This window comes from Cornus florida, unplaced genomic scaffold (genome assembly GCF_030987335.1).
Source record: "Cornus florida cultivar Cherokee Brave unplaced genomic scaffold, ASM3098733v1 CherokeeBrave_3.0.0_Hap2_Chr01, whole genome shotgun sequence".
Classification (NCBI taxonomy): domain Eukaryota; kingdom Viridiplantae; phylum Streptophyta; class Magnoliopsida; order Cornales; family Cornaceae; genus Cornus; species Cornus florida.
The window spans coordinates 87,122,330-87,189,618 of record NW_026775571.1 but is presented as its reverse complement, the minus strand read 5'-3'; the positions used below and the strand labels follow the sequence as shown (position 1 = coordinate 87,189,618).

Genomic DNA, 67,289 nt, shown 5'->3' with positions numbered 1-67,289 from the left:
AGATAACGACCACCATTGAAACCAAGATCATGCACTTTCACTTTCTCACAAGACATGTGTGATACCCCCAGATTTCCAAATACGGGTTGACCAAGCCCACGCCCGAATACTCGATGATATTAAAAACAAAATCGGCAATAAACGAACACAGAGTACAAAAGAATAAAAAAAATAAATAAAAAGTTGACAAGAAACTAAAATGATAATCTAATAATAAATCTCAGAATATATTTCCATTAATTAATAAACTCTTCCGATACAACTGATCCTCCAAAATATAACTCGGGAATCCATACTGTGTGGACCTCTAGAAAATCAAACTAAACAAATGTCAGCAATAACTGTCTAAATCAGGAAACTGAATCATAAAAGAACTCCTATGTAGCATCGGAAGAATGAAGTAGACTGATCCCCGCTCAGCACGAACAACCTCTACTCCTGACGAACACTTGAAAAATAATGGTGGGTCAGGCCCACAAACAAGGTCTACTCTACTACAGTCCAAGTAGAGATCCGATACACGTATACATCCTAGTCAATCCAACAGTAACTAGTAGTCCGTATATATATATATACACACACTAAAAAAACCTCACTAGACTATAGGATTGTCTTAACCTGAATATTAGGCAACATGCAAAACGCATATATAGTGGGCATGAATACCTAAACCTACCAGGGTACACAACTACACTATATCTAGCTACACATCCCTGGTGATATACGCGCCCTAACCACTGATCCTGAGACTCAAGCTCATATCATGGCACCATACTTATATATATATAATCTAGTAACCATTCTATCCAGTATAAATTAATCATCCATAAGTCATTCAACTTGTTTAGCTGACCTGACTTGAATATAAGTAGGACTTAACATTTTAGTTAATCCATTCCCTTATATAAAATAGGTAGGACTTAACTGATAAGTTAATCCGTCCCTAGAATGCCACCGTCCCATACCGGTGCATTAAACCACATAATCCAACAATTGATGTAACGATTAAAGAAATACATCAAACAATCCAGAAATAACTATAATAATATGATATTAAGTTATCATAAAATAGGAATGACTTATTATTTATTTAAGCTTCCTATATTATATGTCCTACACAAACTGAATCTTATACATGATGATATTTTATTATACCGTCAAATAAGCATTCTCCATATCCAATTCATCCTACACATTTAATCTTAATTGCTAAAACATTTTAAAAGATTAAATCCATTCGTTTGTGTAAAACATTCAAATAGCAAGCATCATTATGATTGAGTCTATTTAAATTTATTTAAACCCAAACCTAGTTCCTATTTAATGTTCAGGAATCCTAGGCATGTTTCTACGTTACATCATTCCACAGATATAAAAAATACATAATGTAAACATATAAAAATTCACACCGGAAATCAAATCAAAATCATGCATTCATCAATTCATAACACAAGAACAGATATGAACCAATTTCATAAAACCTATGTTCTAATCCAATTAAACATGCATAATTATTTAATTTTATGTGTTTAAGAAATCTTGGAATTTCCTAGGCATGTACAGAAACACGAATCAAAGGGAAAGAGATAGAAGAAGAACTTGCCTTAAACTTTCGAATCGAAAGTTAAACTTCTTATTCCTTGATCTTCTCTCTACAGGGTTTTTCTCCTCCTTCCTTCCTTTTCGTCCTTCATTCTCTAACTCTTTCTCTCTAGAATATATCACGTGAATATTTCTAACCCCCTTTTACAACCTATAGCTATATATTTATAGGCTAAATAAAATAACCCTAATCCTTTTCCCAATCTAAGTCAACTTAAAAAAAATTAAAATTAAAATATTAAAAAGGTAAGTAAAATATGTTACGTATATAATTTATGTATATGTTTATTAAATAAATAAATTATACACATTCCATTATTTATTAATGAATTATTCAATAATACTTAAGTTACCATAATATTATAAAGTAACTTAAAAGATAACACGTATCAAATCTATGTATATTTTTATTATTTAAATATAAAACATATACATAAGATTAAATATTACTACCCAAATTACCATAAAAGTAATTAATAAATTATTTTTCCTTTTATATATATTAAAAAGGTAAGTAAACATGTTACGTATATAATTTATGTATATGTTTATTAAATAAATAAATTATACACATTCCATTATTTATTAATGGATTATCCAATAGTACTTAAGTTACCATAATATTATAAAGTAACTTAAAACATAACACGTATCAAATCTATATATATTTTTATTATTTAAATATAAAATATATACATCAGATTAAATATTACTACTCAAGTTACCATAAAAGTAATTAATAAATTACTTTCCTTTTTATATATGTATATAATATATATCTATATATATACATACACAACTATCAATAGGTAATAATCTACACACATGCAACCTCCTATCCAAGTAGTCAATGGGACCCAATTGGTTGGCCCATGACTACTAACCATAACCATAAAAAAATAATAATAATAAAAGAGAAGAAATCATTTAATTTACAATTAATCAAAACACCATTTAAACACATAATCTAATTAAACAATTAACACATAGACAAATACAAATAATACATAGACACAAAATTAAATAATCAAGAAATACCTAATTCAATGAAACACATAAGTAATTAGTCAAATAATCAATTAAATAATTAACAATACAATTAAAACAAATAAATAAATACCGAGACTATCCTTTTAAAATTAAAGGTATTACATTCTTCCCCCCTAACAAAAGGAATTCCGTCCTCGGAATTCGCCCTTACTTTCTTCCATTATGCTTGGAAACTGTGAGCGAAATACATCCTCATATTCCCAAGTAGACGCAACCTCACTATAAGGGCTCCACTTAACTCCAATATACCAAGTGGTATACAGGGTTCCTATATTTTAAGAAACACAGTAATCATACGATGCGTAGGTTGTATCAACGTAATCCTCCCATGTCGACAAAGAAATGATCTCCATACCTCCAAGTGCCATAGTATATACTCACAAACTCCTATGCACCCAGCGCTAATAATTTGGTAACGCTAATTCAGAGGCGACTGCCTCAATTGCGAAACACAATCCTCTAAAAGTTAATGTAATAAGTAAAATTGACCTTTTTCCAAAAATCGCCGTTCTTCCTACATAAAAAACAGAACGAGCAAACTACTCCCTGATAGAAAAACTTTAGTATACGAGTTTAACTATTTACAACATCCCATTGTTGCCTCCCAACCGCACGTAGTTCAATACAAAGGGAAGTATCTCTTTCTGATATTTTTTAAATGAAGTCGAGGTCTGATTGTGCAACCCTTACTTCCATTTCCAACCAACAAATGAGAGGTATGCATTATGAAAGATACAAAACCTCCAAAGTTGTTACACTAACCTCCTTGTGCCAACAATATCACAGACAAAATTCCGACAAGTGAAGTAAACGCTTCCAACTGTCCATGAAAATCTATGATATACGCCTCAAACATATCCTTTATGGTCTAATTTAATCTCTCGATTAATTCCTCCGTCTATATATATGAAGTAGAGCTGCTGCTCCAAAATCTTCATAAAGCTCCTTCGAAATAGCACTTTGCATCCACTAATATGGACATCCACATGCTATAACACCACTATCACTGAACTATAGAACTACTATGAAGTTCTAAAATAAGCATCACTCAAATTTATGTCCTCAAGCGATCTTTCTCTATCCACCACTCAGATTCTATATGGAAAATTGAAATTCCAAATCAATGTCGATCCTTCCCACCAACTATCACTCCTGTTTAGTTCAACTTCCATATTTGTTATAAGAAATGGCTAAAGATTCCTACGATATCCGATGATCAACTTTCCACATTTGTAGCAGGTTTTACACTTAGGGCAATTATATATGCATCCTTATCCGTATCTGTTCACCAAAACCGACATTTGATGTTATGATGTACATTCTAACCGTCTGAGCACACCGAGAAAAATTATAAACTTTCCAACTCAGTCGCCCGATCGTCATATCATTATTTACAGAAACTACTAAATCCTCCTCGAGTACCTTAAACTCCATCTGAGTAAGGTAATACCGTCTCCAAGGTCAGCTCCAATATTCAAAGTTGACATTCTCAACTATTGTAGTAATAACAAGTGTTATTATTACACTTGCTATAAATGCATCTGATAACTCAACAACTAACCGAAAGATTTAAATATTCTGTCGCTTGTTGAAAGCATCCATTTACATCATTGCTTCCACCAGACGGAACTTGATATAAAATGTGAATCACCACTGTAATCTATCTAAATCGTCTCGTGATCCATTCTATTCGTATGAACTAAAGTCCTACCAGTTCGAAATAGACAATAATCAAGCTGACCTAATGTATCAGTCAACCAATATCCCATCCAGAATCCTGACCCTTGTGTAAAATCAGAAATCCCGCAACTAAATCCGTAAAATACTCTCTCATTTCCACTTTGGTATAGGAAATGGCTGCAAAGGATCTAGTGATCTTTGATAGTCCATCTCTACTATCTAATAAATATTAGGCTTGGAGATAAATCACTATGTCTCTTCTCCTATCTATCGTGAAGCATCATGTTTCCACCAGGATGAAAAACTAAAAGTTGTGAAACTCAGTCCGTGCATCCTCCATCCAATTTGTCTATAGAAAGTACTATTAGTCTGGTACCACCAGCTTTCGTCTGTACCCAACGTTTAAATTGGAGCATCTTCAAAAGCGAATTCTGTAACTAAATTTAAATGCCACTGATCCGTGATAAACTTGCTGATATTGAAAATCAATCGGTAATTCCATTTATCAATAGTCAATTATGACTTTAAGTCAACAAAAGTCAACAAATTACAACATTTCCATACATACCATACACCTCATCTTTATATGAGTGTTTGGTCTCACCATCTTGTCTTTGACACACCCTGCTTCTTTAAGACAAGTTAATGACAATCCAACTTCTTTGTCTAATTTCAAAAGAATATGAAATCTTTCCATCCTCTACATAAGTCATCAATTTCCTTGCAACAGCTAATTGTTGCAAATTGTGACTAAAAAAAATAATTCTATATTATTTATGGAAATGAAGAGACTTAGTTTCCTCCTCCATGTGTAACACCAGCAAATTCCTCCTAATAACACACCCTTTTGAATAAATTCTTGATTAAGAATTTACTGATGAATATTTATTCAGTCTCCTATTCTCACTCGGTGTTATTCCAATAAGTACTTAATCCAGTACTAAATCTTCCTTCTGACTTGGTAACAACTTCTGAAATTTTCAAGAATATGTTCAGCAAATCCAACATCTCTGATATATCATCATGGCGTTACAGTGATCTTTATTTACCACTACCTCACGCATACCGAAACATTAACAATCACCAATATCATGGCGTTGTAATATGATACGAATCCATACCTAACGTAAAGTATATCAAACTAATCGTTTTAGATTGTTTGACTCATAGTGATGGTTTAGCTATCCCATCCCAAAACACACCATAATGATACATGTCCAGATCCAATAGATTGGCTAGATTTATGTGTATCTACCAAATCCTACGACCGTATGCTCACAAATCTAGCGTAAATAGCGCTATTACACCATGTTATTAAAACAATAATTGGTTGATCCCACACTTATGTCCTCAACTAAACCACATACTAAATCCCGAGTAATTAAAAAAAAAAAAAAAAAAAAAAACACGTATGATAAACACAATAAAACAAAATACACTCATACTTAGGACATCGTTCTTTTTAGAAAAAAAAAGTCTCCTTTGAAATCCACTTTACCAGATTGTTTCAAAATTTCCTTTTATAGTTTCGTAAATAGTCATCCAACCTCGAAACATATCCTTTAAAACATAACTTAAAAACACAAATGTTTGCCTAAGCAAATACCGTCACAACATAATACCAATGCCCTCATCCTACTTATATGCGGAATGTAAACTGTCTAACTTGGCTTTTTAAGGCGAATTAGAATGTCACAACATAATACCAATGCCCTCTTGTATGTGATTTAAAAATTATGTATTTCATTATGATAAGAACACATCTGATCCCCAAACTCCTGAACAATACTTCTTATATACCTCTTTTAGAGATGATAAGAAAGCTTAATTATTTGTAGATTGATCAACCCCAATTCTACTAATAACATTCGTTATACTATTAGCAATTCAGATCACCTCGCGTGATCTTCCATCTTCAAGATTTAGTATCCTCTCTATTAGATGCACATAAATCTCTTCTATTAGGATCCTCTTCAGCTCCTACTCTTCGCTTGTCTCCTCTTTGAGATCAACTAAAGTCGTGTTAGCCCCGATATGCGGTGACCTATCACATACACCTAAATCCTTCCTTGGCTTATACTTTTAAAGTAACGCCAAATGAACCTAAACCATCGATCCCTAACTCTGCCTTCTGGCAATGAAATCGATAACGTACTTCTTTACTCCTTTGGGTCTTTATCGCTTTCGCCTTGAACCCATCCTTTTCTTAGTGCCAACCATTCTATGACTATAGAATATAATTGACATCAGCTCCTCCTAACAAACCGTAAATAGAGTACAACGAATCCTAATACGGGCTCTAAGTTTTAAGAGACGCAACGCGGAAGTCACATAACGAAAGACACTTCTAAGGACACTTGAACCTAGAGTGCTCTGATACCAACTGTGATACCCCCAGATTTCCGAATGCGGGTTGGCCAGGCCAACGCCCGAATACCCGAGGATATCAAAAATAAAATCGGCAATAATCGAACACAGAGTACAAAAGAATAAAGAAGAATAAATAAAATGCTGACAAGAAACTAAAATGATAATCTAATAATAAACCTCAGAATATATTTCCATTAATTAATAAACTCCAAAATACAACTCGGGAATCCATACTGTGTGGACCCCTAGAAAATCCAAACTAAACAAATGTCAGCAATAACTGTCTAAATCAGGAAACTGAATCATAAAGGAACTCCTATGTAGCATCGGAAGAATGAAGTAGACTGATCCCCGCTCAGCACGAACAACCTCTACTCCTGACGAACACTTGAAAAATAATGGTGGGTCAGGCCCACAAACAAGGTCTACTCTACTACAGTCCAAGTAGAGATCCGATACACGTATACATCCTAGTCAATCCAACAGTAACTAGTAGTCCATATATATATATATACACACTAAAGAAACCTTACTAGACTATAGGGTTGTCTCAACCTGAATAGTAGGCAACATAAAAAACGCATATATAGTGGGCATGAATACCTAAACCTACCAGGGTACACAATTACACTATATCTAGTTACACATCCCTGGCGATATACGCGCCTTAACCACTGATCCTGAGACTCAAGCTCATATCATGGCACCATACTTATATATATATAATCTAGTAACCATTCTATCCAGTATAAATTAATCATCCATAAGTCATTCAACTTGTTCAGCTAACCTGACTGGAATATAAGTAGGACTTAACATTTTAGTTAATCCATTCCCTTATATAATAAATTAATCCTCCATAAGTCATTCAACTTATCCAGCTAACCTGACTTGAATATAAGTAGGACTTAACATTTTAGTTAATCCATTCCCTTATATAAAATAGGTAGGACTTAACTGATAAGTTAATCCATCCCTAGAATGCCACCGTCCCATACCGGTGCATTAAACTACACAATCCAACAATTGATGTAACGATTAAGGAAATACATCAAACAATCCAGAAATAACTGTGATAATATGATATCAAGTTATCACAAAATAGGAATGACTTATTATTTATTTAAGCTTCCTATATCATATGTCCTACACAAACTGAATCTTATACATGATGATATTTTATTCTACCGTCAAATAAGCATTCTCCATATCCAATTCATCCTATACATTTAATCTTAATTGCTAAAACATTTTAAAAGATTAAATCCATTCGTTTGTGTAAAACATTCAAATAGCAAGCATCATTATGATTGAGTCTATTTAAATTTATTTAAACCCAAACCTAGTTCCTATTTAATGTTCAGGAATCCTATGCATGTTTCTACGTTACATCATTCCACAGATATAAAAAATACATAATGTAAACATATAAAAATTCACATCGGAAATCAAATCAAAATCATGCATTCATCAATTCATAACACAAGAACAGATATGAACCAATTTCATAAAACCTATGTTCTAATCCAATTAAACATGCATAATTATTTAATTTTATGTGTTTAATAAATCTTGGAATTTCCTAGGCATGTACAGAAACACGAATCAAAGGGAAAAAGATAGAAAAAGAACTTGCCTTAAACTTTCGAATCGAAAGTTAAACTTCTTATTCCTTGATCTTCTCTGTACAGGGTTTTTCTCCTCTTTCCTTCCTTCTCTAACTTTTTCTCTCTAGAATATATCACGTGAATATTTCTAACCCCCTTTTACAACCTATAGCTATATATTTATAGGCTAAATAAAATAACCCTAACCCTTTTCCCAATCCAAGTCAACTTAAAAAAAATAAATATTAAAATATTAAAAGGTAAGTAAAATATGTTACGTATATAATTTATGTATATGTTTATTAAATAAATAAATTATACATATTCCATTATTTATTAATGAATTGTCCAATAATACTTAAGTTACCATAATATTATAAAGTGACTTAAAAGATAACACGTATCAAATCTATGTATATTTTTATTATTTAAATATAAAACATATACATAAGATTAAATATTACTACCCAAGTTACCATAAAAGTAATTAATAAATTACTTTCCCTTTTATATATATTAAAAAGGTAAGTAAAATATGTTACGTATATAATTTATGTATATGTTTATTAAATAAATAAATTATGCACATTCCATTATTTATTAATGGATTATCCAATAATACTTAAGGTACCATAATATTATAAAGTAACTGAAAACATAACACGTATCAAATCTATGTATATTTTTATTATTTAAATATAAAATATATACATCAGATTAAATATTACTACTCAAGTTATCATAGAAGTAATTAATAAATTACTTTCCTTTTTCTATATATATACATACACAACTATCAATAGGTAATAATCCACACACATCCAACCTCCTATCCAAGTAGTCCATGAGACCCAATTGGTTGGCCCATGACTACTAACCATAACCATAAAAGAAAAATAAAATAAAATAATTAAAGAAAAGAAATCATTTAATTTACAATGAATCAAAACACCATTTAAACACATAATCTAATTAAACAATTAACACATAAACAAATACAAATAATACATAGACACAAAATCAAATAATCAAGAAATACCTAATTCAATGAAACACATAAGTAATTAGTCAAATAATCAATTAAATAATTAACAATACAATTAAAACAAATAAATAAATACCGAGACTATCCTTTTAAAATTTGGGGTATTACAACATGAAAGACGAAGCAATATCACGAGCTGCCTCTTTCATAGTGAGATTCGAAGGAACATTTGTGACCCGAACCTAGAAAGGCACAAGCTAAAACGATTTCTCGGCAAAATCAAACGCCGGAGACCACTTTTGGACTGAAAGCAGATCTCCATCAAAGTTCCATGGGCGATTTCGCAATATCCGCTCATTATCTTTGTCATTAGGGAGAATAAATTGAAACATTCGATCTTTAATTTGATACATTTGAAAGCGCTCGCAATCCCATGCTTCACTAAAAACTTTTGTAATGACCCGGTTATTTTCCTTCTTTTCTTTTTTCTCAAATTTTACGGATAAATTTTTTTCGTTGAATTTTCTTTTTTAAGTTCAATTACTCATCACTTAGTGTCATCTCAAATGCTCGAAAATGGTTTCCGAGACTCTTTCCTTTGGATTAATAACTTCCTTTAAGGATCAAGTCATTTCCACATTTTTATTTTTTTTTATACTATCTACTTTTCATCATTTTCCATCTGTCACTTTGTTGGCACAACCTCATTTTTCGTGTTTAGAGTTGAGTTTTGACTTCACGAGTTTTTATTCTAATTGATTTTCTCGAAATGCGTAGCTTTACTTTTGGAGAAAATCTCGCCGATTGTTTCTTTCTCCCGCAAGGCGCATGGATGAAATGATTCTTCAGAAACATTAATGTTTCTTGGGATATTTTTCGTAAATATCTTTTGAAGATATTTATTTCAGGGATTTTTAGAAAAAAATCTTTTGGAAGATATTTTCATTCTACGCAGTTTTGCAGTTTTTCTATCTTGGAGGGGCCATTGTGTAATTAACAAAAGTTATTGCAAAGTGCCTCATTTTGAGCCTGGATCCTCATATAGAATTTATTTTCACATTTCGTCTAGTCGGGAACTCTTAAAATTTTCTTCTGGTCGTTTTCCATAGTTTTAAGGTTTTTGACCTCGGTTGCCGCCGAACTTGTTCGGGTCATATCTTCCTGCACGGAACTCAATTTTTGACGTCGTTTCTTCTGTTGTTCATTTTTTTTTTCATTTTGATTCTTTTTTGTTTACGGTGTTTTACTGTTTGAGCGCGTTTGTGCAAATTCCACTTTTTCGGACCCGACGGGGCTTTTTCGGGGCACTTTTAGGGTTTTACTATAAATAGGGGGTTATAAAATGGGATTCTCCTTCTTCTCACACTGCTGCAGATCAGCCATGGCAGCCCAAGGGGGCTGCCACCCTTCTTCTCTCAAATTGACTTTCTTCCCTTTTGTAAAATGTTGTAGTGCCTTAGCATTTATCGTAGGCCTTGACAAGGCGGTCCTTTTCCCCCTTACTAGAAGCCGATTCCGACCATTTTTGAGTTTGGGTTTGGGTTTTCATGGTGTCTCAAGGGTTAAAGTTGCTTCCCTCGTAGTCCTCGACATAACCTAGAAGTATCGTCGGATTCGGAGCAATTTCCTTTCGGTGGGGATTTGAGATTTCATCTTAAAGTGAGGTAGGAGATGTCTTAGGCTTATATAATTGTTGTATAGATTGTTTTATAAACTTATACAACTTATATGCATGCCTATGTAACTTATCTAGAATTTAATTTAATTATTTTCTTTATATAAGATTTATTTCTCATTGTTGTATATAGTTTGGAATTAAATTGTGGCATACTATTAAATTAGGCCTTGATATGTTCATTAATATATATTAAATTGGGAGTATTTGATTAAGTATTGAAACTTTTATTTAATTATTTTCTTGAATGAAAATTTAATTCACATGTTTGTAACTTGTATGGAATCAACTTGTAATGTGATAATAAAATAGGACTTGGTATGTTCTTTAACCTATGTTAAATTGAGAGTATTTAGAGTTGTTTTAAAATCTAGAGATATTAATTAATTTTCCTTTAAGTGTTCTAATCACTTAATTGGATTTTTGACTTGATATTGTTGATGAGCTTGACATGTTCTATCATATATATATTAAATTAAAAATATTTAGATAAGTTTTGAGAACTTTATTTATTTATTTTCTTGGCATTGAGTTTAATTCACCTAGTGATGCCTGGTGTAGAATTAACTTGTATCATGAAATTAAAATAGGTATTGATATGACCTTTGACATATTTGGTCTATAGAATTTTTGGGGTTACTTTGTAATATTGAGAATGTAATTATTTAAGTTAATTAAATTCCCTTTTATGCTTCGATTGAGGTAATTAGACACTGATATTGTATTCTTGCTTAGTTTGTAGTTTGGAACTTGTTATATGATTACATGATAGTATTCTATAAGTTGAACTTATGATTTAACTTGTAAGTATTCACATTTTACTTATATGACATTTAATATGGCATTGTAGCTTGAATGTCTAAGGCATGGCTTGTGTGTATTCCATGATTTGGTTGTGCGTGGTAATTAATTTTAGTGCATTGTGTATATGTGATATACTTGTTGCACAACTTGATGATTTTTGAAAAACTTGTATGGACATTGGAAATTGTTATGGCTAGGGCATGGCTCTAGTATGGGGGATGAGAGTTCCCTCTATTTCATATAGTGCACACTAGGTGGTACCGCTAGTAACTCAAAAACACCAATATAATGGTTTTATTCTGGGTTTAGAGCGCACTAGGTAGTACCTTGCGGGTTAGTAACCCGGAACCACATGCTTGGTCATTGAGACCTTATGTCCTTTGTTTTTCCGCCATTAGTTTATTTCGCATTCAATTCTTAGTTGTAATCGTGGATTACTTTTAACTTATGCTTAGATGCATGATACTTCATTTCTTGCTTAGTATATTCGGATTTGTATACTTGTATGCCTTGTATATAAAAAATGCTTAGTATACTTGTGAGTGTATACTTGTATATATGTTGCATTTCCATTTCAATATTGCTTAGCGTACTTGGTGTGTACACTTGTATATTAATGATTTAGTAAGGTAGATAACCTAGTATACTTGTGACTTGTATACTTGTCTTACGTGCATTTCAATATTGATTGCATACTTGTGTACGTATACTTGTATATTGATTATTTTGTTGTGTTGTACCGCATACTTCTATGTTGCTTAAATTGTATGAATGATGTGATTTATGCTAGAAATATTTTAAGGTAGCTTAGGATACTCCTTGAGTCTCACATTGGACATAGATACTAGGTGGCATGGACCTTAATTATTGATTTATATCAATTTAATGAACAGTAAAATGTTAAGTCTATGCATGCTCATCTCCTACGAGTAGCTTTATGTTACTCACCCACGTAGTGGAGATATTTTTCAGGTACAAGGACCATGATTTGGGATGCACACTATGCCTTGGAAGTTTTGTAGACTTGAAGTTTTTACTTCATACAAATGTTAGTATGAAAGGCTATTTTTAGTTTATAATGTCAAAATTTGTATATTTGTTTCTAAGTATATAATGTGTACATAAGTACACCTTTTGAGTTGCATTTGATATGTATGATATAAGGCCGTGGACATTTGATTTGTATTCTAAACGCTTTTACTTTCAAGGCTATTTTGTTGAAAAATAGAAAAATGCAATGTTTTAACTCCATTACATTTGTATAGGTGGTGGGAAGTGGGTTTTAATACTTCCATAGGGTCTCTTTAATCATGCATGAAGTTTGGCAAAGGGTCAAACGGTCATTTGAAACATTTTTATAATTTTAAGTTTCAAATTTTCATTTTAAAGTTAATTTTAGGCATTTTTGAGCTTTGATAGGTCATATTTTGCATTGGCCATTTTTAGGAGCCGCGGACCATTCCCGCACGTTTCAAATTACTAAATACGTTTGCGTGCATAATTGTTTTAGCCTAGAAATGCATTTGGGGTCAAATGAGCACTTTGTGCAAAGTTGCATATTTCTCGTTTTTGGCCTAAACTGATCAGGGGCGTTCTTGGCATTTCACAGCGTATTTTAAATTTTTCTTTCGACATGGTCAAGTAGAAAACGTGATTTTAAGGAGGGGGTTTCTTTTTTGTGTTTTTTTTTAAAAAAATGTCGTCTCGGACTCGAAAACCTCGCGTCAAATCTGTTTTTCTGGTGCGCGCATTTTTTTCCAGAAAAAAAGTCTAGTTTAAGGGGCATTTTGGGTATTTCACTTGAAGAATAAAAACTTCTTTTGACATGGTCATGCAGAAAATATGATTTAGGGGAGTTACTTCACAACTTTTTTCCAAAAAATGCTATCTAGGCCTTCAAAATTGCATTTTAAACTCTAAAATTTGTGCAAGCCTATAGCATGTCAGGGTGCTTGTTAGGATGCTCATGGGGGTGCTCATTGGCGCGCGCGGCGTGCACTGTGGGCGCCCATGGTGCCCTCGTCTCAACGTCCTGACGTCGATTTTTGTTTTCACTTGTTCTCCTTCGTCCGGATTCCAAATGAGATGATTTGTTTTTTTTTTTTTTTTTTTTTTTTTTTAATTTTTCACTGTCTTTCCAACGGTGTGCTCGGTAGCACCCGGATCTTTCTAGAAAATTACCAGTTTGCCCTTTTATGCATTATTTGTTCGTTTTTCGTCGTTAGGCCATATCTTCTTCGTCCGAAATCCGAATCAAGCGATTTTTGAGTTTAACTTAATTAATTTTTCATTGTTAATCCATTGGTGTACTCGGTTACACTTGGATATTTATGAAAAATTATTAGTTTGCCCTTGGGGCTAAACTTGTCCGGTTTTCCCTTTTTATTGCTTCCGCTTGCTTTCTTTGGATTCCGCAACTTCTCGAAGTCACAGATATGTCTTGGGAATGATATACATTTCTTGAGATATTGCTTCCATGTAAAAAGGACCATTTTTCCCTCGGGGACTTCTTTTGGTCTTTTTCTGTTCTTTTATTCCGCGTTGGTTCTCGTAGAGTTCCGTGGCCTCATGGAAGGTCACTTTGGCGTCTTAGAAATGTTGTCTATCCCTAGATACCTTGTTTATGTTTTCGCTTCTGCATTTCGGATTCGTTATCGGGTCAAACTTTGGTTCATCACAGGATGCACTGACTTGAAAAATTAGGGCCATTACAGCTTTATGCATACCAAATAGTTTCAAAGGCTTGTCTGAAAAAAGCTTCCCGGCATGGCAAAATTGACAAAGCTTAGAGCCTTTTAGAATAACCTCATCATCTAAAATAAACTCCTTTTCTTCTTCTTCGAAAAACTTACAGAACTCCATATGGGAGGTAAGGGCATCCTCTATACTGAAGGGATAAAGGAAAAAAACTTGACAAATCAAGAAAATAACCAACTGCTACTGAGCAAGACAAAACAAACAACTGAAGAAAATATCCTCTCGTTCACCGATCGGAAAACAAAGGAGAGAAACCCTAACACAACAAGGAAAAAAGTTTAAACAAACGTATATGTCCAAGGTTGTATAGTGTAAAAGTGGACATCAAGTATACAACATGAGGCTAAGACTACGAAGCTAATACACATACACCCTTGTCACCATGTAGTTAGGGTAATGTAGTGTAATACCCCTACTTTTCAAAAGGATAAAAGGGGAATTTAAATTGGATTTCTAGTGCATTTTAATTGATTATCTGGCTGTGTGTTTATTTGTAATTGGTTATTTATTTTAAATTAATTGTTTAATTGTTATTTAGTTTATTTATTTTAAAGTAATTGTCTAATTGTGTTTATTGTAATTAATTGTTTATTGGAATGGTACATTTGTGTTAAATTAATTGTTTAATTTTAATTGTTTATTTGTTTTAAATAAATTTGTTTTAGTTGATAAAATAGGTTTACATTAAATTAATGTTTTAAAAACGGAGTTGGGCTTGGATAGGGGATTTCATGGGTATGGTTATATTCGTGGATGGACATACATGTATATACAATATAAATGTATATAGGATTACGTTAATTGTTTAGGTTTATTAATAATTCAATTTACACTGTTTTATTATTAATAATATTAGGGTTTTATGTTTCATATAATCACGTTGGGTTATGAAGTTGCCGACTTATAATTAGGCTGGAATTGGAATTAGGGTTTTATAGATTCTATATATATATAAGCTGTATGTCTGCAAGGGTTTTAGAACCCTTTTTCTCGTAACAGAGGGACACAAAGAGAAACAGAGAGAGATAGGAGAGAAAGGCTAGGTTGGACCAAGAAGGAGGAAGGAGAGGTTGCTCGTAGGTGAAACCAAGAGCAACAGAGGTGGAACATCAGTAGGAGATTTCGTTGCAAAATTCAGAGACGGTGGATTAGAGTTTCAAAACTGAAACTCAAGGCAAGTCTCTGTTCTACTCTTTCCCTTTAATCTGTGTTCTGTGCATGTCTAGGGAAACTCCAGGAAATTTATGTTATTAAAAGCAACCATGTATACATGTTAAAACTTGAATTGCAGTATGTTAATTTTATGTGTATATGTTTGATTTATGTTTAAATTTTATTGCATGTTTTATGATTTTAACTTGCTTAAATTATGTATAAAGAACCAAAATAACGTTTAGGGTTGATTGGGACGTAAAACTGTACAATTAGTAACCTTAACGAAGGAGAACAGAGTCATCGGAGTCGGAGAGAGACAGACTACGAGGCTTCACATTGACGTTTATAAGCTAGATGTCAACCAGTTTAGAGAAACCAGTTGACATCTGAAATTTTACATCAACCGGTTTGTGTAAACCGGTTGACACTTGGAAACTTTACATCAACCGGTTTGGGTAAACCGGTTGACACTTGGAAACTTTACATCAACCGGTTTGTGTAAACCGGTTGACACCTAGAGAGAAAACATCAACTGGTTTGGGAAATTTGTCAACAGTTTGGTCCAGTGTTGTGTTGTTCATGTAGAACGCGTTTGGGGTTATTTTTATTAACATCAGAGTATGTAAATTAGTCCAATAACTTACTGGATTGCATAATATACCTAAATATGCTAAGTATGGGATTTAATTAACTAAAAAGTTAGTTAGTGGATGTGTACTAAATTGTTTTAAGTGTTTTTTAAAAAAACTTGAGGTTAAATAGTTTAATTTTGCTATGGAGATTAAATCAGTCTTTTTTATGTGCATAATTAAAGTCTTTATGCTTACGGATGTATCAGTAGGGAAGTTTAAACAACTTTGCATGCTATTAACGGATGGAAAGAAATTAGTTGCTTAATTTTAATTTGGCGATTTAACGGATTATAGCATGATTATAAATCTTGTTTTGGATGCATAATAGGGTCATTTATTTGTCAGACTTGATCTATGCATACTCTAGATTAATTGTTGAACTATTAAACTCTGTTCTGCAATTGCATAGATTATTGTTTTGGTTATTAATTGCTGAACTATTAAACTATGTTCTGTCAATGACATGGATTTATGTGTTAGATTTTAATTGCTGAATTATGATAGTAAATTCTGTCAATTATATGAATGTTGTGGATTATATGTACCAGTATAGGACGGTGGCATACTAGGGATGGATTAGTTTAAATACTAAGTCCTACCTAATTTGGATTGGGGTATGGATTAACCTCAAAGGTTAAGTCCTACTCATATTTGTGTCATGTCAATAAAATAATTGAATGACCTACCTTGGTTTCAGGATGGATTGTTTTACATATATCAGACCACTATACAGATGGATGATATTTTGTATTAGGAGTATGCAGACTTTATATATTTATGATATGGTGTCATGGTATGAGCTTGAGTCTCAGGACCATGGTTAGGGTGCGTATATCGCTTAGGATGGATAACTGGACAGTAGTTGCTATTCCCTAGTAGGTCTAGGTACACATGACCACATTATGTGCGATTTGCATGGTATCTCTACTCAGGCTGAGACAGACCTATTGGACTAGTGAGCGTCCTATAGTGTGTACTTATACATATATGGACTACTCTAGATATTGTTAAGTCTATCTATGATGTATCTGCGTATCGGATTCCTGTTTAGATCGTAGTAGAATATGACTTGCATGTGAGCCTGACCCACTCTCTTATTTTTCAGGTGCTCATCAGTTTCAGGCTTAGAGTTTGATCGTGATGAAGCAGATACAGACACTCACTCTTCTGACTACATAGGAGTTCCTTTATTATTTTAGTTTTGGATTTTGGTTTTGTATTTCATTTACAGTTGGGGATTATTAGGGGTCCACTTGATGGATTCTCGAGTTGTATGGATTGGAAAGATTAAGTTATATTAATGTTTTTATTCTTTTGAGGATTTTTCATATTAGAATTCTTTTCAGCTTATTATTTTATTTCAAATTTTTTTGTATTCTTGCTTGTTTAAATATTAATTGTTTGGTATCCCTCGAATCTGTGCTCGGACTTGATCACCCGTAGCTCTAGAATCGAGGAGTATCACATGTAGGTATTTTAAAGTGAGAATAGCAAAATTGTAATGAACAGGGAGGAATAATAACCATCCTTTGAGAGACGTGAATGGCACAACTCTCTCTTGGAAAGAGAGTGTGTGTCAGTATGTATCTTTGTCCTTGCTCATCATCATCTTCATTTTTTTTTTTTGTTGTTGTTCTTGTTGTTGTTGAAAAGATCTATAACTGACATAGACTTCAGCGAGGGGTAATGTAAGAATTTAAAGTGAAACTCACCGCCAGTTATTGAAATCCACTAATTATGTGCAGCGGGCTAGCTAAAGCCTAATTTTCATGAGAGAATGGCCCTTTGGCCACACAGCGAGTTAGCTAAAAAATGTGGGACCCACTTTGCCTCATGGGCCGGTTCGCGGAATACCGCTAGCCGACCCACGATCGTTATATTTTTTTTTGTTTTTTTCTTTTGCAAAATAGCATTGTTTTGCCGTTGCCTTTTTTTTTTTTTTTCTCAAACGATCCTGAACAGTGGCTGAACAGTGTCTTAAGGTGTTTGGCAAATTGTTTTTTTTTTTTTTGAAAAAAACCTAAAAATAGGTTATTTTGAGCTCTTTTTTTAAAAAAAAAAATATTAAAATTCATTAAATAAAAAATATATTGTTTAGGCACAATATATTGGTGTACAACATATTGGAAAAATGGACCTCATTAAATAAAAAATATATTATTTAAAATTCATTAAATAAAGAAAAAGTTATGGGAACAAATCCTGAAACAATATGTACAACATATTGGTGTTCCTCCAACTGAGCGAAATAATGGAGGATTGATGAGTCGTTGGTTGGTGATCCAACAAAAAATCAACAAATTTTTCGGGTGCATGACTACCATAGAAATGAATCGTCCCAGTGGCTTCAGCAGTGATGATATGGTGAGTTATTTATTTTTTAAATATAACTCGATAATATTTTAAATAGTCGGCTTTTAATTTTTTGTTAATTTTTTCGTGTAGATGATAGCAGCTAAAGACCTGTTTCATAGTCAAACAGGTGGTGAATTTAAGTTAGAAAGTTTCTGGGAGATCTTAAAGCATAACAATAAATGACATTCACATTGTGCCGAACAAGTAGATAAAGGAAAATAGAAATACAGCTGAAGAAGATGAGTGGATTTGACTTTGACATTAATAAGTCTGTTGGGCACTCATTACCATCTATTCCGTCAAGTCATGCAGCCACGACAAATGGACCTCCAACTGAAGAATCACCACACATGGGGGAAAGTAATTCACCTGGTGTGGAAGAATATCAATAACTACAACGGCCAGAAGAAAAGTGGCGAAGCAACATTGAACAAAAAATTAATTCAGCATTTGAATTGCAAAATTCATTCATTTCAAATTTTAATGATATCAAATGCCGTTATGAGAGTCGTCAGGAGAAAATAAAGGATGCCTAAGTGGCACTAGAGGTAAGAAAAGTGGAGAAAGAGAAGACGAGGCAGCTAGAGATTTTAGAAAAACAGAGAGCTGAAGAGAAGGAGACCATGTTAATAAATCCAAATTCGGCACCAACAAAAGCGGGGAAAGCTTGGATTGTTGCACGACAAAATGAGATATTGGCATATTTGCATTCGCAGTCCGCCCCATTTTGTAATCCTTGATATATTTATTTTCTTATTCGAATTTACGATATTGTATTGTTTAAATTTTTTTAATTGTTTTGTTTAATTTGTTTTTTAATTCATAATGGATAATGTAGTGTTTTAAGTTATAATATTAATCCTAGTTTTTTTTTAATAATTTGCAAAAATATTGTTTGATTGAAAAATATTGTCGTTGAAAAAATATAGCCGTTATAAATATAACCGTTAGGAAAATTGCAGTTAAAAATATAGCCATTAGAAAAATTTAGAAAAAAAAAAATAATTTTGTATAAATATTTTTTGGAGAGCGAAAATTCGGAGAGCCTGATGGATTGCATGTTTCTGGAGAGCAAAAGCTGCTAACGTGACACTTAGAATTACTCACGTAACTCTTGAAAAAGCTAAAGTGACATTTTTGGAGAGCCAAAATCCGGAGAGGCTGGTACAGATAGCCTTAGAATTGGAAATGAGAGCTACGTCCAAGTCAAATCAACATTGAGGCTTTTCGGCTACTATATTTAACATAGGGTTAAAATCATTAAACTCCCCTTTATTTTTAAAATTGTACTCTAGTATAATTAAAAAAATCTCCTGAACTGATAAAACTTATCAAGTTATCCTCAAATCTGTGACCGACCCGTTAAATGAGTTGTAAAATGTCAAATTTGACCTTACTATTTAATATCAAACTAAAGGTTATAATTATTATTTTAAATTAAAAAAAATACCCAATGTCTTCTTCTCAAGCCCTTTGAAAGTCAAATTTGATTTAATAGCTTTTAATTAATATTTTTGTAGCCATGTTGGGGTATTTTTATAATTTTAAAATAATAATTATAACTTTTAATTTAATATTAATTAGTAAGGTCAAATTTGACATTTCACAACCCATTTAATGGGTCAGGATTTTTGATAACTTAATAAGTTTTGTTAGTTTAGGGAGTTCTTTTTGTTTAACTTTACTAGGAGTTTTATGCACGATTTAGAAAGTAAATGGGGGGTTTGTGATTTTAACCCTTTAACATATTAGTACTTACTAGAAAATTAAAATTTTCATCATAAATTAGAATTAATTGCATAAAATTGTCCTTAACTATTAAAAATTTGCATATAGTGTAAGACACCATGTTTGCATTATCACAAAAGAATTGATTTTATTTTTTATTTTTTAAAAAAATTTAATTTATGCTTTCGAATTGATTGCATAAATAATACCCCTACTTCATGATAATTTGTAAATTTCTTATAGTTCACAGAATTTTGTGTAGAAAAGTAATTTAAGTACCTTTTAAGATACATTTAATTGTCACGCTATCCCAATTAAGTTGTTGGTCTGTTGGCCTTATTTGTAGACGGCCCATATTTGTAAAGTTTTATTAGTTCAAGAAGTTAAATTTAGAATAGTGGACGCATGCAATTCTTACATTTCACAGGTATTTTGAGCAATTAACCTCTTAACTTTTCAAACACATTTGTTGATGATGTGAACCTTGCTTGAAATCACCTCCAAACCTCATCTTTTTCTTTTTCTTTTTATTTATTTATTTATTGAAGTTACTCACGCACATTTGTCTTTTATGAGACTTGAAGTCCTTAACTCCTTTTAAAAAATAAGAGATTGATATTGTTAGGCCAATAACTCATTAATAACCTCACCTATTTAGAGAATTACAACTGTCACCACTTTCAATTGCATGTCTCTTTTTGATTGAAATACTGATGTTTGAAATTTGTATATAAAGTTTTATTTCTTTTCTAACCTATGTTCTTTATTATCTTTGACCTCACCAAGTACCAATTATTGAACTCGTGAATCTAAAATAACCACTTTTAGCAACCCAAAAAACTTCAGTTTGATTTTAAAAATACGAGCAAGCATTATAATTTGTATCTAACCCCAAACTGCTGAGCTTGTTTTTTAATAAAATCTGAGATTTGAACCTATTCAGGAAGCCCAATTTTATAGTCAATCCTGATATCATTTGCGTTGTATTTATAATGTTATACTCAGATTATAGTATTAACACCGAGATTTGTAAAAGTTGAAACAGAATCATGAGTGTGTATGTATTTTCGTATGTGGCATTTGAATACGTTATCACAGTTTACAAATTTGGTTAGAAAAATGATATTTAAATGGGTCATGTGCAAAAAAAGGTCCTATGCTTACCGTGTATATTGTATCACTCCGTGCAAAACACACTTCTAAATTATGACTTCCGTGCAAATATGTCCTATTTATAAAAATTGGACTAAAATATTCTTACCAATACATTTTAATATATATATATATATATATAGTCGAATGACTAAAAAGGGTTGCCGCAGAGAGGAAGGGAAGACTGGAGAAGACCAAATATATATATATATATGTATATATATAATCGCCGGTCCGTCACCGCCTTTGATTATTCACAACAGTGACTTTTATTCTCCAATTCTCTCTACTTCAAGAGAGGATAACTTCTGGAGAGCCTCGTTCAGTCTGAATTTGGCATCAGTAAGTTGGGTATCAAGATCTTCATTAATCAAAATTTGATTTTCAGTATGATCCGCGATCCTCCTCTTTGATTCTTTCAAAGTTTCGAGTTTTGCATTTAAGCTTCTAATTCTTTGTTCCGATTCCTAAATTTGATTTATCAAGGTCCCGCCCTTATCATTCGCTGATTACAGCTTTATTTCCAAATGCTTCTGTGAAGATGCCGTGTTCTTCAGATCATCTTCCAATCTCTTATTTTCTGCCGACAGTTTAGTCTGAATCTTTTCCACATGGACAACATTTAGACACTGTGAACAAGCATACAAGGGGATTATTCTTCTTTTATTTATCATTATTTTTTTTAATGAAGGGCAAACATGATGATTGCTCTTTGACTTCCAAGACCTCCATTTGATACTGAAAATGGAAGGTCAGCTGATCTCGTTACGGCCATTTTGCCCTTCTGAGAACCACCTTGCTTGCCGGTCCAAATCGCCAGATCCGTCACCGTAGTGCTAGATCCGTCACCGCTGTCATAGTTTGGTATTTGGGACATTACAGAGAACAAGAAAGGTTTGGTAGGAACATTTTTTTAAGAATAAAAAGGTAAAATGGACAGTATATTAATTGAATAATATTTTTGCACAAATTAAAAGGAGTAGGAGTATTTTTTGCACACCTTTTCAAATAAGAAGTAAAAATGCTATGAAAGATATATTTCAAGAATATTTTTTGCACTTACCCATATTTAAATTGATAAGCTAGACCTAAAACACTACTTTATATATATTTCAAGTGAAACTCGTATTTATCACTTAAAATATATTTAAGGGTGTTTGGTATGTAAAAAATCTCAGGTCCAATGGAACCGTGGGCATGCCAATAGTTATATAAGTTTCAAATGAAGACCCAAACAATATTTGTAACAACCATGATTTATCACTCCTGTTAGTTTACTTGTGTTATATATATATATATATATATATATATATATAAGGAGATAAAGATACGATAAGGATAAGGAATGACTAGGTTATTTGAAATAGGTTATTTGATGGAGATAACTTTACTTTAATTTTAAAGAGTTTTTATTGAACTCAACCACTAATTATATAACTGGACTTAGTGTATTGGCATTGCATTACCTACGTTGACATACCTACAATACTATTTTGGAAATTCGACATGATCATTCAAAGAAGCGAAGAAGCTTTAGCAGACTTTATTTTCAGGCAAGTTAATTCTTGCTTTAAATTCTCTGTATATTTGTGTTTTGGATTTTAGATGATTATTCATGATTTATTAAAATTGATGATAATTTATTTTAATTAGTGGGTTGGAGATTACGTACAGACTTATTAGGTAATCTAGGCACATGTGACTATAGTTGATTTTGGAGGAAGTATTTAGTTGAATGAATTATGGATTCTAAATGGTACTTTACATAATTCGCATGCTAAGATAGATAAATAAATGATGGATATATATATATAAGGTATCTATTTACATAAGTAGAGGTGGGTGTTCAATTATCATACCACTGGTGGTCAGTTTCCGTACATATATAGTATTTTGTTTTAATCAACATAATTTGTTGGATATCAGTAACGTGACTACATTGATATATTTATGGCTTGTGCAAATGGGTGTTGACTTTTAAGATTGGTTTGTTCAGTACTTGTATGGCAATGAAATCCTAAGTATAGACTTGCAGATTGATTAGATAAAAATAAAGAGGAATAAGTCTCAGATTGGTGCAAGACAATGGTTTATTTTGATTAAATGAATGGAAATTTTACCACCATAGAATGGGCTTACGGAATGGAGGAGAATAAGTTTTGGCAGAGTAAGTTGAAACTTAGAATATAAGTTTGCAACTTATTGTAATTAGGACTATGAGTTGATACTGGTATGTTGGTATTAATTAATTAATTATTAATTAAGATGTTTGATAAACTCGTGATACTATGAGTAGGAACTAATTTAAATGTATTTTAGTATTTAATTGAAGTGATTAAACTAGTTGGAGTAGTAATTTGGGACTTACCCAATGATGAGTTTGTTGTGCGCAATCAGGAACTGTCTATGGGAGTGAATTACTCTTTTATTATGGCCATGGGCTAAAGTGCCCTTAGTATGTGGACGTGGTCAGGGGCCATCTGGGTTAGTAGACGTACAACCCAGCCACATGTGTGTATTTGGTAGTCAGGGACTATGCAATTCACACCATTTATTTGGAGTGGAGCCAGAGGCTCATGTGAGGTAAATGGAATTTTAGTAATTTAAATTCTAGATGAGTTACAAGTTCACAGTTTGAGTTAATGATATAGAATGACGATGATTAGTAGATACTTCATGGTCACTTATATATGTATATATATACGAATTATAAGTAAGGATTAGCTTGCTGAACGATGATAGTGTTTAGCAATTTCTTGCTGAACTTGTGAGCTCACCCTTTTATTTCTTTCAGGTGTACATGGATTTAGCTTGCAAAGGATGCTCAATGGGAAATAGAGATTTTCCAGATTTCTACATATTGATTTTATTATTGTTTCTTAGCAAACATTTTGTATTAAGATTCACCTAGTTGGTGGAATTTTAATTTGTTGGGGGTGTAATAAATTTCCTTTGGATTGATGGATTTTTAAATAAAATGTATTCTTACTGATTTAATCATGGATTGTTGTGGACGAATGAGGTGAGTCGCGTACCAGATTTTAGTATAAGACAAGGGTCATGTGTTAGAATTTTTGGGGCATGACAGTTTGGTATCAGAGTAAAGGTATTAGATTCTTTTGGGACATCGAATTTTAATTTGGCATATTTGATAGAGTATTTTACTCATAATTTAAGTATATGTGGACTAGATAGATATTATGTTATGACTTGTGATCAGAGTGCGCAGTGGAAGCGTAGGACATAATTATAGAAGTGTAAGCGTGATGCTTTTTAGCACTCATTTGGAAGTGGTTATAATATTTTAGATTCTGAGAGAAGTTTTAAAAATCTATACAATTTTATAGAATTTTATAGAAGAAAATGTTTTGCACGTCCTAGAATAACTTTCTAGAGAGTTAATCTTGTCTCTTCATTAGATTGATTTTATGCTAAACTCGTGGAAGGAGAATTTTTATAAATAATGTCATGACTCAAAGATTAAAGTTGATGTGTTTTTGGAAGTTGAGTTGAAATGATGCATTCTAGAAAATTTCGAGGACGAAATTTCTTTTAAGAGTGATAGAATGTAATAACCGTGATTTATCACTCCTATTAGTTTACTTGTGTTATATATATTTATATATATATATATATATATATATATATATAAGGAGATAAAGATACGAGAAGGATAAGGAATGATTAGGTTATTTGATGGAGATAACTTTACTCCAATTTTAAATAGTTTTTATTGAACTCAATCACTAGTTATATAACTGGACTTAGTGTATCGGCATTGCATTACCTACGTTGACATACCTTCAATACTATTATGGAAATTCGACATGATCATTCAAAGAAGTAAAGAAGCTTTAGTAGACTTTATTTTCAGGCAAGTTAATTCTTGCTTTAAATTCTCTGTATATTTGTGTTTTGAATTTTAGATGATTATTCACGATTTATTAAAATTATTGATAATTTATTTTAATTAGTGAGTTGGAGATTACGTACAGACTTATTAGATAATCTAGGCACATGTGATTATAGTTGATTTTGGAGGAAGTATTTAGTTGAATGAATTATGGATTCTAAATGATACTTTACATAATTCGCATGCTAAGATAGATGCATAAATGATGGATATATATAACAGGTATCTATTTACATAAGTAGAGGTGGGTGTTCAATTATCATACCACTGGTCGTCAGTTTCCGTACATATATGGTATTTTGTTTTAATCAACATATTTGTTGGATATCAGTAACGTGACTACATTGATATATTTATGGCCTGTGCAAATGGGTGTTGACTTTTAAGATTGGTTTGTTCAGTGCTTGTGTGGTAATGAAATCCTAAATATAGACTTGCAGATTGATTGGATAAAAATAAAGAGGAATAAGTCTCAGATTGGTGCAAGGCAATGGTTTATTTTGATTAAATGAATAGAAATTTTACCACCATAGAATGAGCTTACGGAATGGAGGAGAATAAGTTTTGGCAGAGTAAGTTGAAATTTAGAATATAAGTTCACAACTTATTTTAATTAGGACTATGAGTTGATACTGGTATGTTGGTATTAATTAATTAATTATTAATTAAGGTGTTTGATAAACTCGTGATACTATGAGTAGGAACTAATTTAAATGTATTTTAGTGTTTAATTGAAGTGATTAACCTAGTTGGAGTAGTAATCTGGGACTTACCCAATGATGAGTTTGTTGTGTGCAATCAGGGACTGTCTATGGAAGTGAGTTACTCTATTGTTATGGCCATGGGCTAAAGATGTCCTTAGTATGTGGACATGGTCAAGGGCCATCTAGGTTATTAGACATACAATCCAGCCACATGTGTGTATTTGGTAGTCAGGGACTATGCAATTCACACCATTTATTTGGAGTGGAGCCAGGGGCTCATGTGAGGTAATGGCATTAGAATGCCAACTGGTTGAGGGGAGCCAGGGGCTCATGTGAGGTAAATGAAATTTTAGTAATTTAAATTCTAGATGAGTTACAAGTTCACAGTTTAAGTTAATGCTACAAAATGACGATGATTAGTAGATACTTCACGGTCACTTATATATGTATATATATACGGATTATAAGTAAGGATTAGCTTGCTAAACGATGATAGTGTTTAGCAATTTCTTGCTGAGCTTGTGAGCTCACCCCTTTATTTCTTTCAGGTGCACATGGATTTAGCTTGCAAAGGAGGCTTAATGGGAGATAGAAATTTCCAGATTTCCACATATTGATTTTATTATTGTTTCTCAGCAAACACTTTGTATTAAGATTCACTTAGTTTGTGGAATTTTAATTTGTTGGGGATGTAATAAATTTCCTTTGGATTGATGGATTTTTAATAAAATGTATTCTTACTGATTTAATCATGGATTTTTGTGGACGAAGAGGTGAGTCACGTACCAGATTTTAGTATAAGACAAGGGTCTTATGTTAGAATTTTTAGGGCGTGACAATATTCAAGATGAATGATTGAACAATGACGACCTCCAAGGTTTTTGCCTTTGTAGGAAAGGCCTACTAAAAGAAAATGAATTAGAGCCCATGCATCTTTTAGCATCTGAGTCTCTAGCAATCACATACTAAACCCATACAATGAACAGAGACATTAGAAGCAAGCTAGTTATGATTCTAAAAAATATTGCAACTAACATGTTTAATAGAGCATATAAATTCCTTTTCAAGCATAAGGAAACCAACAAGCCCATCCTCCACAAAAGATTCCAGTACAATTGAGCAACATATTTGTAATCTTAACACATGCCAAAAAATTTGTAAGCTATGATGGTAGTAGAAGAAACACTACATCCTATAGCGAGAGTTAACTCTAAAGTTACCAATAAAAAATTAAAAAGTGTTGAGAATAAGATTAAATGTGTTGATAATAAGATTAAAAAGTGTTGATAGAAAGATTAAAAAGTGTTAAGAATAAGAATAAAAAGTGTTGATAGAAAGATTAAAAAATGTTGACAAAAAGATTAAAAATTGTTGACAAAAAGATTAAAAAGTGTTGAGAATAAGATTAAATGTGTTGGAAATAAGATTAAAAGGTGTTGATAAAAAAATTTAAAAGTATTGAGAACAAGATTCAAAGTGTTAAAAACAAGATTAAAGGTGTTGAGAATAAGATTAAAAAGTGTTGATAAAAAGATTAAAAAGTGTTGAGAGCAAGAATAAATATGTTAGGAATAAGATTAAAAAGTGTTGAGAACAAGATTAAAAAGTGTTGAAAACAAGTTTAAAGGTGTTGAGAATAAGATTAAAAGGTATTGATAAAAAGATTAAAAAGTGTTGAGAACAAAATTAAAGATGTTAAGAATAAGATTAAAAAGCGTTTAGAATAAGATTAAATGTGTTGTGAAAAAAGAATAAAAGGTGTTGAGAACAAGATAAAAGGTGTTGAAAAAAGATTAAAAAGTGTTGAAAACAAGATAAAAGGTATTGATAAAAAAAATTAAAAAGTGTTGAAAGGTAGTGGGGTAAAAATTAAAAGGTATTGAGGTAAAGATTAAAAGTATTGAGATAAAAATTAAAAGGTATTGAGGTAATGATTAAAATGTGTTGAGTTAGAGATTAAAGGTGTTGAAAATAAGATTAAATGGTGTTGAGAATAAGATTAAAAAATATTGAAAACAAGATTAAAGGAGTTGAAAATAAGATTAAAAGGTGTTGAGAATAAGATTAAATGTATTGATAAAAAGATTAAAAACTGTTGAGAACAAGACTAAAGGTGTTGATAATAAGATTAAAAGGTATTGAGAACAACATTAAAAATATTAATACTTTTTTGAATCTTATTCTCAACACCTTTAATCTTGTTCTCAACATTTTTTTATCTTTTTCAATATCTTTAATCTTATTTTCGACACCTTTAATCTGTAACACAACACTTTTTTAATCTTTATTTCTTAACACCTTTAATCATATTTTCAACACCTTTTAATCTTGTTATCAACACCTTTATTCTTATTTTCAACACTTTTTAATTTTGTTTTCAACACCATTTAATCTTGTTTCCAACACCTTTAATCTCTGACTCAACACTTTTTTATTTTTTTTTTCTTCAATATTTTTAATCTTATTATAAACCTCTTTAATCTTGTTCTTTAACACATTTTAATCTTTTTTCTCAATACCTTTTAATTTTGTTTTTATCATCTTTAATCTCTAACTTAACACCTTTTAATCACTACCTCAATACCTTTTTATCTTTATCTCAACATTTTTAATCTTTACCTCAATACATTTAATCTTGTTCTCAACACCATTTAATCTTATTCTTAACATTATTTAATCTTACTATTAACACTTTTAATTTTTTTTTTTATCCCTTTAACATTTTTTTTTTTCAATACCTTTTAATCTTATTCTTAACACCTTTAATCTTATTCTCAACATTTTTTAATCTTATTCTCAATACTTTAAATCTTTTTATAAACACATTTTAATCTTGTTCTCAACACCTTTAATCTTATTCTCAACACTTTTAATCATATTCTCAATACTTTTTAATCTTTTTATCAACACTTTTTGATCTTATTCTCAACACATTTAATCTTATTCTCAACACTTTTTAATCTTTTTATCAACAGATTTTAATCTTATTCTCAACATTTTTTAATCTTGTTTTCAACATTTTTTAATCTTATTCTTAACACATTTTAATCTTATTCTTAACACCTTTAATCTTGTTCTCAACACTTTTTAATCTTTTTATCAACACTTTTAATCTTGTTTTCAACACTTTTTAATCTTGTTCTCAACACTTTTTAATCTTTTTAACAACACCTTTAATCTTGTTTTGTTCTCAACACCTTTTAATCTTATTCCCAACACATTTAATCTTGTTCTCAACACTTTTAATCTTGTTCTCAACACCTTTAATCTTGTTCTCAACATTTTTAATCTTATTTTCAATACTTTTTAATTTTTTTATCAACATCTTTTAATCTTATTCTCAACACATTTAATCTTATTCTCAACACTTTTTAATATTTTTATCAATACATTTTAATCTTATTCTCAACACCTTTAATCTTATTTTCAACACCTTTAATTTTATTCTCAATACTTTTTAATCTTTTATTGGTAACTTTATAGTCTAACTCTCGCTATAGGATGCAGTGTTTTTCCTGCTACCATCATAGCTTACAAATTTTTTGGGATGTGTTTAGATTACAAATATGTTGCTCAATTGTATTGGAATCTTTTATGGAGGATGGGCTTGTTGGTTGCCTTATGCTTGAAAATGATTTTATATGCTACATTAAACATGTCAAATGCAATATTTTTTAGAATCATAATTAGCTTGTTTCTGATGTCTCAGTTCATTGCATGGATTTAGTATGCAATTGCCAGAGACTCACTCAGATGCTAAAAGATGCATGGGCTTTTACCTTTTCATTGTTTGAAGTAGATCGTGACGAGATGATATTTTATTTTATTTTTTTTCTTTTTCTTTTTTTTCTTTCTATTTTTTATTTTTTATTTTTTTTTTGTTTTAACATCATTCCTTTTTCTGTCAGACGCTAAAATTACCAATTTAAAAAAAAAAAAATCTTTAAATTCTTTTTTTCACTACAATATAGATACAACAGAGGATCCAAGTCAGTGCTGTTTTATGTCTGAAAACATATTTTTCTTACAAATTACAGCTTTGTAGGAGCGGCATTGGTAGTTGAATACACGCCATGCTTGATTCTAGCAACTTCCATAGTTGGTTCTTGGACGTTTTACATATGGGTTGATGTATTTTAGGCCTCTCCGTAATAGATCTTCTAGAATTTCTCCATAAATGCATTGTTTGGAGTGAACTAAAAGGTTCGTATAAGAATAATCTAAAACTGACACGTTGCTTTACTATAATTGATATGGTCAATGTTGACTCTAATCTGCCTTGCTTGGAACCTTTGTGATTTGCCATGTGGAAACTTTTCTTGGTATATGTTGTATCACAGGATTGATTACTTTGTGATTTGCCATGTGGAAACTTTTCTTGGTATATGTTGTATCACAGGATTGATTGATTAAAATAAATTAAACATCCACAATTATAAAAAATAAATACCAATAAAGCTAAGTAAGTTAGAAAGATGTCATCGAATTTGGTAAAATAGACCAATTATTGTAAGAAAAACATTTACGTCACATTCTCGAACCAAAGCAAAACGATCCACTATGTATGAAACAAAGTACAATGGATTTTGACTCATTCTCATACCATATCGTTTTACCAAAAATCAATTGCTGATAATTTATATCTTTGCGACGTCCCGTCCAACAGCTCTTGACTTCAGGTTTACTCTTGATCCCTATAGAAGAATTGCTGGTAGATCAATTAACACTCATCGAATGCTTTGACCCTTTCAAAGTGTTATCGTTTCACTAATTTTTATCAAGATCTGACCTTTGTTGTAGAAGAAATAGATCTACTTTTCAGAATCTTTGAATGTTCAATTATGTTACAATTTCAATGAGATAGAGAATAACACAACTAAATCACTCTTGTGTTTATGTGTATGCTCTCAAAAATAAAATCAGAAAAAATAAATTTGATTTTCTAAAAAAAATCTCTCAAAAGACTTTTTAAAAATAAAGAATTTTTGTTTCTTAAAGCCAAACCTCAATGTTGAATGAAAGAGGCATTATATAAAAGTTTGGAAGACCTAAGAATACTTGTAAAACAAGTGAAATAAGTGAAATTCATGCATAAATATTTTGGAAGGAAGTCTGGAATAAAAAGGAATCAAAACAGATCGGGAACTAAAGTTACCTAAACAATTCAGCAATCTTGAACTGGTATAGAAATTGGGTACCGGTTCAAGATGGCCAGAGAAGATTCCTTCAGAAATTGACTACCGGTTTCCAATGGACAAAATAAAAAAATTACAATTCTTCAAAAGTTGAACATGTTCCTTGATTCTTCTACCAGTTCAAGTTGAACCTGTTCAAGTACTTCTACCCGTTCAACATGGGCATAATGTAAACTTCTGAAAAATTTCAAACTTCCAAAACTTCCTAAGTGTTATCACATGCTGACGTACCTTTCTAAAGAATTGTTTTCATCATTTAGAAGTGTATTAAAATATGAACATTTGAATTTTTGCAAATTCATATCTAATCTTCAATCTTGAAATTCTGAACCGAAATTTTACAACTCAATCAGACTTTTTTTGACAAGAAAATTAACCAATTATAATATATATATATAACTCTTAATTTTTTCAATAGATCTTAGTTCTAGGCAATTTATTCCATGTTGCGTTTACGAGGGCTCTAATTGCTTAGATTTTCTATGGTTAGTCCTATTGGAACTTGACACCTTTTTTATTGGAGGGCGAAAGCTAGAATTTGGTATGTAAACAAAGAGGAAAAAATTAAGGGTTTTTTTTGTTGGCATCGTAGTAGGTTTAAATTGTGGGTTTAGAGTGTAGTATTGCCCATTTGGTTAACCCTCGGCATAAGGTACCGGTGGCCTTGAGTAACCAACCACCTCACATTCGTGGCATGGGTAGAGTTCAGATTGTATTAATGACAAGACTCGCGTGAGAAAATATGAGATCAGAACGTGAAATTAATTTTCCATTCTTCCTATTTCAAACCATTAATATTATATTTTTTTGTTAAGTTAAATGTTGTAGAGGTCACTTTTTCCCCTACTAAATCGTCCTGAAACCCACTCCTATGAAAACCAGATTCACAATGCGTTAATTTCTTAGATTGCGCGTGAATATTGATCAGTTTGCAAAGACAGTGACGCATTAATTTCTTTCTCTGATCCATTGTTTCGACTCTCATTCATTTATTCTCTATCATTATATAAAAAAGAAGCACCAAACACTAAACGCTGGCCCTTGGCAAGATGAGGGCCACAAGAACCTTTGACAGTCTCATTTTTGCTTTTCGCATTGCCTTAAAGTCAGATTAGGAATGAGTTTACAGCCCTAGTGGCACAGTAGCAACATGAATATTTGTTTTGCCTAATAGGACTTGATCTCAGTACCAGATCCAGGCTGCAAATCGGACCGAGAATGGTTGTGTCACCCCGCAAGCTAGGAAACTTGCACAGCAGCCCTCGGCACACTTCTAGACCAAACAGTCAGTAAATAGAAATTTTCAAATTCTATGCTCGACCTAGATTCAAGAATTAATCCAATCAAGTGATCAACAATATATAATGCTAATTAAATAAATTACTTTGCAAAGTTAACTGAATCAAAACAGGTAATCACTCGTGTTTGTGCTAACTCTGTTTTGTCGTCGTGTTTGTGCTAATTGTTTCTTTGGGGGAGGGTGTTGGTTATTTTGGTTTTTATTTTTTTATTTTTTATTTGTCCAAGCTAGTCTTGAAGTGAAGTTGTGTAATTTTGAAAAAAACTAACCATTTACTTCTTGTAAATGAGAGTACAAACTTGAAAAATGGGGTGCAGATAAATTTGCTTATCATTTAAATAACTACTTGCAGCCCCCAGCAGCAAACCCAATTCTTGAATTGTAGACATCATAAGCCACCCTATATGTTTGCTGCTGATGGTTTCCAATAGTGGAGAAATCATCTGTGGCCGAGTTTCCTACGAAGGCCAAGCACGTAATGTTTTTCTCAGCCACATCATACAGAATGTTTTGGGGCGCAAGAGTGAGGTTGGCCTCTCCTTGAAACACAATCCAAACCTCAGGCACATCCGACATCTCCTTCAAACTCCCTTTATAACATGTGTCAAGAATGTCAAAAGCCGGGGCAATCTCGTGGTTTGAGGACATGATCTTTGTGAACTCCTTGCTGAGAACTGAATATACTGACGTAGGCAGGTAAGTGAGCACCGAACCAGAATCTATGATTGTTGGAATCTTGTACTCGGCCTCCGACACTGCCAGTGTCTTACCTGCCACTGCAATCGCGGATAAACTCAAGAAGTACAAGCCGGTCTCTTGTTCATCAGGAAGCATTGGAGTGAACTTGTAGGACGATCCCATCAATGAATCCCTTCCTATGGACAATGAGCCACCACTGCCTCCGCTCCGTGTTGGGAGGCAGTAGGAGAAGGCATTTCCATATGTGGTTGACAGCTGAGAGAACATGGAAAGCCTTTTACGATCAAGGCCAAAAAGACCAGCTGATTCACCGAACGACCCTATATTTTCCTGCCCACACCCGTACACAAAATCAGGTAGTGTTCCTGATTGGTCTAGGGTCAGTGTATCCCGACACAAGTAGCCTTTAGAGTAAGATTGGTCCCCATAGCTAGTCTGGTATACACACTCGTTATAATTATTGCAAATAGGGTCATTCGAAGTGGCTTCTTTGAGTGAATTGCACTCGGATGTTCTGCATGATAACTCTTGGAAGGTGCTCGATGCATAGGGATTGAAAATCGGAACGGCCTGTTTGTAGCAGGATCCTTGGCAAGGCAAGCATTGCAGCCAGGAGAATGAGCTGCCTGTGTCGACAATCACGGGATAGTAACTGGGTGGAGTGCCAAGGCCAATCTTGACATAGTAATTGTTCGAACCAATAGGCAGACCAGGTTTCAAGGGTGTGTTGACGGACTTTTGTCCGAAAAGATGTTCTGATTTGTGTGAGGTGGAGTTTGTGACACTGCTAATTGTTCTATTCTTAGTGATCAGTCTGGAGTACAGATGCTTAACTCGTGCTTGGTCGTGAGAAAGTAACTCAGCGGAAGATGGTGCCGACTGGGAGGTCAGAGATGAGCCATGATACAAGGTCAAGTGCAAAGCTGAATGGTTGAGTCCCTGCTCCGCTTCTGCCCAAAAAAGGAGAAATAGAAATAATTTAATTAATTCATATCCCTTTTCAACTATGAATATTATGCACAACATATATATATTACTTATCTGGTCATTCCCAATCAATACATCTTATATGTGAATAAATAAAATGTCATATTATATGGAAATGTTACATTAAATTACCTGCAAATGAAGATGTTGTTGCAAGCAGAAAAAAAGAAATGAGGAACAAAACCAACTCCATTTCGCCTACACCTTTTAAAATACTATGTTGATTTTATGTATACACTCTCTCTTTCACACACACACAGACACATGAACATATATATATATATATATATATACACACACACACACACACAAAGAAATGCAGAAGTTCTATTAACAATTTTTGGACGACTTTGGGTCTTCACATAAGTCCCATATATGAACAATTTTCTCTGGGACGACTTTGAGTCATCACATAACTCCACGAGTTCCCAAATCAGAGATAGATACTTGGATTGTGTAACCAATAATGCATCTTATTAATGATAAAATCACAATATATTCAACCTCAAAAGGCATTATATATCCATCAGCATACCCCTTTATTTTCTTTTCCTTTTTTCTCTCTTGAAAATAATGGATATTTTTTCTGAGTTTTGTTATTGAAATTAATAAGTATTTTTCTCTCTTATAAATAATGAATTCTTTTATAAGTTCTATTATTGAAATTAATAAGTATGTGTGCATGCACTGTTGCTCCATGTGCAATAGACTACTTATTAGTCATAGTGTATGGGGCCTCATCTTTTTTCTTTTTAAAGTGGTGCTTACGACTTTTCGTGAGCTTTCGAGGAATAGTTCACTTTAATCTTGAAATGAGAACATGATATTCTAGTATCGAGACTTTTCAGAACAGTACTTAGACTATTCTAGTATATTTCCAATTTTCCACACTCGGTTATATGGCGAAATTAGCGTTTTATTCTTTCTAAACGCACAAAACTTCACTATTCCGCAAATAGTGGAATCCCGTTCGATAAGATAAGGAAAATTGCAACCAAATCACGGCATCACCGTGCTAGACAGGGAATGTACAAATGCTCCTATAGTTCCAAAAAAAAATCATATTTTTTCAAACTAAGCAAATTAAAAAAAACCCCAAAATGCTAACAATAAGTGCATTTTCTAAAAATTTTATAACCCAATTTTTTTTTTTATTGTTTATTTATTTTACTTATTTATTTATTTATTTATTTATTTGGGTAAATTTTATTTACTTATTTATTTATTTTTATATTTATTATTATTTTATTTATTAAATAAATACCTAACATTACCGTAAAGGTATCTTGGAATTTTCATAAAAAAAATTTGATCAAAATTGACCACAAGGGGCAATTTGCTACAAGTTTTTAAAATAAAGAGATTTATAATTTTATATGCACTCTATCAAAAGTGATGGTATTCTTTTTGGGGGTGGTTTGCACTTTACCCATTTATAAACGTAGACATATATAAAAATCAATATATATTCAAAGATAAATTTAAATAATAATTGCTTATGTTATATATATTGTTATTAACAATTTTTTATATATAAAAATTATGATTAACAAACAAAATAAGAGTTGAGAGTTATATTGTATGAATAATTTATGGACTAAATTATGATATGTATCTCAATACTTTTTAAAAATTAATTTAAAACTTTTTTTAGCAATTATATTATGATGTTATTGTTGAAAAAGTTATATTTTAATGTTCAAAACTTGTTAAATACGTATTTTAAAGTATTGAGAAGGATCATCGAATATGTGTTATATATATATATATATATATATATATATATATATATATATATAGGGTGAATTGCAAAAAATCCCCCTCGACTATTACCCAGTTACGAAAAACTCTCTTTATGAATATTTTTGGTAAAAAATCCCCCTTGACTATCCCAAGGGGTGTTTTTAACTAATGTCTATTTTTTGAAGCAAATTTTTGGATGAAATTAACCCTTAACAGATTATTCACCGGAAAATGTTTATAAATAAATAAGAAAATTGTTTAATTTTTGTAAAAATAAATAAGGAATAAGAAAATGTTTAATTTTTATGTCATTTTCTTGATCTTCTTTCACCTTTGAAGTTTTAAATTTATTTTATTCTAAATTTGTTTTTCATTTCTTTATTTATTTGTATTTTCTCTCACTATAATGACGAATCAAAGAGAGGCAAAAGAATTTTAAGCAACCACCAAAATTCAAGATTTGAATTGATAAGCTATATAGCAAAAGCAATATTCAAGCTCAAGAGAAAGTTACTAATGTCCTCGCTGCATATATATTGACATAAGTAACTACCAAAATTAAAGTATCAACATAAGATCCATAACAGTTACAATCACCAAAAGATGCATGCACCCCATTTGAATATACATGATCATTTGAATATTGAATTTGGAAGATGCCATATATGTCACACTCTCTGCAACATCCATTTACTTTCATTGGATCCATAAAGATTTGAATTGATAAGCCTCTTTGAATATGATAATAATAAATTGTCTAAAGAATAATCTGTTAAGGGGTAATTTTGTCAGAAAAATTACTTCAGAAAATAACTTAAACGCACATCAGTTAAAAACACCTCATTGGATTAGTCGTGGGAGATTTTTTTGCCAAAAATATTCATAATTGTGATTTTTTGCAACTGGGTAATAGTCAAGCGGGTTTTTTGCAATTCGCCCTTAAAAATATGGATACGTTTAAGTAATAGATACTCATGTATTCATGAGTATCTAAAAAATATTTGTATCCGACATAGATATGATACAAGTACGTCCCCTTAAGGTATAGAGCCAATAATTTATTTCAAGGGGACAATGAGCATGATAAAAACAAACAAAAAAATAATAATAAAATTCCAACCAACGGTGGATCGAGAAAAACAGTAAGCCAAAAAATAGAACTAAAATATACTCCATATAGTAAAAAGTGTTGAGGATATTTTAGTAAAAATATTATTTAGTGTGGTTTATTATACATTATTACCTATATTATTAGTGTGTTAATTATATCATTATGTGACCAATAGACATTACAACTTAATTATGATATGTATGGTCATATATCATTCGTTGGTGGTGAGAGAAGAAATATTTATTTTTTCATTTTTAACCCGTCTTCCTTCAAACGTGCTTGGAGGGACACCGTTTGCTAGCTTTTGGGTTCTCTCTTAGAGCCGATACTATCGCCAATGCTAGTAGGGAAGAAGTATCGAATTTAGGACATTGCCTAACATGCACCTCTCTATTTTTATACATATTTGTATTATCATATTATTTATTGTGTTCAAATTAAATTTATTTGTATCGTTATTAATTTTATGCTTTCATTCCATAATATTATAAAGTGATCAATACTCATTCTACTTGATGATTGTAATTTTGTTAGTGTTATGTAACAGCCCTCACCCTACTCATACATAATATTGTCTGTTTTTTACTTCCCCGGACTAGCATGTGGGGAGAAAGTATCTACTTTAGGATAGTGGCTAGCATGCACCTCTTTACTTTTATTTAACCTAATATACTTTTATACATATTTGTATTATCATATTATTTAGGGTAAAATGCATTAAACCCCCTTAAACTATACCCCAATGAGCAAAAAATCCCCTTGAATTTCAAAATGAGTAAAAAAAACCCTTAAACTATTCAGTTTGTTGCACTTTACCCATTCTAGCAATCGGCCGATCAATTTCCTTTCATGTGAGAGGCCAAATTTATGTAAATGACCATACAACCTATATCCAATTTAAAAGTCTATAATGCCCATGAAACACCATTGGACCAAACAAGCCCTAACTAATTCACTCATGATCGCATCCCCTCTTTCCAAAAAAAGAAATAAATAAATAAAAAAAAAATCAAAACCCATTTACAGAACAAGAAGGTGAGATCATCCTTGCCTGCCTCTCCTCTCTACCGCCACATTTCTTCCTCACTGCTGAGCCCTCGCCGGTCCGTCACGGTTACTGCACCACCCACCGTCCATCACAGCCGACATCATCCAAAGCCGAAACTGCCAAGGCCGTTTTCATCTTCTCCACCGTCCAAAGCCCTTTTGCTCGCCGTGAGTTCGGCCGTAGTTCAATCCCGCCAAGCTCACCGCCGCGAGTTATTCACAGCCGAGTCAGCCTCAGCCTTCGGCGATTTACAACGGTGAGATCAGGCAGCCTAGGGGCAACACGATGAACCCCTAAATTATAATGGTAAGGGCAAAGCTTGCACACAACGATCGTAAGTGATTTGGGGTTCGGATTTCTTTCTCTCTGCTCTCCTAATATGAAGCTGACAATTGGGTACAAAACCTTTTACGGTTTAATCGTTGTTCTGAAACCCATCGGTTGGATGAAGCCGTCGTTGTTGGGTAGGTTATGGCAATCTCGGATCGTTTAATTTACCCCTTCAACTACTCGGATCATTTCAGTTCTGAAGTCGGAGGGTCGGTCATGAGCATCAAATGTGCTGTATATAAGCACCGTTCCCTCTCTGCGCTCTTGTACTAATCGAATCTCTGGCTGGTGATAAGAGGGGAAAGGCAGTGAATTGTAAATGTGCGTGTGGGAGAGGGAGATATTTGACTTGTGAGATGGTGTTAGGTTGTTGCAAGTGGCGGTCATGTACTCATGGAGATTTGTATGTGTTCTTGCTTGATTGGGTTGAATTGCAGATCGACACTAAAAAATTGTAGGTGATGGTCATCGAATTTTTGTCCCAATTGTGATTTTGGGTCTCAAAGTGTAGGTGATGTTAGAGTTGATCTTTAATTCAGCGTAGTGGTGGAGAGTAAACTAGCGTCTTCATTAGATTGATGTATGAAGAAGAAAAATGAGTTATATTTTACCATTGTTACAGACGTTTGGGCATGTTTGGTAGGGATTGGGTCCAATCATCAGTCAAGGGTATTATGGTCTTTTAAATAAATATTTCCTTCCACATGCAGACAGGTGTCCTCTAAGCATTTTATTTTCTTTAATGTGATTTTATGAAGGGGAAAATTAGACTTTTCCAATTTTCGGTAGCTAGAAATGACCTGAAAAACATTCTCTGTCCTAGGACTACACCAAGACCATAGTTGAGGGGGGTTAGTTGCACTGAGGGTATAGTTGAAGGGGATTTATTACACTTTACCCTATTATTTATTGTGTTAAAATTAAATTTATTTGTATCATTATTAATTTTATGCTTTCACTCCATAATATTATAATGTGATGTTCATTCTACTTGATGATTGTAATTTTGATGATTGTAATTTTGTTAGTGTTATGTAACAGCCCTCACCTTACCCATACACAATATTGTCAGCTTTTGGTTCTCCTGGATTAGGGACTTCCCAGAAGGTACTTAACATTGGAGTTTTGATGGGTTTAGTGACATTATGATTTTGAAACGCGTTGTGTCATAGAAGGGTGTTGAATCTTACATAGAACATTTCGCCTTCCCAAACGATATGGAATTATGACACCCTATAACCTGCCAGTGTGGTACCTCGTCCAATGTCTCGCACCCGCTCACATCACACCAGCCCATATAGGTCGTCACATGTTATATGTTGAGATCATATTGTGAATTATGTATTTTTTTAATATATCAATTTATTGAATAAGAAATATTGTATTTATTTCATTGTATATGAATGAATTTTTACAAAATCTCCCAACAAAAATTTCAAAATTATGAAATATGAACATTAAGTTCATAAAATTGCAGTAAAATTTAAAGAATAAGAGGAAAAAAAAATAAGAAGAGAGAAAATAGTTATAGCACATTCCTCGTATATGAATGCGAGGATAAAGAAGAAGAAAAAAAATAAAAAAGGGAAAGAAAAAAATAAATGAAAGAAAAATGAAAGAACTTTGAAGAGAAAAAAATTAGTGTTTGATTGAAGAAAGTGAATGCAAATTTTTTTTTGAAGGAATCAGAGAAACTTGAAAAAGCAACAAAATTAAAAGAGAGAAAAAAAAAAAAAAAAAGAGTGGGAGAGAATTTTATGGGACATTTATAAATTTAAAAAATTACATTTACTAAAGTGTGTGTGTGTGTATGTATATATATATATAATAAATATATTAATTTTTTATTTTTGTGAGATCTACAAGGTTTGATTCCCACAAAATCTATTGCCCTAAATTATATATATATATATATATATATATATATATATATATATATAAATTATTGGAGAACCACATTGAGCTCACTGGGCACTTTAATAATGGAGAATTTTATTCAATAAATAAAATTTCAAAAAACTACATACACAATTTTTATTTTTTTTTTTTTGTATATTGAGGGGCCAAATTGGGCTCGGGAGCACGTGCCCCGGGGCCGTGACTCCGTCCCTGGTAACTCTTTTAAAAAATTCCATGCTTTTTGAAGAAGTGTGTATGTGAAATATATATATATGAATATTTGTTATAATCCGTATGTAGTAAGAGGGCTAATGGTCATTGACTTAAGAGGGCAATAAGTTTCAAGTAGAGAACCGAGAGAAATAAGTAAGCGACCATTAGCCCTCTTACTACATGCGGAGCATAACAAATATATATATACTCCCTATGTAGTAAGAGGGCTATAAGTTTCACGTAGAGAACCGGGAGAAATATGTCTGCGACCATTAGCTTAATTGTTGTTCATAGTTGCCCAACATTATGATATTTTATATTTTAATAGTTGTTCAATAAAATTTCTCTTTCAATCATAAGAATTTCTTTCAATCACAAGGGATACGTGTATCATAAAATATTATACTATGCATATATACTAGGTACTATTAATTAAAAGTATAAATAAAGATGGGAGGGAAGTGGTGAGTCTTGTGACTCTTTGTATAACTTCTCTCAATTATTTTTTCTTTAATTATTTTATTTACTTATTTATTTTTTATACTATGAGAAACTCACACATTTATTTTTTTGTCTTTAAAAAGATTTCTACCTTTGACCTTCTACTTTATCAAAATATATATAGTCTATTTTATGACACAAAAATCGAGCTACCGTGGAGTTTTGTGAATATTTTGTATTAAATGTCACATTTGTTTTGATGTGTTGCTTAATTAGATACTCGTTTATGTTTTTAATTTGGACCGTGATCAAATTATCATAGCCGTTTGATATCATGTGTTTTGACGTGCTGATTGATTAGATACATGATTATGGTTATGGTTGTTGATGAGTCGATTATAACTATGTATCTCGATAGAGTCTCCTTGATTAGATACATGATTATGGTTATTGATGGGATTGATTATAACCAGCTACCTCGTTGGAGTTTTGTGAATATCTCGTCTTAAATGTCATATTTGTTTTGATGCGTTGCTTGATTAGATACTTGATTATGTTTTCAATTTCAATGGTGATAAAATAATCATACCGGTTTGGTTTGATATTATGTGTTTTAATAATACTATATAATTTAATTACCCATAAAAAGAGGCCTATAAAAGGCCTATGGTTAGCGCACACAATATTGAATCCAAAAACACAAATAAGAACAATACAACATCAAAGGATTTTCATCTATCATATGGAAAGGGTTGTTGCAGAGCGTTTTCCTGACGACTCCGTGCCATGAGATGCCATATTATTCATTAATATATGAGATACGTTTCTGATACTAGCTGCAGCCTCCAGCAGCAAACCCAATTCTTGAACCAGAGACATCATAAGCCACACGATACGTCTGCTGCTGAACGTTTCCAATAACGGCGAAGCTGTTTTTTGCTCCGAAGGCCAAGCATGTAATGCCCAAACTCTCAATAAGAATGTTTTGAGGCGCAAGAGTGAGTTCGGCCTCTCCTTGAAACACCATCTGAACCTCGGGCACATCTGATGACATCTCCTTCAAACTACCCATATAACATGCATCAAGAGAATTAAATGTCGGGATAGTCTGGTGGTGCTTTGAGGACATGATCTTTGTGAACTCATCGCGGAGAGCTGCATATACTGACGGATGCAAATATGTGAGCGTCGTCCCTGAATCTAATATTGTTGGAATGCTGTACTCGGCGTCGGACACTCCCTGCAGCGTCTTGCCTGCCACTACAATCGCAGACAACTTCAAAAAGTAGAAGCCGGACTTTCGGTGAACGCGAAGCATTGGAGTGAACTTGTAGGGTGATCCCATCAATGAATCCCATCCTATGGACAATAAGCCTCCATTGCCTCCGCTCGCTGTTGGGAGGCAGTAGGAGAAGGCATTTCCGTATTTGGGTGACAGCTGAGAGACCATGGATAGCTTGGTATGACCCAAGCCAAAAATACCAGCAGACCGACGGAACGAACCTGTATTGTTCTGTCCACACCCGAACACAAAATCAGCCAGTGTTTCTAATGGGGTTAGGCTCAGTGAATCCTGACTCAAGTACCCACTAGAGGAAGAGTTGTCCCCGTAGATAATCTTGTACATGCACTTATTAGAAGTGCATTCTTCATACTGCCTACCTTCCTTGAGTGAATTGCACTCGGGTGTTGTGCACGATAACCTTTTGTAGGTGCTGGATGCAGAGGGATCGAAAATGGGAACGGCCTGTTCGTGACAGCCGGGCCAGGTGCAAGGCAGGCATTGCAGCCAGGACAAGGAGCTGCCAGTGTCGACAACCACTGGATAGTAACTGGTTGGAGTGCCAAGACCAATATTGACATAGTAAATGCCCACACCAATAGACATATCAGAGTTCACTGGTGTGCTGATGAAATTTGATCCAAAAAGGTGTTCTGTGACACTGCTTTTTCTATTGATCTCAGTGAGTCTGGAGTTGAGATACTTAACTCGTGCTTGATCCCGATATACTAACTCGGAGATGGATGGCGGAGACTGGGAGGTTAGAGGTGAGCCATGTCCAAGTACATGATACAAGGTGAAGTGCAAAGCTGAATTGTTACGTCCTTGCTCATCTTCTGCCCAAAAAAGAGAAATAGAAGTAATTTAATTAATTAATATCCCTTTTCAACTACGAATATTATGCACAACATATATATATATATATAATATGTATCTATCTGGTCATTCCCAATCAATACATCTTATATGTGAACAAAGAAAATGTCATATTATATGAAATCTTACATTTGATTACCTGCAAATGAAGATGTTGCAAGCAGAAAAAAAGAAATGAGGAACCAAACCAACCCCATTTCTGCTACACCTTTTGAAATACTATGTTGATTTTATGTATACATTCTCTCTCACACACACATATATATATAGACAAAGAATTGCAGAAGTTTTAGTAAAAAGTTTGGGACGACTTTGAGTCTTCACATAACTCCATGCGTTTCCCAATTAATCAGAGACAGATAATTTAATGGTGTAACCAATCTACCATGCCTAAATTAAGGGGTCCATTCCACTACGAGAAAGAGTTAATGGACTCGGGAGAGTTTCCAAAGAAGAAAGTAACAAGAAAATCAAAAGCAAACAAAATTTTAAATAAAAATTTCTTGTGTCCAACAGTAACATCATCTATAATTTATATAGATAATATTTACTTATTAATCAGTGAGTAGTTGGTCCATACTGACCGATGTTAATAATGAATGCATAAATAGTCTCTAATTGCATAATCAGAAGACTCTTTTTGGAATACTTTCAACCACTGTTCCTAGTTTTCTTATTTATTACCTGATTCTGTAATTGAGACTTTGTGCATTTGTTTATTAGGACCAATATAGATCACCTACTCACCCATAAATAGGTAAATACTATTCAATTTATAAACATAAACAAATTAATTCCTTCATCTCAAATGATAACAAACAATTTGTAATATCATTCTATATATATATGAAGATCTTCTTAAATTATTTTCTTCTCTTTATTAGTTTTTCTCCCTCTTAATTAATTCCCATTAAGCGATAAACTGCAAACCAAACATGAATTAAATATTAAATAATTTATTAAATTATGGAATGAATATATTTCTTCTAGAAAGAGTGTTTCGAGAGTTTAATTTGTTCTCTAAAAATAATTTATTATTATTATTATTATTATTATTTTAACAGAAGGAATATTTTTTAAGCGAATTCAAAGATCCAGTCTGAATATGATCTATCGACAAGTCTACTCCTAGTCGCTTCTTTGTACTCTCTTTGGAAAAGTTGTACTTTGCGTGCTCGTCTTTTTTCTTTGGAAAAATCTATATCGACGGGATTGCCGGAGAGAGACATAGAGAGAGAGAGAGAGAGAGAGAGGGGGCGGAGTCTTTTTCAAGACAGACTAACCCTGAGCTGTTGTACTCCAATAGTACACTTTTAATTGACCCAATTTAATTATTTACGTTGGAATAAGAGAATGATGCGAAATCATTTTTCATCATAAAATAAAATTAATTGCATAAAATTTTCCTTAACTATTAAAAATTTGCATACTCCCTGTAGTAAATTTTTAGTACTCAAAATAGCAAAAATTTTGCAAGACACACCCTTTCTCAAAATAATTAGTTAAATTTAATTTTAATTATGGGAAGGGAGTGGTTAGTCTGGGGACTTTGTGTAAGTTCTCTCTATTATTTTTTTCTTTATTTTATTTTTTTAAATAATTTAACTAATTATTTACATTTTACTATATTAAAAAACTCACACACTTATTTTTTGTCTATAAAAATATAAGGAGGTATCATTGGTGCTCTATATTTTTTTTGTTGGACATATTTCAAAAATTATTTAGATGTCTATTTTATGACACAAATATCATGGTGCCTAGTTGGAGTTTCATTAATATTTTGTCTCAAATGTCCTCTTTTCACTATCAGTTGTGACTCATCATGAGCCTAGAACTCGGAATCTTCCTTTTTAATAAACGAATTCAAGTAATAATTGTAAAATGACTAACAAATTAGCAAAATTTAAAACACAATTATATATCATTTAATATAAGCAACAATTTTTGAATAAATAAAACATAATAGTCAAAATCTAATATACATTCATGTCCATAAACAATTGAAAACTAATAAAATTGGAATAGTAATTAAGGGGATACATGAATTCAACTATAAAAATAAAAATATTCAAAAAAAAAGAAAAAGAAAAAATAATCACTAAACAAGTCGACATTAAAGAAAGAGAAACCCACTTATTATTATAAAATTCCTTGGAAAAGGGGTGGGTTATTTAGTTTCCTAGTTTGTTTTTGCTGGAGCCAAACAATTTGTGTTTCAATATCATTAAGTGCCACGAACATCTCCCTATTTTCTTTTTTGGTAAATAGTCTTGTTGTAAACACGAAAAATTCACTCCCTCAAGGAATTTTTGGAATTGCAGACACAATTTTTATTATTTCTTGAATGCTACATCACGATGGGTTAGTCGTGATCATATAGTAGAACTTTTATTCTCTACAATGTGAGATATACAATTTGTAATTGACGAATTTTGTTATCAAAATAAGTTCCATCGAGTTATAATTTCCAGTTCAAATTTCAAGTTTGAGATCAGAAGAGGAATTGAAGAGTTGTTTGTGATGACTTCGAAAAAAATAAGAATAACACTTTAGGAAGTTTAGTTTGAAAGTTAGGACACTTGCATGCATTGCATGATTTTGGAAACTTGAGCGATGCAAAAATTTTCGAAGTGTAAAAGTCTTTGTTTAAGTCTGACTAACTTGAACTGGTTCAAGAGCAGCTGAATCGATTCAAGTTTCAAAAGCTTGTTTTTAAAAAACTCACTTTCAAAACTTATTTTTAAAAAACTCACTGGCTAACTTGAATCGGTTCAAGACCACCTGAACCGGTTCAAGTCCTTCAGTAGTTTTTGGTACCTTTGTTTCCTACTCTATTTCAACTTCCTATTTTGCATACACTTTTACCTTAATGGTTATGCACGAAATTGACTTATTTTCCAACTACAATTATGCTTTCTAAAGTCTATAAAAATATATTTTTCTCACTTAGCTTGATATGACTTTTTGCATCAAAATTCTTATTTTCATTGAGAGCCTTTTTATGAGATAATTAAGAACATACACACTATATACACACATAAGTGAATTATGGTGTTGTTCAATTCATGATCGAGTTCAAGGTCATTAAAGATTGCATCTATATTGATGAGAAAGCATATCTTATTCCTTTTACAACAAATTCATATTTGAAGAAGAAGATTTTTCGATCACACTTTGAAAGAATCAAGACACTTGCAGAGTGTTGTTCATATGCCAGCAATCCTTCTATAAGGTTTGAGGCATAAATCTGAAGTCTAGAGTTGTTTGACGGGAAGTCACAAAACCAAGGGTATTCAGCGGATTAAGTCTTGGTAGAATGCAGGGGAGTGAACCTGAGTCAAAGTTTGGTGTACTTTGCTTCATACATAATGGTTCATTTTACGCTCAGGACAACGCAAAAATCCTCGAGATTTTCCAAATGGGTTCCTTGCTAAAATCCGGTGTTACTCTAACTCTACTAGTTTATTATTTTGTTGTGTGATTGTTAATTAACTGGTAATTTTGGTTGACTAAAATTGGATAAAGAAACACGTGATTAAATCCCTCAAAAATAGTTTTGAAATTTGACTTTCCATCTTCTATTTTCGCTGCACAACTCACACTTGATATCAGATCCAACCTCTACACACTGAGTTGATCCGAGTGGAAAGTTTTTCTTGTTTTCAAAAATTATTTCATCATGTCTTGTGTTTTGAAAGGTGGATCTAATCAACGTGATCCTTTATTCGAAGGTGACAATTACTCTTTTTAGAAATCAAAGATGAGAGCTTATTTGCAAAATTCAGGAGGTAAAATCTGGGCTATTGTTAAGACATCATATACACCTCCGACCGAGGATAAAGAACAGGATGGTAAGATTGTTAAGGTTTTGAAGGATACCTTCACTTACATTGCCATTGAGAATGAGTGTAATGATGATAATGGAAAAGTTTTGTATGCAATTTTTAATTCTGTTATTCTTTTTGAATATGCTAGAATTTTTATTATAAAACTGCTAAAGAAGCTTGGGAAATTTTGCAGGTCACTCATGAAGGAACTTCAAAAGTTAAGCGGTCCAAAATTCAAATGTTTACTCATAAGATTGGGAAAATTATGATGAAATAAGATTAAACTTTTTCTGATTTTTATTCTAATATCTTGAAATTATCTCTGAACTTTGTCACTTAGGCAAAAGAGTTAGTGATAAAAAAAATTGTGAGAAAACCTTGAGATCTTTACCTAAAAGATTTCATATTAGGGTAGAAACTATCAGTGAACATTGTGATTTGTCTAAAGCTAAGGTAGATGAGGTTGTGGGTTCCTTAAAAATTTTGAGATGCAAAATTTTGTTCAAGATAAGAAAGAAAAGAACTTGGCCTTAAAATCTACTCAGATTGAAAATCCTCTTGATGATAATTTTGATGAAGAAATTGCGCTTATAACTAGTCAATTCCAATAATTTCTTCAAAAGCAAAAGAATAGGAATGGCAATGGGGCCAATTCTCATAACTTTAACTAAAGTCTTTTATTTTAGGATGAATGAGAAGAGAGAAATAGAAAAGAAATGAGATGAATAAAATGAAACTGAGCTTACTTGTTGGAATTATGGTGGCAAGGATCACACCTCAACTATTTGTCCTAGTCCTAAGAAAGAATCAAAGGATAGGAATGAAAGAAAAGTTATGAAAACTTTAGTTTCTGATAATGTTTCTCCTAGTATTAATGAATCTTCTCATGATGGTCGCAATGATTGTTTTTTATTGATTTTCTTGATAAATGTCCTCGTGTTGTACCTGATTCACATATCGTTGACGATAAAACTGAAGAGTCCTATGGAAAACAGATTCAAAAGGATGAAATTGATGAAGAGCATCTTCGAAAGATGTTTGATTAAACTGTGGAAGTAAAATTGGCTATCAAGAAATTGACAAAAGAACTTCAACAAGCTGAAGAGGAGAAAGATGAACTGAAAAAATAAGTTGAAGAAAGTAAATTACCAGTTGTCGAAAGTAAATCAATCATCTTTGATCTCGAAGGAAAAGTCAAATTTCTTGAAGGCGAAGTAAGTATAGCTAACTCTGTAAAAGATTATCTTGTTTTTAGATTGAATTTCTTGATGTTGAATTGAAAAAATCACAAAAGAAATTGATAGCTTTCACATCTGGACAAGTCAAGCTGATTAAGATGATTAATATTGGTAAGAATGTGAATGACATTGCTTAGGATTTGCTAAGGGCTCATCTAGTAATCAGGGTAAAACAGTCTTTGTAAACCTGTTAATCTAAACATATACCTAATCCTAAATTGGTTAATTCATTACATTCTAATATGTCTTATATGCCTAATGTGTTGCATTGCACTGTTTGTGGTATGACTGGACATAGCTAACATTGTTGTTTTAGGAAGAAAAGGGAAAATCGGTCTAGTTTTCATATTCATGGGTCTTATGTTAGGAATAAGGTGCACGCTAAGAAAAGTTAGAATTTTGTTTCACCCAAAAATTCTAAAGCTAAGAATTTGCATGAGAAGAAAGTCAAAACTGAAAAATCTTTTCAAATATTGAATGTGAAGACTGTTTGGATCAAAAAAGAAGAGGTAGTCAATTATGTGCTAGTTGATGCTATGGAACCAATTTTCAATAGGTCATTGGGTGCAAAATGTAATGCCCCTAAACTTCAGAGCAATTATTTATTTATTTCAATTGTATTTAATTTAATTATTTAGCTATTTGTTTATGTGTTGATTTGTTTAATTGGTAATTTATTTGTTGATGCTAATTGGCTTGTTATGTGTTTTATTTGTGATTATTTGTTAATTGATTAAGTTACTTATTTAGAAGAGTTGGATTGTTAAGATTATTATTATTAGTGTTTTTTTTTTTTTTGGTTAGACGTGTTGTAGGATTTTGGTAAGTTATATATGTAGTATATATATGTGTATGTCTGTGTGTGTAGTCTATTGTGGGGGTTTTAGAGAACGAGAAAGAAAAGAGAGAGAAAGAGAAGATCAAACCTAGAGGAAGAAGAAGGAGAGAAGGGATGTTCGTAGGGTAGAACTAGAGGCAACTCGAAGGCTGCCGGCTTTGGAGAAGAAGAACAAAGAAGACAAAGTTTGATTTTTGATCCGAAAACCTAAGGCAAGTTCTTTGTTCTACACTTCTCCCTTTGGTCTTGTGTTTCATACATCTTTAGTATGACTTTAGAGACTTATATCAGAAAGAATTAATTTGGTAGCATATTTAAATCCGACAAAAACGGAGATGTATATATGTGTATACTTTGGATGAAATTGCAAAATCATGATTCAAATCTATATTTTAATGAATCAAATTGTGTATACTTGTTCCATAATAATGCTAGACATCAATTGGGACATAGATTAAGACCTGAAAAGACGGATTCTGACTTAGAACTTACCTCCCGAACTATTTTCACAAAATAGGGCTCGAGCACTATTTTTTGGGAAATAGCGCTTAACCACTATTTGGACAATGCTCGAGCATTATCAGTGATGGGGTGCTCAAGCATTGGGGCGTGATTTTGTCCCAAAAGTTTCCTGATTGGCCCCGAATTGATTTAGTAAGGTTCTGAATATATTATAAAGACTCAGAAACAGTGACATGTGGATTAATAGGCATGAAACTTAAACATGCATGTTAATATGATAATTAATTCAACTAAGGAGTTATAAACTGATTCTTTAAATTTATTTGGCCTTGATACTTAAATGTTTAGCGTTGTTGTTGTTTATATTCATCTTAGTTGCTGGAATTGTGACTTATCAGAATGTCCATGGCGGTGTTTATATTGATATGGTTTGATGAAATGGACTTTAATAACTTATAGGTTATTCATGTGATTTATTATTGTTTAATTGCTATAATAATTGTAATATATGATAGAATGATTTTAATCATACTCGTGGATGTATTGTATGATCTTATACAAGATCTATCTCTGTTGTTATGTTGGACCATTGTTGGGATATGGTTTTGGCATTAATGAGTATAGGTGGACTGGCAAATAAGTTGGATTCCTTTTATTTATGATATTGTCAGGATATGACTATGTTGTTTTATTGTGCCATTGTCAGGATATGGTTACAATACCTTACATGTGGTCGTGTCATTATCAGAATATGGTTATGGTAGTTTATACGTATTTATGTCATTGTTAGAATATGGTTAGATATTTATATTACTAGATATGCCATGATACGAGCTTGAGGTCTCGAATCAATGGTTAAGATTAAGGTGTATATTGCTGGTTGAGATGGGTAACTGGATATAAGGATGTGTGTGCCCTGGTAGAGTGAAGACTTGTGACCACCTTGTGTGCGTTTTTCATGTGATACTCACTATCCAGTTGAGTTTGCTTTTTTGTCCAGTGAGAGTCTTTAATGTGTGTGTGTGTATATATATACATCTATCGACTATGTAGATATTGCATAAGTTAGTTAGGGATGTATTGTTTATCGAGTCTTTGTATAGGTTGTTGTAAAAAGAACTTATTCGTGAGTTTTGACCCACCTTTGTTATATTTTTCAGATCCTCATCAGTACCAGGCTTAGAAGTTGTTTATGCAGAGCAAAGACTACTCTTTATCACTCTTCCAGTTTCGTCGACGTAGGATTCTACTCATGTCATTATTATTCACGATTTAGACATTTATCTTTATTATTCCAGTTTTGGGATATTTATATTAGGAGTCCATGATGCAGATTCTCGAGTTGTATTATAGAAGATTATTACGTTTAGGGATTTATTGGATTTATTCAGTGATTGGTATCAGAGGATTTATTTAATTATTATTTAGTTTTCCCATTTCAGTGATATTGTTTATTTTATTATTTATTCCAGTTGTATTCTGTGTTCGTTTATTATTAATTGTTTGATATTTTTCGATTTTTTTGGCGAGGATTTGATCAACCCACGTTTCGAAATTAGGGAGTATAACACAAAACCTCCTACCTAAGTCCTTGGAAGATTGTATGATCATGGAATGCGGTTATTGAACATTTTGTTGTCATTGGATCACTGCTTGTTTTCTAGGGTTTGGTTGTGTTTTTGGGAAAGTAATGATCTTATTTTTCTTAATAACAAATGTGAAAATTCTTTCTATCGAATTTATAATCTGTTTTTTAATGCAAATTGGGACATATGATGATTTGATAAAATAGATTCTTGATTTGTAATCTATACAATAAAAAATAATTTGTTATTTGATTTTTAGATTTGAATCTCTTGAATTCATAATCTTCACGTGCATTAGTTTGTCTATGAGGAAATTGATTGAAAATCATTGGAATGTTGACTATGTTATATTGCTCATAAAAGCTAAAAATGTTATTGTTTAAAAAAATAAAATAAAAAAAATAGAGCGAGTGTTTGAAACTTTTTTTTTGAAAAATTTAGCATGAAAAGAAAAGAAAAATTAAAAGAACACTAAAAATCTTTACTAAGGAAAAGGCTACCTATTGAGTTTGGTTCGAAAACTCCTATTAGACTTTGAAGTGGAGTTATTTGAGTAAAAATAAAGGTGGAGATAATTCGAAATAGGAAAGTATTGTTTGCTTCTTAAAGTGAAAGCCGTCTTACTTAGAAAAATTTGCTAAAAAATTAATTTTATCTTGATGTTTTTCGATCCACATGATTTAGACAATAATCCAATGAAAATTGATTGAAATTTGAGGAGATAAGATTACACACACACACATGAACTTATTAGATGAATTTCTAAGCTTTTCCTAAAAATTACAAGTTGAATTTCATATTATGATTGCCTTCTGAAAGTCGGCATTATTCAAAACTTTGTGGTATCATGCATTTGAATTCATGAATATTAATATATTCTTTGAAAATTTTGAATCATGTGTGGACTTGAATTTTATTGAACTTTTTTTCTCATTCTTTTTATAAATAAAAAAAAAATTGAAAAATGAAAAAAATTGAAAATTTTCAAATATCCAAAAAAGATTTTTATTTTTAGGTTTTTAGCTTTATTTTTATTTTTATTTTTTTTATTTTTTCCATGCTTTGGTTTGATGTGATTGGGTAGTCCACGAATGTGATCATCATTGTAAGTCACTCTGAGAAAAAAAAAAAATGAGAAATTTGTGTAAGGTTTCATAACGGGAAGACTTGAACCGGTTCAAGTGTTGCAGTTGCTTTTTAATTTAGCAACTGGACTTGAACCGGTTCAAGTACCCGCCTCTGGGCTCTTAAGTCATCATTATGCGCGCATGTGTGGGTCACTTTGAACCCCTTGGCCGAGCGCTATTGTCCTTTTTCTCTCACTCTTGATTCTCTTTTCATACAACATCATTGTTGCATTATTATTGAGGTAATCATCGTATTCTTTTTCCAAATTTTATGTTCTTGATCTTCATTACATCATTGTGACATTGTAGAAGGTTGTTTGGAACTTGGGTTTAAAATTGGAGAATTGGGATTGAGCTTTTTGAGGATTTTGGGCAATCTTTGATCATTAGCTCAATTTGTGGTGTTTAGGGTGATCGATTTTGTCGAGTTTTCATTACTTGAGATTGGTTTTTGCTGTGCTGCAGACTTTTTGGGGATTTAGAGGATTAATTCTTAGTTTCACCGAAGGTTTCTATAAGATGCATATCAGTTGTTTGACAAAATTCCTAAACCAATCCTAAAGCTCAAATTTGAAAATTTCCAAAGCAAAATGGCTCCCAGGTTGTCCAAAGAAGCAAAGGGAAATGGTTTTGACATAGGGCCAGCTTCGAAGCGTGCTAGAATTAGAGTTTGGATTCCAGACTCTTCATTGGCACCCAATGCTTTTCTGGTTGCTCCTACACATCCTGTGGCTTCTAATGCTACTCCACACGTGATACCAGCCGGATATCCATCCATTTCTGGAACTGGGAAGATTGAATTTACTAAAGAGGACTTCTACAATGAACTTGCTTGGAAAATCTTCAATTATGTCTACAAGGATGAACCGATAAAAACCGAGAGAAATGTGTTTCTAGATCAGCTTCAAGACAGTTCCGGGAAGAAACTTGCAGACTATATTGAGCAGTACAAGTGGCAATTCTTCACCAAGATGACCGGTAAATTTTCTCCTGACATGGTTCATTATTTCTATGTCAATATCAAGGAAGCGGATCTTCATAACAACTACTTTGTAGTATCTATCTTTGGTGTCGACTATCAAATTCGGGAAAAAGTCATTCGGGATTTTCTCAATGTACCATATGTTGCTACAAACCTTTAAAGAGTAGTTCCAAGTGAGAATTCTGAACCAAAACTTTTGAAAATTCACAATGCAATCTATTTTCCGGGATCCCAGAAGAATCTTCACTTCATTCCATCCCAATATCTCACCGATGAGGCAGCTCTCCTCAATGGAAAGTCTTTTGCAAAGAAGGATGAGATCAAGTTGGAACGAACTCAGATTCTCTACTTCTTGGCTATTTGAGTTCGTATTGTGATTGGATCATCTATTGGGCGGACCGTGATTCTTCATTACAAGAAGAATGCTCATAGGTATGCTTCTCCATTCCTGAAGATCATCATAGAGTTCTTTAAGAAGAACAACATCATGATTCCTCTACGAGCTTATCATCAGAGGATTATGACTGAGTTGGATCTCCGTGCTTTAAACAAGTCCAAGACTGCTCTAGAGAATGTTAGAAAGGCGGAAGGAGGTTCAATTGTAACTTCATCACTTATCTCTGACTTCGACAAGTTGTTCATTACCAAGGGAAACTTCACAAAGGATGATGCCAATATTTTGTTTGCCTCCATACTTCAGAGTGATCGTGCTATTCTAGATAGAGTTCACTCTTTGGAGAATGAAGTAAGAGAGCTACGAGCTGAGAAAAAGGTCCTGAGAGAGCAGCAGGCTTGTATACCAATAGAGGATGTCTATAGACCAGCACCTCCAAAGACTTTTAGAGAGAACTAATGATGATGACGAGGATGACGATGATGATTTTGATGATGAGGTTGATGGTTCTGAGAATGACATTGGTGATGATGTAGTGACATCTAGAGTTCCTTTTGATGGTGATGGGTCTGATGATTGATGTGGAGACTAACTACAATTTTTGGATTTTGTGGCTTTTCAGTTTTTTTGTTTTTTTGGATATTTTTTTATTCATGATGTGTGCTTACATGTTTATAAATAGTCATATGCATAATGGTTGATGACATTTTTGTGTATGTGCTTCCAAATTCTTTTGCCATCAATACGAGATGAATTGTTTTTGACGTCATGTGTGATTTTTGTTACCCTTTATGATCTTAAAAATCTACCTTTGTCAATTTGTTCCAAAAAAGGGAAGAAAATAAAAGATTAAGGGGGAGTTTTATTATTTAGGGGGAGTACTATTTCACATGTTTTTATTAAGATTTCACTGGTATTTTTGCTTGATATATGTGCGCAAAACGGGTTGAAACTTTAACTGATGATCAAGATCAGTTGAAAAAAATTCAAGGAAAAAAATTTGATTTTTTTTTTGACAAAATGTAATCATCCTTTTTCTGCTTGGGTAAGTTATAAATTTGTTTTTAGGGTTTTGTTATGAAATTGCCAAAAGGGAAGATTATAAGATATAAAATTTGAAATTGGCGAATTTCTTTGTCAATACAAGTTCGATCGAGTTGTAACTTTCAATCCAAATTTCAAGTTTGAGATCGGAAGTGGAATTGAAGAGTTATTCATGATCAATAGTTTGATAACTTCGAAAAAGCTAAGAACAACACTATAGGAAGTTTAGTTTGAAGATTAGGACACTTGCATGCATTGCATGATTTTGGAAACTTGATTGATACAAAAAATTTCGAAGTGTAAAATCATTTGTTCAGGACTGGCCAACTTGAACTAGTTCAAGAGCTAGCAGTTGAACAAGTTCAAGTTTCAAAAGCTTAGTTTTTGTAAAACTCACTGACCAACTTGAATTGGTTCATGACCACCTGAACTCAAGCCCTTCAACATTTTTTGGTAACTTTGTTTCCTACTTTGTTTCAACTTTCTATTTTGTATAGAGTTTTACCTTAATGGTTATGCATGAAATTGACTTTTTTTCCAACTACAATTAGAGTTTCTAAGTCTATAAAAATATATTTTTCTCACTTAGGTTGATACGGTTTTTTGCATCAAAATTCTTATTTTCATTGAAAGTTTTTTTTGTGAGATTTTTAAGAACATACACACTACACATGCGCGCGCGCGAGTGAATTATGGTGTTGTTCAATTCCTAATCAAGCTCAAGGCTATTAAAGATTGCATCTATATCGATCACATAAAGCAAATCTTATTCCTTCTACAACAAATTCAGATTTGAAGAAGAAAATTTTTCGATCGCACTTTGAAGGGATCAAGGCACTTGCGGAGTGTTGCTGATCTACCAGCAATCCTTCTACAAGGTTTGAGACATAAGTTTGAAGTCTAGAGTTGTTGGACGGGAAGTCGAAAAGCCAGGAGTGTTCAACGGATTGAGTCTTGGTAGAGTGACGGGGTGTAAGCCTGAGTCAAATTTGGGTATACTTTGCTTCATACATAATGGATCGTTTTACGCTCAAGACAGCGCAAAAATCCTCGTGGTTTTCTAATTGGCTTTCTAGCTAAAATTCGGTGTCACTTTAACTCTACTTATTTATTATTTTGTTGTGTTATTGTTAATTAACCAGTAATTTTGGTTGAGTAAAAATATTGGATAAAGAAACACGTGATTAAATTTCCCAAAAACAGTTTTAAAAATTGACTTTCCATTTTCTATTTCCGCTGCACAACTCATATACAACATTACATATTCGATCAAGTTGTTTAGACAACTTTATTGTAGACAAAATTTTCCTTAAACGTCCTTGTATTGGTTTTGACTCGTTCGTTCTCTTTCTTTATCGGTCAACACTCCCAACATCAATGTCAGCATCAATATTCTCGAGTCTGTTAAGACCGGTTACTATCTCCATCTGAAGCATCATCTTCAAAATCTTTGTCGCTAAGCAAGCCACTAGACTGAGTAATACACTAGATGACGGTGCCCAAGATTTATCTCCTGTTATGATTTACAATTATGTCTAATTGCTTAAATATGAATTTTAACTTTTATTTAAGGTTTGTATTTATCTTAAACTTCAATTTTTACTCTTAAAATCTTACTTTACTAATGAATTTGCAAAAGGACAACATATCTGACTTCATAAATATATAAAATTTCAATTACTCAAAACAAGTTGCTAATTAATTAATTATAAAATGGATTTTTTTTTTTTTTTTTAAATTCTGTATAAAGAATTTTAATTAAGCTTATATATTTAACTTTTGAGCTTTGACCATGTGCTCTTTTATTGGTATATTTTAATAAAAATATTATTTAGTGCTGTTTATTATACATTATTACCTATATTATTAGTGTACTATTTTATTATAAATTATTAACTATATTATTAGTCTGTTAATTATATCATTATATGATCAATAGTCGTTACAACTTAATTATGATATATATATATATATATATATATATATATATATATACACACACACATATATATGGTCATAAATCACTTGTTGGGACGTGTGAGAGAAGAAATATATTTCTACATTTTGCATGAGTCTCTATATTCTCTATGTATTTTCTTTATTATAATTTAACGAGTATATTAGTAACGAAAAGTCGACATGGTTACCTCGTCTTCCTTTAAAAATGCTTAGAGGACATCGCCTGCAAGTTTTTGGTAGCTAGTATCTTGGAGTTGGTACTACTGTCAATGCTCATGTGAGCAGAAAGTATCGACTTTAAGACAGTGCCTAGCATGCTGCTCTATCTCAAAAACCAACTTTATCTACTTTAATTTAATCTAATATACTCTTATACATATTTGTATTATCATATTGTTTATTGAATTCAAATTAAATTTATTTGTATCATTATTAATTTTATGCTATCATTGCATATTATAAAGTTATATTCATTCTACTTGATGATCATATTGTTGTATTATTCAAAGCATTGTAATTTTGTTAGTGCTATCTGTTGAGATCTATTGTAAGTTATGTATTTCTTAATATGTCAATTTATTGAATAAGATTATTGTATAATTTGTATTTCTTTAATCGTATATGAATGAATTTTTGCAAAATCCCCAACTAAAAGTTCAAAATTATGAAATATGAACATTAAGTTCATAAAATTGCAGTGAAATTTATAGAATAAGAGAAAAAATAAGAATAGAGAAAACGATTATTGCACATATTGTTGGAAAAATATATGCTTAATGTGACTTTTAAGATATAACAACCCTTATACTAATATGTCATGAGATAATTAACAATATGCTAATAAATCATTAATTAAATATGCAACTCTATATTTAATTAAATATGCAAAATAAAGCAATAAAATAATAACAATATGCAAGGAATGAACCTGAACCGAGGCTAGTATTGGATACTATGTGCTTAAGACAGATTCGCCCCGCTATGGTGCTAACGGACTCAGTGGCGTCTATCTCCCAGGATACAACGGTCTACATCCACCAGTAGCAGCACTACAAACTCGTGGATACGGCGAACCTCCTCCGTGTAATACTCTCTCTGACTCAAAAATGCATCTATATACTATATAAATGCTGAATTGGGTGTAATCCGAACTAAATGGTTCGGACCAATCTTAATATGGCTCAATGAAATTGGATTAGGGTCGAAGTGGCTCGAACCACTTAACCTATGGTTTGAACCCACTTGGGTTGGGTTCCAGTCTAGAGAGGGAGATAGAAGAAAATGAAAATGAATGAATTGCAAATGATCCAAAGGGGGGTATTTATAGAAACAGATATGCCTTTTCGGATTAGGTGTATCTCTTCATTATTGGACACAACCATTGCAATAGGTTGCAATGGTTCACATGATGTCTGTTCACCACTAGACACATCTATTCCAATAGGTTGCAATGGTTCACATGGTGTCTGTTCACCAATAGACACATCCATTCCAATAGGTTGCAATGTGCCTTTTCGAGTGGGTGCAACCATGGGTCATGATGATTCGGAAAAAGGTGTAACCCTTTGAAAAAAAAACTAAAAAGTGGTTTTTTAATTTAAAAGGTGTAACCCTTTAGAAAAACTAAAATATGGTTTTTTTAATTTAAAATGTGTATCCTTTTAGAAAAACTAAAAAGTAGTTTTTTTAATTCAAAAAACCAACCACCAAAAAAAAAACCCACTCATTTGTGAAACCCATTTAAATAAGCCCAGCCCAAAATTAGGCCCAATCCAAAATTCCAATAAAAGAATAATCTGGACTTTACAATTAGGCCCAAGCCCAAGCCCAAATCCTAAACTCAACTTATTTAAATTTCAATTTGTTTAAACATTTTTTCTATATGGGACAAACACTTCCCACATTTTGCATACCCATTTAGGCTTATCAAAACACCACACTTTGGAGCTAATTTCTCATTCATCCAGAAACGGATTTCAGAAAGTAAATATACCACGTTCATCTCCTTGCGAAGAAAAACGCGCTTGTCTAGAGATCCGTAAAAAATTATTAGCGGAATCTATTTCAAATCTCATCCAAAGTTTATGTTTTTAATGCCCCCGTTTCCAATAATCCCCCACATGAATGGAAATTTGCGTAAAATGCAAAAGATGATCATGCAGACACTAGAGAGAGTATAATCGAAAAGTTACTGCATCAGGATAGGTGGCTTTTGGCTTTGAACCTTCCCTAGTGTATTGTTATCGGATTTACTGGCTAACCAGTGAACGCGATGTCTTGAACTGTTTAGCCGTTTGTGTAAACCAAGACAATAACAAACACACAGTAGCTTTCCTCACAAAGTTGGTTCTCATTGTTGTGTTCATTTTGGCCCTAAACAACTCCTGGTATTCAATGAGTGCTCCAGAAAACTTAGCCTTTATAGTTCTCATAGAAGCGGCCCACTTCATACTCATATAGGTGACTTCTTATTAAGAGTATCCTACCATACCCCACTTGAATTTTCAAGGTATAAGAGTCATTAAAAGCGTAGCTTATCCTAATCATCGCTGTAGGTAGCACTGTCTCATCATAGAAATGGGTAGAAGATTTATATCTTCCCAGTGCTTCTGGTGAGTCACTCAGAATTTCTGTTGTCCCTTTGAACCTAGATCTTGGGATCTCCAGTCAGCTAGGTTGGGTTTCCATTAAGGTGACTCGTTAGCTTTCGGCTTTAAACCCAATTCCCCTCGATGAACTGTACAATTGCTCTCTAGTACAACCTTCAATTTTATATGTGGCCACAAGGTTGTGTTTAAAAATATTACACTCTGCAGAGATTTCTCCAGGTGAGAGCAACTGTATACTTTGTGCCCTAAAATTGCTTATTGTTAGCAATATCATTTTCTTTAGTGGCACAGGTGTAGACTTACTTTGAATTTTCCTCTAGGTGAAGTCTATTGACTTCCCTATTTGATTTATTCAAAGTTTCTAACTTTGAGTTATATTAAGAACATAGAACTACACCTTTAATATAAAAGACATATCCACTATTGGATTTGAAGTCTTTAATATCCCATATCCAGATTGCATCACTGTTACACCTCCAATTTAGTTAGATACCTCGATCTATGCAATATTGGATTTAGGGTGTATCTCAACTACCCAATTTATTATTTTTTAGTGATCCGATCCTGGATTGAAAATGTGCAATTAAACACAGTTATTAAGATGCCTTGCAATCTCAACCAATGATATACTTTGGTTAGTATTTATATTTGAGATTTACATCTACAAAAGTTAGCTAGGCTTTTGTTATCATAACTAGTATTATCTCAATCTCACTCTATTGAGAATATACTTTGTTATTAGATGTTAAATTTTTATATCAAATATACTAGTTAGTATATCATTAATTTTTTTTAAAAAGGCATACAATGACTTGTACATCACATTTATGTCATTGTCTTGGTACTAGCTTTAATCCACTCAAGGACTTATAAGCTTGCACACTTTACTCTTCAACTAGAACAAATAACTCAGCTCTTCCACTGGAAAAAGAACTTTTCTAGTTGTTCCATAATATTTTCCTCATAGGAAACAACATGCACTATTGCTATAATACTATAAATGATTTTTGGTTCTATCCAAAATTTCTTAGGATTAAGAATCCTACATTTATAAGTATTTCTTATTTGGTGAGGTAACTCATAGCAAATTTTATCTATGAACAATATCCCCCCACAACTTTGAGATAATCCTGAAATTTTATATGTGATATATTTCTTATGGTTTTCTAACTCTTGAAATACCATATATTAAATATTTCACACCTTTCCAAGGTTCTATATTCGCTTCTCAATAAGTATATATAACAGTCTCTAATGCATATGTACTCACTTTATCTTTAGCATATTCTTATAATAATTCACTGACATTACCGTGAATTAATGCTAAAGATATTAATTACAATGGGCTCTAATTAATATTTGCTTTTACATCTTTTATATTTATAAATTGAGTTATTCATGTTTAGGTTCACGTTAAGTCAGTCATATTAACATATTATAACCTTTCATGTGTCACACATCACATAACTCAATCATTTAATCAAATAATTATCTTATTATTTAAGCTTTGGATACAATCACCACAGAGTGAGCACTCACTTCTCAGCTATCATTACTAGTTAAAAGTGAGTTCTTAACTATCATTACTAGCTTAGATTAAGTACACTCCTTTCATATCTCACTACTAGGTTATGATGAGCACCCACTTTTCAGCTATTACCGCTAGCTTGAAGTTAAATTTGTTTAGCTATCAATTTTAGTAGTTCATAGCTTTAGTACACATTTATCTAAGTAGTCTACCTTGGTAGTAGAGTAATTTGTTTTGAAGAATATTCTTCAAAAACTACTACTTTACAAGTAGTATTATTCTCTCCTACATGAGCAGATATGATGAATAGCTCAAATAGCTTATGGCTAAAATAACTACTCATCACCCTCGTGTTTTTTACTATCAAGTTAAGAGCTAGAACCAACTGACAGTTTTTCATCTTCCTCTTAGGTTCTGTGCACCTCATTAATCATTTTAGCTTATACCTAAGCTAACTAGTTTGCAACTCAATAACATTTTAGCTTTTAGCTAAATTGTATATTAGAGCTAACTAACTTGATTTAGCTTGTCTTGGTGTACTTGCTTAGTGTATCCATAACATTTCCATTAAACTCTTTAGAGTTATCGAAAAATCTTTTCTTATTTAACCCATTCACAACTATACGTGTCTTAGACACTAGTATAGATCTTTCTCCCTTGACTATTGGAAGAATTGACATACTTAGACTAATCAATTTTTGTCTGTTGTAGTAAATACACAAACCAGTCATGAACTCATACAAAATTAATAATATCACACATTAAATAAGCTATATTGTAAAATTAAATTATTACGTACACTAAGTAATTTAACTACATATCTCAATATTATAATCTCAAATAATAAATTTTTGTAAAAGTAATATTGAACTTGCATAACAATATAGTTTCATATTATATCACATGATTAATTATATCACATAATTAATTTAAGAAAAAAGATTTGTGACTCATTCTCCAATAAACATACTAGAAAATTAGGACCAAAAGATGTAGACGTTCTAGCCTACAAGAAAATGATATGCACTGATGTTATAACCTATAAAAGGTTTTATGTAACGATCCACTCTATCACATAGTATGATATTGTCTACTTTGGGATCAAGCCCGCACAATTTTGTTATTGGGTTTTATCTCAAAAGGCCTCGTACCAATTGGAGATAACACCACTACATAAAATCACTTTACCTTTCCCTTACGTAGGTGGTGTGGGACTGTGCACCTATAACTTGCTCAATGTGATAGCATGTCAGTGCCTCTTGCACCCGCCCACGGCACACTCACCTACAAGGTTGTCACATTTTAGGTCCACTCTAACCTTTCATAGGAGTAGGATCTGCAACCTTAAATAGACACCCCCACACTTTTAAGAATTTATAGAAAGGTTTTCAACCTTTCCATAATTCATATGATGTCACATTTCTAAGATTTCATCTTTGCTTCGTGGCAAATACACATAACGGTATCTTGTGCAACCAATAATAAAAGTAACGATGTACTTTTTTTCCACCTCTAGTTGGTACATGTTTAAGGTAATGTCATATACTTCATAATATCATATTACAAAATTAAATAATTTAACCAATATTAAATAATTCAATAATCTACTTATATAACATGCTTCAATTTCACATAATATTGAATGCATTAATATTTAACATATTATCATATAATAATGTATATAACATTATTTTATCATATCTCAACTATTAGTATAATATCTACTTGTTTATATCTTAAATAGAAACATATAATAAAATCTACGCAAGGAAGGAATCTGTCTTAAGATTGTTGGAAAAATATATGCTTAATGTGACTTTTAAGATATAACAACCCTTATACTAATATGTCATGAGATAATTAACAATATGCTAATAAATCATTAATTAAATATGCAACTCTATATTTAATTAAATATGCAAAATAAAGCAATAAAATAATAACAATATGCAAGGAATGAACCTGGACCGAGGCTAGTATTGGATACTATGTGCTTAAGACAGATTCGCCCCGCTATGGTGCTAACGGACTCAGTGGCGTCTATCTCCCAGGATACAACGGTCTACATCCACCAGTAACAGCACTACAAACTCGTGGATACGGCGAACCTCCTCCGTGTAATACTCTCTCTGACTCAAAAATGCATCTATATACTATATAAATGCTGAATTGGGTGTAATCCGAACTAAATGGTTCGGACCAATCTTAATATGGCTCAATGAAATTGGATTAGGGTCGAAGTGGCTCAAACCACTTAACCTATGGTTTGAACCCACTTGGGTTGGGTTCCAGTCTAGAGAGGGAGATAGAAGAAAATGAAAATGAATGAATTGCAAATGATCCAAAGGGGGGTATTTATAGAAACAGATATGCCTTTTCGGATTAGGTGTATCTCTTCATTATTGGACACAACCATTGCAATAGGTTGCAATGGTTCACATGATGTCTGTTCACCACTAGACACATCTATTCCAATAGGTTGCAATGGTTCACATGGTGTCTGTTCACCAATAGACACATCCATTCCAATAGGTTGCAATGTGCCTTTTCAAGTGGGTGCAACCATGGGTCATGATGGTTCGGAAAAAGGTGTAACCCTTTGAAAAAAAAACTAAAAAGTGGTTTTTTAATTTAAAAGGTGTAACCCTTTAGAAAAACTAAAATATGGTTTTTTTAATTTAAAAGGTGTATCCTTTTAGAAAAACTAAAAAGTAGTTTTTTTAATTCAAAAAATCAACCACCAAAAAAAAAACCCACTTATTTGTGAAACCCATTTAAATAAGCCCAGCTCAAAATTAGGCCCAATCCAAAATTCCAATAAAAGAATAATCTGGACTTTACAATTAGGCCCAAGCCCAAGCCCAAATCCTAAACTCAACTTATTTAAATTTCAATTTGTTTAAACATTTTTTCTATGTGGGACAAACACTTCCCACATTTTGCATACCCATTTAGGCTTATCAAAACACCACACTTTGGAGCTAATTTCTCATTCATCCAGAAACGGATTTCAGAAAGTAAATATACCACGTTCATCTCCTTGCGAAGAGAAACGCGCTTGTCTAGAGATCCGTAAAAAATTATTAGCGGAATCTATTTCAAATCTCATCCAAAGTTTATGTTTTTAATGCCCCCGTTTCCAATACATATATGATATATGAGTGCGAGAATTGAGAGAGAGAATAGAGAAAACGATTATTGCGCATATATGATATATGAGTGCGAGAATTGAGAGAGAGAGAGAGAGAGAGATAAAAGAAAATTAAAAATGAAAGAACTATGAAGAGAAAAAAAGTAGTGTTTGAAAGAAGAAAGTGAATGCAAATTTTTTTGAAGGGATCAGAGAAACTTGAAAAAGCAACAAAGTTAAAGAGAAATGCAAAAAAAAGTTAAGAGAGATTTTAGAAAGAGAGAATTTTATAGGACATTTTATAAATTTGAAAAATTATAAATACTAAAGTAAATATATATTTTTATATATATTAATTCTTTTATTTTTGTAAAATCTACAAGGTTTGATTCCCAGAAAATCTATTGCCCTATATATATATATATTGGAGAACCACATTAAGCTCGATGGGTAGTACACTAAAATAGTTTTATGTATAAGTATTGAGTAGCCCAATGTGGTTCTGTGCCTAGTTACTCTTATAAATATTTATGTGCTTCTTGATGAAATGTGTATGTAAAGGGTAATACTTGCATCCTGTGTAGGAAGGATGAAGTTCATCCTCCCTGCTGACATGACCATCTTCTTTGCTGACACCTATTTAAAATTAAAAAATAATAAAAATATGAGTAATGCCCATTTGTTCGGGTTTAAACTCATTACTCTTTATCACCCTCTTTCTCTTAATACCTAAACTATATGTGCCGCAACAGACCACGGCGAGACCGACCCATCATCACTTTACATCACTGATCTGTCATCGTCTCGTCTAGTATTGAAATCAGAAATTCTGATAACCCAACACCGTCGACTACTCTCCAAGCTAACAATCATCAATTGTCAAAGCAAATCGTCTTTGAGAACCCTAACCCTATTTCTAATACTTTGACTGAAAATCCGATTGCAATTCAACAAATGCAAATCCAAAACCAGAGTTTCTTTGCTAGAAAATTGAATCTCTCTGAAAATATTTGATGGAAGTAGTGATAGGAATTGAAATTCTCACTCGTGTAAGCCCGAAACAGGGGAGATATTGAATTTTGGAGAGAGTAAGAGGAGTTTTTGTAGAGCAAATGGGAATTTCTTTTCGGATTAGTCATAATTTGGGGGAACAGAGGACATAAAGAAGAGGTCTCCGACCTCTCGGGGTAGTAACGAGGAGGGTATACTCTCCTTCACTTCTGGGGTGGTATTGCCCTCCAACATGGTGAAATCGAGTGGTGGTGTAGATTCAGACCATTCTGATCTTGAGGCCTCAGTGGTTCGGGAAACAGATAGTAATAGAGTTATGGAACCTGAAAAATGGGGTAGAAAATCGGCAAATGGAAGGGAAGAGCCCTTAAATCATGTGGAAGCTGAGAAACAGAGAAGAGAAAAGCTTAACCAGAGGTTCTATGCACTCCGGGCTGTGGTCCCAAATGTGTTAAAAATAGGCAAAGCTTCATTTCTTGGAGATGCTATTGCATACATCAACGAGCTCAAATCAAAGCTTCAAACAGTAGATTCGGATAAAGAGGAATTGAGGAGCCAAGTTGAGACCTTGAAGAAGGATATGGGTCTTAAGGAGACTCAAAATCCAGCTCCACCACGACCACCACCTGATCAGAGCTAAAAATGTCCAACCATGGAAGTAATTCATTGTAGTCTGTTGCGGCACATATAGTTTAGGTATTGGGAGAGAGAGAAAAGGGATTGATAAGGAGAAACGGTTTAACCCACACAAATAGGCATTACTCATATTTTTATTATTTTTTAATTTTGGACAGGTATTGTAATGACTTGAACTCGGGCGTCCGAATTGCTAAACTGGATCCTTATCCGAACCCGAAGTCAACTAAGGACACTGCCGTCCTAGCCTATATCAATACATAATATATGTGTCATCTCAGGGTTTACAAAAAAATAATAATAATAATAACAATAATAAAATGAGATCATAATTACAAAATATGCCAAGACAGTGCACTAACCCTTCAAAACCTGTAGAGGAGCGTTGTCCGCCACTTCCCTTATGTATTCTGAAAAATATTAATAATAAAATGGGTGAGCCAACCGCTCAGTAAGAAGTGTCTAAGACACACCTCTTACGACCCCATGAATCCACATAAAACATAGGGTAAAAGTAAACAGAATCATGCCTCAGGGAAAATAAGTAAAGTAACGAGAATATCAACAAATACATACGCAAGTCGTCTAACCACCAAATGTGCAATGTATGCCAATGAAATGCCATGCCATGCAATGTCGCTCCCTATTTCTGAAACAATACCGTTTCAATATCCAAACCGTTAGTACAATCTGACCCAAGGCACCTCCAAGGCATCACGAAAGGAGGATTGACTAACTTTCCATGACCACAAGGCAACTCCAAGGCGTCGTTTTTAGCCTAGTTAGCTCAACCTCGCGAGGGTCTCTCTTTAGTCCCCTCTAGATTATATTAACACCACGGACCACTAGGCGCCTCCTAGGGATCTAGTTTTCACAAATACTTTTCAAAAACTTTTCTCAATTAAAAACAATTTCATTTGTTTTTAAAGCAAACTTTTCATTTTACTTTCCCAATGGCAATGCATGAATTATGCAATTCCTTCAATGCTATGACAATATAAAAATTTCGTACATATCATCCACATCATTTAGGCATGTTTAAAATATGAATTTTCACACAATATCACATTATCATATTTCTAAATTATGGCATTTTACATAGTTTCAATTCCCAAATCCAATAACTTAATTATATAAGGCATAAAAAAAAAATCATTTATTTTCATAACTGCAACATCTCTTTTCATAGCAATTTAAAATCATAAGGCATATAATACATCAACACTAAATATGCTTTTTCACCACAAGAATTTAATTATATTCATAAGTTCACTTAATACATAACATGCCTTTATCACCTTAAATACCAATAACCACAACAAACATAATCAAGATAATTAAAATTAAGCATACTTAGAGTCAAATTAAATGAAAATTTCACAAGAAATCCAAGAAATTGTGGATTAGAGCACCCTTACCTCACTTAGATGTAAAAATCTCCAAAGTGAGCCAAAAATTTGAAATCCCTAGAGTGCACCAAAACTGAAATTGCTTACACCCACTTGAAGATCTCGCCGAGCTCTTCTATTTGCTGCAAACAGTACTCAAAGATTCCTAATGATGAAGGAGAAATCAAGACTTTAGTGTAAAAAAAGAAAAAAAGAAAATAGAAACCAGAGAGG

The 67,289-nt window shown here is 32.5% G+C and overlaps 2 protein-coding genes and 1 pseudogene across 2 annotated transcripts; 1 reads left to right on the top strand and 2 right to left on the bottom strand.

The window, feature by feature from the left end:
- Positions 1-32,816: 32,816 nt before the first annotated feature.
- Positions 32,817-34,641, bottom strand: LOC132305831 (aspartyl protease family protein At5g10770-like). Its single transcript, XM_059803220.1, has 2 exons — positions 34,483-34,641; positions 32,817-34,313 (listed from the first exon to the last, which is right to left on the bottom strand). Exons 1-2 carry the CDS (start codon positions 34,541-34,543, stop codon positions 33,007-33,009), a joined length of 1,368 nt encoding a protein of 455 aa, XP_059659203.1. The 5' UTR covers positions 34,544-34,641; the 3' UTR covers positions 32,817-33,006.
- Positions 34,642-41,765: 7,124 nt separating this feature from the next.
- On the bottom strand, positions 41,766-43,514 carry LOC132305673 (aspartyl protease family protein At5g10770-like). Its single transcript, XM_059803215.1, has 2 exons — positions 43,433-43,514; positions 41,766-43,253 (listed from the first exon to the last, which is right to left on the bottom strand). The coding sequence occupies exons 1-2, from the start codon at positions 43,488-43,490 to the stop codon at positions 41,968-41,970; spliced, it is 1,344 nt and encodes a 447-aa protein (XP_059659198.1). The 5' UTR covers positions 43,491-43,514; the 3' UTR covers positions 41,766-41,967.
- Positions 43,515-64,974: 21,460 nt separating this feature from the next.
- LOC132276885 (transcription factor MYC2-like) lies at positions 64,975-65,671 on the top strand (annotated as a pseudogene).
- The last annotated feature ends 1,618 nt before the right edge of the window (positions 65,672-67,289 follow it).

What these genes read in the sequence shown, in the direction of transcription:
- LOC132305673 (XM_059803215.1), bottom strand. Translation starts at nt 43,490, where the DNA reads ATGGGGTTGGTTTGGTTCCTCATTTCTTTTTTTCTGCTTGCAACATCT. An exon ending in TGCAACATCTTCATTTGCAG is followed by an intron (nt 43,254 to 43,432) that starts GTAATCAAATGT and finishes TTTTTTGGGCAG; the next exon opens with AAGATGAGCAAGGACGTAAC.
- LOC132305831 (XM_059803220.1), bottom strand. Translation starts at nt 34,543, where the DNA reads ATGGAGTTGGTTTTGTTCCTCATTTCTTTTTTTCTGCTTGCAACAACA. An exon ending in AACAACATCTTCATTTGCAG is followed by an intron (nt 34,314 to 34,482) that starts GTAATTTAATGT and finishes TTTTTTGGGCAG; the next exon opens with AAGCGGAGCAGGGACTCAAC.